Source organism: Malaclemys terrapin, chromosome 1 (assembly GCF_027887155.1).
Source record: "Malaclemys terrapin pileata isolate rMalTer1 chromosome 1, rMalTer1.hap1, whole genome shotgun sequence".
Classification (NCBI taxonomy): Eukaryota; Metazoa; Chordata; order Testudines; family Emydidae; genus Malaclemys; species Malaclemys terrapin.
In genome coordinates, this window is record NC_071505.1 from 281,120,625 (window position 1) to 281,192,713 (window position 72,089).

Genomic DNA, 72,089 nt, shown 5'->3' on the forward strand with positions numbered 1-72,089 from the left:
AAAGGTGCAAAAAATTATGGTCTTATTGGCAGAGAGATAATATTGGCAGAGACAAGACAAGATGAAGAGGACACATCAAAAATGTTCAAAGATAAATGTACATATGCTGCAGTCTGGAGTGGCTCACAACCGTGAGTGCCAACCTCAGGGCAGACTGTCAAAAAGAGGGCGGAGACCCCAAACTGGTGATATGTTCAATAATTAGATTTCACCAACCCAGTAAAAAATGTGATCTCTTGGATTACTTTAACGGTCTCACCATGGAGTCACAGACAGTTCACTTAGACTCTCTAGTTCATCTTGCCACCCACGCTCGTAGAGCTTAGTGATAAATGGTCACTTACACCAAAAAGCACAAAATATTCAGATGGTTTCCAGCTCCAAGAGACCAATCACTTACCCCCAGATTAACTGGTACCCTAGATTTTACACTAAAGACAATGCCTGTAGCCAATCCTGTAATAAAGTATCTAAAGGTTTATCAACTACATAAAATAAATGAGAGTTATTTATAGGTTAAATCAAACAAACATATACACAAATGAGTTGTAATCTAAATCCTAAGAGTAACAGAATTGTAGTGATCTTTCAATTCAAAGCATCTTTCAAGGCAGACTCCAGGGGTAACCCCAGGGGCTTTCTGGCTTCATTTTAATGTATCTGGCCCTGTCTTTGTTTTATTTCCTTCATTCAGCCTCCAAGTCCATAGGAAGAGTATCCTTGCAGGCAGGATTTTCAAGGTGCTGAAGGGCCATTAACTTATCCAGGGGTCAACAACCTAAGACACACAGCCCCATATAGCTCAGTGGTTTGAGCATTAGTCTACTAAACCTACAGTTGTGAGTTCAATCCTTGAGGGGGCCACTTAGGGATCTGGGGCAAAACCAGTACTTGGTCCTGCTAGCGAAGGTAGGGGGCTGGACTTGATGACCTTTCAGCTCTATGAGATAGGTAGTCTGCTAGCAGGCTGCTAGACATTTTGTTTACATTGACCAGATCCCTAAATGTGGCAGAGCTGGGAATTGAACCCAGGTCTCCTGAGTGCCACTCCATCCTCTAGCCATTAGACTATACTGCCACCACTACACTAAGCACATTTAGCCGCAGGCGCAGCTCCCAGTGGCTGGGAACAGTGAACCATAGCCACTGGGAGCTGTGGGGGGCTGTGCTTGCGGATGGTCAACATAAACAAAACATCTTGCACCTATAGGGTAACACCTGTTATGAACAAAATTAACATCGAGATGGTTTGGTTTCCAGCTATGAGTTTGCCAATTCTTAGCTAACACCTACGGTCCTGGCCAGAGCTGGCACTTGGTTTACCAACATCACACACATTATCTGAGATTTTTGTGACTCTGAACAATAAATATACTGGCAGTTAAAAGGAACTGAATATCTGTATAATAAAATATAAGAAATACAGTAATATGCAAGAGATAAAAGCAAAGGTTCTAGGTTTATAAAAAAAAGTAGGTAGGTGGAGAATTGGACAAAGGAGGTACTAATGGTGAAGGTGGAAGCTCTCACAGTCTGTGGGAAAAGAATGAGAAATATTTCAGGACTAAAGGATGCAACAGCCTGGTTAAGATGTTGCAAGGGCAATGTATTGACAGAAGAGGCTGACAGTGAAATCACACAAGAATTACATGTCTCTCTGTATATATGGAATCCAACGGTGAGTGTGTATTACAGATACCACATGCTAGCAATTTGCAGAAAATATGAGCTGTTTCAGCCCTCAGTCCTGAAGTGTTGTCTTTTCAGTTCAAAGTGTAGCAGCTTGTTCTCCTAGCACTAGAGGTCCCTGGTTCAGTTCCTGGTGTGTGGGCCAAGAAGGCAGCCATCATGTACACAAAGGAGGTTGCCAGAAACAGACACACATTTCCTCAGAAGAGAAAGTAAAAACTACGAAAGGAAATCAGGACCATCATGCCAGAGCAAGGGATCAAAAAGTGAAAATGTCTGGAGAAAGATGTGAGTAAGGGGTACATTGGATACACCAAAGTGGTTTGGAAGAAGTGTAATAAGATATCAGGGAAAGATATACTGTAATTTTTGTGGATACATACTACATAGAATTAGTTTTAACTGTAAGGGAAGGTAACATATACAACATGTAATTGTTTTATTGAAAAACTGGTAAGTTACAGATATACTATTAAGATTAGTTTATCAGTAAAGAAAATATTGTTAATATTGATCAGGGACACAGACAAAATACTTGGCATATATAATTTCAGGGAAAGATGTTGTCTGATACTATTACCCTATGTTGTGTAAAAATGTTCAGCTACTTTATTTTTATTACTGTACTAATTACAGAAATGAAGGATAAAAGAATATCCTTCAAATGTTCTGTACTTTTGAAGTTATTTTCAGGGGGAAAATATTAAACTGGAGATTTGATGTTGGACATTGAAATGGAGCTTTATGTTCACCCTGATTCCTAAATCCCTTATTTGTAGCCTTATTTGAGCATATTAAACTCAGGATGCAAATATACCTGTCCATGTGAACACTGATTAGAATGAAAAAATGAACAAACAGCACTGCTTATAAAAGCTTTCAGGATTTTCAAAGTCAAACTGACAATGTAGTATATTATGGGCAAGGCAGTGATGTTGATTCAGCTACAAACATAGATGTTAATCTTTCATGACTAAGATGATTTCCTCCTGTCTTTTAATTATCATCAGATTTATTTTTATTTCAGTTAACATCTCCATAGTGAGCTATTTTAAATAGAGCAGCACACTGTAAACCTTCAAACTTCACTATATTTTACTAATCATTGCATCAGCATTAAAATAGACATGCTTTGATTAGTATGAAAGCAAGTCAGTAGAGTAAATCAATGTTGTAAAATAGTATTCACAAGATAAAGTTTCAGCAAATACATTAGCTGCAGTACATCTAATGTTTAATAGAATTGTTGTATAACAAATGTTGCATAGCACAGATTAATCCTTTTTAAAAGTTAAAGGAACTGGTATTAAATGCACTACATTTTAATTTGTAATATATTTCATTGACTATCTGAAAATCAGCCACCTTTTTAAACAATTCTGCTCTATTGCTAAGGAAAGTACTAAACAGCTGTCATACAAAACAAAACCTTGAAAGATAAAGAAAGAACACTTAAGGAATTGAGAAAGAAAATCAATAAAACACTGGCAGAGCTAGGAGTCTTCTATCCTTTTTAACTATGTCATCACTAGAAGGCTAAGCTCAGTTTACTTAAGACAAAAAAGTCAAGGTGAATTTCTTCATTTTTGGTGCAAAGTCATCTGACAATGTGTTACAAAGATGTGAAGGTGAGTAATGCAATTGTCACTTTTAAAACACTGTGATGTATAGCTAATGATTGGTTTCAGAGTAGCAGCCGTGTTAGTCTGTATCCGCAAAAAGAACAGGAGTACTTGTGACACTTTAGAGACTAACAAATGTATTTGAGCATAAGCTTTTGTGGGCTACAGCCCACTTCTTCGGATGCATAGAATGGAACATATATTGAGGAGATATATATACACATACAGAGAGCATGAAAAGGTGGGAGTTGTCTTACCAACTCTGAGAGGCCAATTAAGTAAGAGAAAAACAAACTTTTGAAGTGATAATCAAGATAGCCCAGTACAGACAGTTTGACAGAAGTGTGAGAATACTTATATGGGGAGATAGATTCAATATTTGTAATGCCTCAGCCATTCCCAGTCTCTATTCAAGCCTGATTGTATTTAGTTTGCATATCAATTCAAGCTCAGCAGTTTCTCATTGGAGTCTGTTTTTGAAACTTTTCTGTTGCAAAATTGCCACCCGCAGGTCTGTCATTAAGTGACCGGACAGGTTAAAGTGTTCTCCTACTGGTTTTTGAATGTTATGATTCCTGATGTCAGATTTGTGTCCATTAATTCTTTTGCGTAGAGACTGTCCGGTTTGGCCAACTTACATGGCAGAGGGGCCTTGCTGGCACATGATGGCATATATCACATTGGTAGATGTGCAGGTGAACGAGCCCCTGATGGCATGGATGATGTGATTAGGTCATATGATGATGTCACTTGCATAGATATGTGGACAAAGTTGGCATTGGCTTTGTTGCAAGGATAGATTCCTGGGTCAGTGTTTTTGTTCAGTGGTGTATGGTTGCTGGTGAGTATTTGCTTCAGGTTGGGGGGCTGTCTGTAAGCAAGGACAGGTCTGTCTCCCAAGATCTGTGAGAGTGAGGGATCGTCTTTCAGGATAGGTTGTAGATCTTTGATGATGCGCTGGAGAGCTTTTAGTTGGGGGCTGAAGGTGACAGCTAGTGGTGTTCTATTATTTTCTTTGTTGGGCCTGTCTTGTAGGAGGTGACTTCTAGGTACTCGTCTGGCTCTGTCAATCTGTTTTTTCACTTCATCAGGTGGGTATTATAGTTTTAAGAATGCTTGATAGAGATCTTGTAGGTCTCTGAGGGATTGGAGCAAATGCGGTTGCATATTAGAGCTTGGCTGTAGACAATGGATCATGTGGTGTGTCCTGGATGGAAGCTGGAGGCATGTAGGTAAGTATAGCGGTCAGTAGGTTTCCGGTATAGGGTGGTATTTATGTGACCATCGCTTATTAGCACAGTAGTGTCCAGGAAATGGACCGCTTGTGTGGATTGATCTAGGCTGAGGTTGATGGTGAGATGGAAATGATTGAAATCATGGTGGAATTCCTCAAGGGCTTCTTTTCCATGGGTCCAGATGATGAAGATGTCATCAATGTAGTGCAAGTAGAGTAGGGGCGTTAGGGGACAAGAGCTAAGGAAGCGTTGTTCTAAGTCGGCCATAAAAATGTTGGCATACTGTGGGGCCATGCGGGTACCCATAGCAGTGCCGCTGACTTGAAGGTATATATTGTCCCCAAATGTGAAATAGTTGTGGGTAAGGACAAAATCACCTAATGATTGGTATTTCTGACATCAAAAAAGAATTCAAGGAATATTTATAACCTATAACCCATTTTAACTGAGAAATACAAACATTTGTTACAAGCCCAAGAAGTAACTGCTGTTTTGTAGCTTGAGGAAATATTATTAAACAGTAATTATATGTAGTAAATAATTTTTTATCTTTTAATACTTAAAACTTAGAATTGAAAATAGCTCATTAAACCATTCCACTAATGTTAATTGAAAATTAACTGTGATTTTTTAATCTGTAAAAATGATAGTACCATTCTGTGTAAACAAGAGAATGAAGGCCCAATCCAACTCCTTTTTAAGTCAATGGAAAGTGCTCATTCATCTCAGTCAGCACCGAACTAGGGGATCCAATGGCGGAACTTTAATGCTGTTAGCAGGGTAGACTGGATATCTTATCTAGGGCCATGTGCACGAGAGAGTGACCTATTGAACTATGCACAGGAGAATGGGCATAGGACTGGCAATTAGGAATTATTGAGTTCTTATACCGGCTCTGACATTGACTTGCTGTGGAACCCTAAGTAAATCCCATAACTTCTCTCTGTGATCAGTTTCTCCATTAGTAAATACCTCTGAAGTCAGGATGGTTCACTCACTATATGGCATATCCTGCATAATTCCCATGCCCTTTCTTAAGTATAACCATAATAATAAATAATAATAATAATAATCATCCATTGTCATGTATACAATCAAAATATAAATAAATTCCAAATAAAGCAACAAATCTTAGATGGATTGTGGATAAGCAATATTATAAGTCACGTAAATGGGGTTGGTCAGCACTCTTTTCCCTTCTCCTATATTGAGGGAGCACAGAGTTCCATCCTAGAACACTCTTTTCCTTCAAACGTAGAGAAAAGATGGCCCAGTGCTTAGGGCACTAGCATGGCAACAGAGAGAGCTTGGTTCAGTTCTCTTCTTGTGTATCTTCTGGCAAGTCACTTAGCCTCCCTTTACCTCAGCTTCTGATTGGTAAAATGAGAATAATAGTACATAAGAACAAAGAAACGACCATACTGGGTCAGGCTAAAGGTCCATCCAGCCCAGTATCCTATCTTCTGACAGTGGCCAATGTCAGGTGCCCCAGGGGGAATGAACAGAACAGGTAATCATCAAGTGATCCATTCCTTTTCGCCCAATCCCAGCTTCTGGCAAACAGTGGCTAGGGACATCATTACTGCCCACCCTGGCTAATAGCCAATGATGGACCTATCCTCCATGAATTTATCTATGTTTTTTTTTAACCCTGCTATAGTTTTGGCCTTCACAAAGTCCTCTGGAAAGGAGTTAAACAGGATGACTGTGCGTTGTATAAAAAAACACTTTGTTTTGTTTGTTTTAAACCTGCTGCCTATTAATTTCATTTGGTGAACCCTAGTTCTTGTGTTATGAGAAGGAGTAACACTTTATTTACTTTCTCCACGCCAATCATGATTTTATAGACCTCAATCATATCCCCCTTTAGTCTTCTCTTTTCCAAAATGAAAAGTCCCAGTCTTATTAATCTCTCCTCATATGGCAGCCGTTCGAAACCCCAAATCATTTTTGTTGCTCTTTTCTGAACCTTTTCAAATTCCAATATATCTTTTTTGAGATGGGGCGACCACATCTGCATGGAGTATTCAAGATGTGGGCATACCATGGATTTATATAGAGGCAATATGATATTTTCTGTCTTATTATCTATCCCTTTCTTAATGATTCCCAACATTCTGTTTGCTTTTTTGACTACCGCTGCACATTGAGTGAATGTTTTCAGAGAACTATCCACAATGACTCCAAGATCTTTCTTGAGTGGTAACAGCTAATTTAGACCCCATCATTTTATATGTATAGTTGGGATTATGTTTTCCAATGTGCATTACTTTGCATTTATCAACATTGAATTTGCCATGTCATTGCCCACTTACCCAGTCGGAGAGAGATCCTTTTGTAGCTCTTCACAGTCTGCCTGGGACTTAACTATCTTGAGTAGTTTTGTATCATCTGCAAATTTTGCCACCTCACTGTTTACCCCTATTTCCAAATCATTTATCCAGATCATTCCCTACCTCATAGAGGTTTTTGTGAGGCTCCTATTACCATCATTATGGGAACACCATAAGTACCTTAGATAGATATCGCTAAATCTTCTGGCCCCAGAATTTACACAAGATGCTAGAATTCTCTAGACGATAGCTCTATAGCATACACACATACAATGTGTGATGTAAAACCAGGAGAGAAGGTATTTGAACCCCCAACATAGAATTAATCATTGCTAAAGTATTATAACAATATTCCTGAGTTTGATGAAAACATGAAGGACTAACAACTGCAAAAACATTTTTGGGTGATTAATCACTGACATATAAATAACTATAGAATGATCAGTTACACAGAATGAAGTCATTGATTTTGGCCCACTGTCATATGGCAACAATCCCACTCTCCGTAGACTACCAGGGCACCTAAATCCCAGTTTTAGGACTTCAAAGATGCACAAAACTCCCACTGAACCTGAAAGTGCCTAAATTTACTCACTGCCTACATTTTTGCAGTGAAAAGTTCTCTAGGACCTATGTTTCAGCATCTGAGCATACACACTCCAGTCTTCCTGTGGGCATCTGGAGCTGAATTTCCCACCTAAGCCACAGAATGATTCACAAACCAGGGAAGACAGGCATTCAGCCACCTAAGTTGTGTGCTCAGAGGCCTCTGAGCAGATCAAGCACCTTTAGGCAAAAGAATCATGGGCCGGAGGGAAAAAAAGACTTCCCTTATAACTTTTAGCCCAGTGGTTAGGACAGTGGTTCTCAACCCACAGCCCACAGGTCATATGTGCCTCAGTTAGCAAATAGCTGTGGCTGCTTTCTGGCCCTGCATGGTGGAGTCCAGATCCAGCTGCTGGCTGCTGCGCAGCCCGGCACGCTGGAGTCCTGCAGTCCAGCCGCCCAGCCCACACTGCAGGGTCTGGGATCTGGCTGCCCAGTTCCACACAGCGGATCCAGATCCCAGCTGCCTGGCCCACACCCAGCCCTCCGCTCCTGGCTTCACTGGACAGGGCTGCTGGGCATGAGGGACTGTAAGTGGTTTGGAGGGGGACTCTGTGTTTCTCAACCTGCAGCCCACATAACACATTGTTGGCCACATATGCAGCCCATAATGATAAACAGGTTGAGAACCACTGGATTACGGCATTCATCTGCAATGTGGGAGACCCCCTGGTTCAAGTCCCCCATCCATCTGAGTGGGAGAAGGAATATGAACAGGGATCTGCCACAACTCAGGTGAATACTCTAACCACTGAGCTACAGGGTAACATTATGTGGGGCTTCCTTAATCTTTCCTGTTGAAGCTGCTTCACTGCGGATAAATAATTAAAGAGTGATTGCAGTAGCTTAGATCTTGTGTCTCCCACATCCATAGTGAGTTCTCCAACCACCAGGCTACAGAATCGTTTTCATATCTCTGCACTCTCTCTCTCCCTCAGATTAGTCTTTGAGAGAGAGCTTCCAATGGTTACAGTATTCATCTGAGAGGTAGCAGATCCCTCTTCAAATCCCTTCTCCCCCTAAGGTGGATGGGGGTTTGAACCAGGTGTCTCCAACATACCACATGAGTAACCTAATCACTGGATGAAAAGTTATAATGGAAGTAGTCAACATCATCCTCTTCCTCCCAACCCTCCTTGCTAAAACAGCATAGTGCCTCTGGGAAAGAGGGTTCCCAGTTGTGAATCATAAGCAGAGATTCTCATCTTCCTGCAGCTGGATTTAGGTGCTTACCTCCATGAGAGGGGCATGGTCTAGGACACACTCATCTAGTCAGCATCTCCTATTGACTAGCTTAGACAGATGCTGCCTAGCATATTGGCTTCTGTGAAGCCATGTCTATACGTACATGTAGGTGTTGTAAATCCTTTTGTGCATTCAGCTATGAAGAACTATATTGTATCCAAGTGAATCTCTATAAAAATTGGGGTAATTGGAAGTTGTACCTATTTATGTCTTGCAGAGTGCTGACTCCAGTGTCAGCACTTAACAAATCATAATTATTACTCTTGCAAAAAGTGCTATGAGATATTTAATGACTACAGGCTGACATATCATCCAAACAATGGGGCTTCTGAATAGTTTGTTAGGGCACTGAGTCAGCACTGACTGAAAAGGAAGGGATAAATCAGTGGTACTGAATTATCAGCTTTTTGGGATACTAGAAGTGAAGGCATTAGAAGCATAACCTTGCATTGTCTATTTTGAGCTGGTTCTAACACTCCTGTTTCTTATAATTCATAGCAGTTTGTCTGCACTACTCACTAGCCCAGTCTGTCTTTTTAAGTCAGCGTAAAGAGTAAGTTGTATATCGCATCTTATGACCTGTGTACTACTAAATTGGTATGGAAAAATCAAGGGATTCTGTGTCTTTAATTCACATGAAAGCATTTACACCTTCTCAATGTCTGTGGGGCAAAATACCATGCAAGACACACAAACATGATTGACAGTGAATGGCACATATACAATCAGCTGTGGTAGGATACTATTGGGGAAACAGGAAAGAAACATATAGGGCTATATTCTGATATACTAAAGCCAATGGGACTTTTGCCTAAGGACCTCAGCATTTGATCTACAGCAGGGGTCGGCAGACTCTGGCACGCGGCTCGCCAGGGTAAGCACCCGGCCAGGCTGGGCCAGTTTGTTTACCTGCCATGCCAGCAGGTTCGGCCGATCGCGGCTCCAATTGGCTGTGGTTCGCTGTCCCAGGCTAATGGGGGCGACGGGAAGTGGCGCGGGCAAGGGATGTGCCGGTCGCGGCTTCCCACCGCCCCCTTTGGCCTGGGACAGTGAACCGCAGCCAGTGGGAGCCGCGATCAGCAGAACCTGCCGACGCGTCAGGTAAACAAACTGGCCCAGCCCACCAGGGTGCTTACCCTGGCGAGCTGCGTGCCAGAGGTTGCCAACCCCAACCTACAGAATCCCAAATGTGCCTAATTCATAGAATCATTACAAAAATGCTTCTCAATAGGGAGTCCTCACAGTGAAATACTTTTGAAATATTAAAATGGTGACCAGAAATTCATCTAACATGTTGCCTGCATTTTCACTGTCCTAAGAATTATTTGTAAACAGAGAGAGAAGATAAGGAAAATTATTCAAACTAAGGCATTCCTTAAATTAAACATATTCTCTTTTGCTCTGCAGCAAAGATTACGAGAAATCTCTGTCTAAAACACTAAATACCCTAATCCCAAAGAATGTACAAGTCATTTTTAATATAGAATGTCCATAATGCCAAGAAACATAAGGGGCTTGAAAATATATTTTATTAAAGGTGGTATTGTAAAGTGGGCTTAAAATCAGGCCAATCTTCTCTGAGATAGTTTGATAAGCAAAACATATTAATTAGATTTTTCTTCTGACTGATGGCCTCATCCCAAAATGTACTGAACACCCAAAACTCCTACTGATCAAAACTGAGATTACTTGAAGTCAACATCTCTCAGCATTGAGTCCATAACATGGAGCTTTTGGCGTAAATATTGAATCCAACACTACACCAATGCAAAAGTGAGATAGGTTCACTTTAATCCCAAACCTCATTTAGTGCAGGAAGGGATGGGAGGGGTAAAGCCACTCTCACAGTTTCAGGGTAACTACAGTGTGTTCTTCCTCTATGGTCCACCGAGGGCACCCATTTTTAGACTTCTGGTTTACAGATGTCACTTCTCTTGGACCAAGACACACATACCTCTCCCTTCTGACTGAGGATTTCCCTGTCTTACACTATGACACTTCCGGCAAGCCAGACTGTCTACAGGGCCAGTGTCTGTGCTTTTCTTTCTCCCCAGTATAATGCCCGCAGCTATCAATTTCTAAGCAAGCACATTTATTCTTTAGGTGAAAGTGTTACAGAAAAAACAAATATATTAAAAACTAATAAAAGATCCTACATGCATTCTAAAAGCTTGCCATGGATCATTCCAGCTCCAGCCTTAGGATCTGGTAGGTATCATTCCTTCAAAACCCACCACTGGGTTTTTCTTATGTTTCTTTCTTTCTTACTTCATTACTTATTTCTTACTTCATAACTGTCTTGGATTCAGAACCAGAATACAGAGTGGGCAGATCAGCCTATTTCTATACACAGTTTGGGGCTTCGATCTCCACCCTCTGGGAGCAGGTAATCCACAGACAAGTAACCACTTCTCGGGGCATAGCTTCTAAAGACCAGGTTTATGCATAACTGGAGGTGGGGGAATTTGCATTCACATCTCCCTAGGTCAGTGGCGTAGCCAGCTTCTAAGAGGAGGGGGAGCAAACAGAAAAAAGGCGCCCCCCCGGGCTCCTGCTCTGGCTGCTCCGCCCCCCTTTGACTCCTCCTCTGGCCTCTCCGCCCACCCTTGACTCCTCCTCTGGCCTCTCCGCACCCCACCATGGCTCCTCCGGCCCTGCCATGCCACGCCCATGGCTCCCCCCCCGCACCTTCGGACGCGCCCACCACCCCGCCATGGCTTCCAGCCACACTGCGGGCCGCCAGCCTGTGCTCCCCCCTCCTCCAGCCGGTTTTGGAACATGTGCTGAGAGGAAACGGCTGCTTCCCTTCCACCCCGCTAGCTACGCTACTGCTCTAGGTATTTCCCAGGAAATCCATTTCACACTTATAGTCCCAACAAGCCTGTTCTAATTTGGCACAATTTCAGTATAGACCTTTGAACTCCAAAGCCTCACATCACATCTCCTCACTAGAGAGGTTACATAAAATCATGGCCCACAATAACACAGATACTTTGCATTTAATACAATAAGGTTTTCACAGGATATTGTAGGAAATTGCCTTAGCTGTTGTAGACACCATTGGGCTTCCCTGGATTGTCAGACTGGCTAGGGGCTTACTTGTCACCCAGCATTAGCGAGACCAGCCTCCAGGCTGCTGTAACTTGTGCTCCGCTACAATGACCAAGTGGTGTTTCCTCATCCAACTGACACTCTCAGTACACTCCATTCTCCATAGGATGAGGCTAGTGTAAATCATTTTTGCAGACTCTAAACTGACCTCTGAACTTCCTTACACTAAGGGTATTCCTCGGGGGTCAATTCTGGCCAGCTATACAGCCCCTTTACACTGTGGAAGGGGCCAGGTTGAAATGTAGAATCTGGCCCAGTGCCTTTTCATTTCACAATCCCATGGCAGGTTTGAAGAGAAATAAACACCCCGCAGTGAAACCTAGAGATTCTATAAATTTCAAAAAGACTTCCCCATGCTGCATGTCATGAGGAAAGGAAAATCAAATGGTGGCTGGAATGTTCCTTTTCTATCATGCTAAAGCGTTTGTTCTCCCTTATGACATATGACTGACATGCTGGTAGTTGACCTAGGGATTAAATAGCCATTTATATGTATACTACCAATACCTACAAAGTGTAAGAAAATATGTGACAGGTGTAATTTACATACCTATCTGGTGTAACAAAAGCTTGCTGTCTCTTGATACAATTTCAGGAACACACAAATATGTTATTGTGTTAGCTTAAATATGAAGCCAAAAATCTTTGATTAAACATAGTAACATTTATACTTGTCATCCCTAATGTGAGACATTTAAAATGTATTTATTTTACACACAACAGAGCTGGTTGGGTATTTTTGATCGGAATGGAAAATGTCGTTTAAAATTTTGTATCAAGAAAGTCAAAATAAAATATTTAGTTTCACATCGGTTTGATCTGAGTAGAATATTTTGGTTTTTGAAGCGAACCAAAATATTTTCTTTCAAATTTGTTCAGCAAAATATTACACTGCATTTCACTATCAGTGCTTGGAGTAGTTGGGGCCTCCATTTTCTCCTATGGACTGGGATCCCTGGAGAAATACATCTCCTATAATGCAATGTGGATTTCCTTGTGACCAAACTGTGTGGTGCATCATAGATGTCATATGATTATGAGTGCATTATGGAAGGGGTAGAGCAGCCTGGGAGCCTGGTCCATAGGGGAGAAAGACCTTGTCAGGCCCCAAAGCTACAACTAACGTGAGGAAATGCCCCAGAATGGGACAATGCAGTTTAATATTGAACTGACTCAAAAAGGAGCATTTGGGGTCTACTAAGTAAACCAAACAAAAATATTTTGATTTTGGGAATGTCAAATTGTTTAATTTTGATCAAAAATATTGAAACAAAACCCATCTTGTCTCTCTAATGGCTACAACAACATTTCATGAAATGGAACAATAACATTTCCAAATATAACACTGCTCTACAGCCAAAACGCTTCTGAAATAAATGTAGTCAAACTTTACTAATTCTGGGTCACTCAGAACGAAAATGATGCTTAAAATTGTTGATTGGCTCTAGTTTTCAAGATATGCTATTGGGTCAGTATATACGACCCTTGACTTGGGAATGGCAGAGGATAAGTGAGTTATAAAGGGAAGGGATCTCAATTTAAACCAGAAATGACTAAAATACATCTTTGACAGGATCTATGAATAAATCTATGACTGGGTTTGGACAGTTCTTGCTTTTTAGGCAAAACAATGAATGATGCAATCTGAAGCTGCTATTGTGTCATACATGATATGAATTGCATCATGTTATTCCTAGAAGTCATGGATGATGCAATCCCAATGAAGCTTACATCACTCTGCTGAACAAATTGCCCTATATCAGCTCTAGAAATCATACAGTGTCGTGTTCTCTTATTTGTCAGTGTTTGATTTTGCAAAGGGACACATTTCTGTTTGGCCAAAGTGAGCAGAGATGCCTCGTACTTGTGTGAACAGTGCAGATAACTTCTGCTATGTTTGTGGTGAAGTGACTTTTGCATCACAAAAGCGCAGTATAACCACTATGGCTTAAGAAAGACTATCACCTTTATTTTGGCTGCAAAATTGGAGATCAGGACAAGATGGGTCCCACACATATGCTGCAATACTTGTGCAACAAATCTTCACCAGTGGTTGAACAGGAAAAGGAAATCTATGCCTTTTGCAGTGCCAATGATTTGGAGAGAGCCAACAGATCATACCAGCAATTGTTACTTCTGCATGGTGCCTCCAGTTGGGAAAGGTGTGTCAAAGAAGAAAAAGTGGACTGTGCATTATCCAAACATTCCATCAGCTATACGCCCAGTACCTCATGGAGAAGGACTGCCGGTTCCTGATGCACCAGAATCATTCTCACTTGAGTCAGACGAGGAAGAAGAAGAGGATGAAACTTTTGGTCCTGAACCATCAATGTCACAGGACCCACATTTTCTCCCATCCTCCTCCTCGGAACCACACCTCATAACACAAGGTGAACTGAATGACCTTGTCAGGGATTTGGAACTACCCAAGAGTAAGGCAGAGCTGTTGGGCTCCAGACTACAGCAGTGGAATCTCCTGGCAGGTGATGTTACAGTTTCCATGTTCCGTGACCGCCAAAAGGATCTTGTCCCATTCTTCTTCATGGAAGGTGATCTTGTAGCCTGCAACAACATCGATGGTGTGATGGCAGCCCTCAACATCATTCATGATCCAGATGAGTGGAGACTGTTCATTGATTCATCGAAGACGAGTCTTAAAGCTGTTTGACTGCATAATGGCAATGTTTTGCCATCAATTCCAGATGGTCATGCAGTCCATATGAAGGAAACCTATGACAACATGAAACAACTTTTGAGGTGCATAAACTATGACCAACATCAGTGGCAGCTTTGTGGCGATTTGAAGGTTGTTGCTTTTTTGCTTGGTCTGCAGACTGGATACACAAAGTACTGCTGTTTTCTTTGTGAATGGGATAGTCATGAAAGAGCTTCCCACTACATCAAGAAAGATTGGCCACTCCGACAGTCATTGGAGCCTGGGAGGAAAAGTGTTCAGCATCCACCACTTGTTGAATCAAAGAAAATTTTGTTACCACCCTTACACATCAAGCTGGGTCTGATGAAGAACTTTGTCAAGGCCATTGACAAAACACAAGCAGCTTTCAAGTACCTCCGTGGAAATTTTCCAAGGTTAAGTGAAGCTAAGATAAAGGAAGGTGTCTTTGTTGGTCCTCAGATTCGTGAACTTCTTCGAGATGATGCATTTGACCATGCACTGTGTGGCAAGGAAAAGACGGCATGGAAAGCCTTCCAAATAGTGGCAATAAATTTTCTCGGAAACAACAAGGCAGACAACTACTGGTTGTTGGTGGAAAACCTCCTCAAGGCATACAAAAGCCTTGGTTGCAACATGTCACTAAAGATACATTTTTTGCACTCTCATCTAGATTTTTTTCCACCGAACTGTGAAGCAGTGAGTGACGAGCACGGCGAGCGATTTCACCAGGACATTGCAACAATGGAGAAAAGCTATCAGGCAAATGGAGCCCATCAATGCTTGCAGACTATTGCTGGACAGTGACAAGAGATGCTCCATTTAATGAATACAAGAGACAAGCCAAGAAGCGCCGAGTAGACACTGAATAGGATTAAACTATGTACAGAATAGTTTTTTGCCTTTTGTTTCATAATAAATTTTATTGATATAACCCTTTTGCTGATTTTTAAAGTGTTACATAAACAGGACAGGTGAAATATTATCATGTTAAGCAACCATAAACACATGAAAAGACCTAGGTTTACAATTTATGATTAAAACTCTACTATCTACACAATATACATAGACATAAAATGTAAAAACTTAAATATCTTATAAACAGTAGCCAATCAGTTGTATTAATTGTCATATTTGAATTCAGCACATCAAAATACATAATAAATAGCACATTTTATCTCTGAAGCAGACGATTTCTCAAAAATTGTAGACCAGTGTAATTTCTCACAGAATAGAAATTCTGGAAAAAAAAATGATTATGAAATGCCAATGTTTTGTTTGCAGTGCAACCTTAATTTCATTCCTTGGTGCATATTAACCTCCTTCCCCACAAGTTTTTCATCCTTGTCTCTCCCATTGCTATCCCCTCCTAGCCTGACTCCTTGCCCATTGGCAGTGCAATCAGAATGCCTCCTCTTTCTCCTTATCTCTACTTGGGAACGTGCAGGGGAAGTTGGGGGTATCTGAGAATAGTGGAGAGACTGTCTTTCTTCTCTCAGTATCCACGCAACAGAGAAGGTTGGCAGGCAGAATGAGCAAGTGCAAGGGAAATTCCTCTAGCTCTGGAGCGTGGGGCGTGCTTAGTACACACAGAATCTTAGAATAATTTACCTACCAAATGCTAAGAAGTTTCTACTGAACATATAAGAGCTGAGATATTCAGAGGCTCATAACTTGACCAACTTTGATTGTATTTTGATTGGATGGGGAAAGGCACTTCCCTATCAACAAAGTGACTTCCCTGCCAAATGCTAAATTTAAGGCCCTGCTCCAAATCATGGATGTGCTAGACCTTCTCTGTAAAATAGTTATCACTTTTTTAACACAGGCAAAACATTTTTTTCCCTAACCTAATTCTGAGAAATGGCTGAACCATTTTATTGACGTTTTCCCAAAAATAAATAAATTAATTAATTAATTTAGCCTAAGGCAGAGACCCAGCATAGACTATTTCAGCCCAGGCGGTTAACGTTTGACAAAGTTATAAGCTAAAGAAAGCAGGGGTTTTATATTGATTATATTGTCAGGCAACCTTAAGTATATATGGCACTACCTGTGTTGCCTATCACGTACGTTTTACGTTTTGCTACAAACTATTTTCATCATTGATAGCATGATATCATGATTAGTCTATGAAGAAATATACATTCAGGTAGCATAGCTCAAATATTTGGAAATGTCTTAATTAGGGGGTGACATATTTCTATTTTTATCTAAGGTTCTGTTTGCTACTTTTAATTTTGACTTTTGGCTGCATATATAAAGGAAGTTCCTGTGGAAGCAGAATTTAATAAAGTGGCGGGAGATAAGCAGGTCAAATATTTGGAGGAACTAGAGTGTACCAAAGGGAAGGAAAACTCTCATTAGCATGAAGAAAAAATCAGTGCACATCTGTTGAGATGTGGATATACTTTGTGGAAGGACGCCAGTACCTCCAGCCCTGAACCTACAACTGTCAGATTGCAGCTTAGAGGGTGGCTAGCCCTGCATGCATGAGGAAAATAGGTAAAGGGGAAAGAGGTCAGCCATAATGACACACTGTTCAGTATCAGTGCTGAGGCAACCCTCCTTTAAAGTGGTAAGGTGCAACAATGACTCACTTCCCTCCCCAACCCTTCTTTCACTTTCCAGCAGAGGTGTCTGAAGGCAGGGGGATAAAGCCAGCTAAAGGCTGGAAGAGCTGCGGCTGGAACATGCACTCCTCTGCTTTAAAATTATATTGAGGTTAACAAAATAAATGTATAGTAGTGAGTAAACCTGATTTTACCACTTCACCATTCCTTAATACCTGTATCATGATCAATGGAATGGAAGTCAAAGGGTCCATGTTCCCTAGAAGGGTTATTAGTGAGGGGAAGCCAGGGAAACAGAGAACAGATGGAGTTAGGTTGAAAGCCTAAATCAGTGCAGGGGGGTTTAATAAATGTTCCAATTGTTCAACTCAACCTGCATTCACTTTCACTCATTGCTAATAAAACAAAACCTGGGGCAAAATACAGCTTTAGTACTGCCCCATCTATCAGGTGACTCTCTTTTGAAGTTCTGCTATTCGAGTGGAATGCTAGCACATCAATGAATGCTATCCACACTCCATAGAAATGACAGTGAAGATCTGAACACAAGAACATAAGTTTTCCAAAGCTTTGATTCAGCCTTATTACATCCAAAACAATTCAGTAAATATTCTGTAATGTAAGTAAGCATAAGGAAGTCTTTTTGTAAATATAAAGTAACCTCTAGTGGTGATAATGTAATTTTATTTGTGTGGTAGCTGAAATACTTTATTATAAAGATTAAAGAAGGATGCAATTGGATGCATACTGATGCCTGAGTAAAATATATAAGACTGGGATTAAAACTTAAATAAAATGAAAAAAAAAAGCCTGATTGTATCTAATTTTCGTAAGACTTTCTGAAGAATGGAAGAAGTTCAAACAGTGATTGATATAAAGAGCCAGAGGAAAAGCTACAGATCTTTAAGAATTCTTTGTTACGGCATGTGGTAAGCAAAGAAATGCAGCAGGTTTCTAACACACTGACTGGATGTTGTTTTAAAGATTTTCATTAAATTCTGTAACTAATAAAGAAGATAACATGTGAATGTGTGGTGCCTAAAGGGTCTGATTTTGTCTCTTGAATATGCATTTTGATATTATTTTACTCAGAAGTCAGCGATACAGCTCACGCTTGACTCATGTATTTTTACATTAAAAACTAAAAAAGGCTTAATTTTAGGCCAAGTTACCTACAGTTGAACCCTGAGATGCTAGATGGATTTGTTATCTTTTTTTCTGCATCCTGAGCTAATCTTTCTTACTATATGAATATTGTCTTGTTACCTTTAAGAGGAAAATATATGGTTATAAGGGAAGAAGTAAGCAAAGGCCTCTTAAGGTCCCCATACATTGTAGACTCTAAAAAAGTGAGCGGTTCTTCTCTCTCTCCTCCCACAACTTTTAGATATCTATTTAACACTAAAAAAGTCAGAAATAAGTTGTAACACACTAAAAGGTCTCAAAATATACTTCATATCAATACAGATGTTTCAATTCATCTCCCAATAAGATGCTACCGTTCGGCTTCTCTGTGTCCATCCAGGTATACTTCCTTGCTGAAACAATCAAGATATAACATAAAAAAACTATAAAAGTAAAGCTTTGCAGGAAAGTGAGACCATACACCTATGTGTCTCCAAAATAAACATCTCCAAAATGGTTTTGGGAACATTTCTTATCTATGGGCAAGCTAGACATTATGGTTCAATCCAACCACTAATATAACACTTAGCAATCTGCAAAGGAAACAAATAATTTAATAAGTAATCTCACAACATTCCCCATAAGATGGAGAAAAGTAAACAATGTTTTAGCCAGGAAAAAAAGGTTGTTTAAAATTAAAATCAAATTGGAGAAAACTCTGCTTACTCTTAAGAAAAAGATAAGATAAACTCTCCTCAAATTAAAGTTCAGAGTAAGGAGAAAGAAGCTTCCAGAAGGTAATCACCAAGCCACTACAAACATGAGAAAACTTTTCTTCTGTAGTTAAATGGCTCAAGAAGAAATCTCAACAGAAAATGGTGCCAAAAGACTACTAAGCAATTCAGTTAGTGATATTTTAATTAACAATGTTAAAGAAGGAATTAAGGAATTCCAAGAAGACAATGGAAAGATGGACTTTGCTGACACTCAAATGACACCTACTAGATGGCTAGGAAACTTATCAGGACACTTACATTTTCCAGTTAATGAATGACCACCTGCAATAGAAGGACATATCTCTTTAAAATTAAAACAGCCAATGGAACATTGCTAAATATGTATTTTTGGAGTAGACCAAATCTCTTAATACAATTGAATGGAAGAATAACTGCATTAAAAGGTTGCAAAATCCAATGTCATTGTTCTACCTCTATTCAGAGTTCATGATTCTCTCTCCACTAAGAGATCTGATTCTCCTTACCTGAAAGATCCAGTCTTCACCACAGATCACGAGGTTCCAAACTTTGAGATGTCCCAATCCTGGGCCAAGATGAGCCCTCCAATTCATGTAAGCAGGATTCAGTGACTGCTTTCCCAAGAGAGTTTTCTTTAACTAAAATTCCTTTTCAGACAAGAACCTGGATTTTGGAAATGTGGAGGTCCAAAGTCCCAAATATAAGGAACCTAGGAAAGAAAAAGCTTTCCTGATGAACAAAAATATCAAGAGGAAATCATCAACAATCCAGAAGACTCCCTGGACAAAAGAAAAAAAAAAGGAAGGGTGAGATAAATGGAAAATTGTTCTAAAGCATAGGAAGACTTAAAAATTAGTATGTACCGCTAAGACTTTGTAGGGAATTTCTATACCTTGAAGGAAGCCAGAATGTGGTCTTGGAGAGCGAAATACTGCCTTTCTATAATCCCAAACTCCCTTGTAGTTAATATTCTTGTTCCATAAATCCAAATCATTGTGCTGGATCATAATTCACCAACTTCCATAATCATAAATCACCAACTTCCATAGGTACTATTAAGATATTCTGATTCCAGTCTAATACAATCAAGAAAGACTGTGCTAAATGTAGAAAAGTAATAGAGCCTTAAAGTAACCTAAAGATTTAAAATCTTCTCATAAGAATCATAACTTGACTGAGCTACAGGATTTAAACCTAACATCTTGTAAGTACCTGCCTAAATTCAATCCTTTGTTTTTCACCTAGAAAGCAGTGTAATTTACCAGCTTACTAAAGCTATGTTGCCGTTCCTTAAAGAACTAACCTTGAACTTATAACTGTCTTGCTGTGATGTTCAAAAGTCTGGAACTGCACTGTAAGTTGTTAGATTTCTATGAAAATTCATTCTTTGATGGTTAATTTTGTTTTGTTGTCTTGCTTAAACTCAATTTCTAACTTGGTGTTATTAAGAACTGGTAACTTTGTTAAATCTCTGCTCTGCTCTTTACCTTGCACACTCACTTCCTGCAGCTGTCTGGTCTTTGCATGTGTGAGCGAGTGTTACCTGATGGTGAGAAAAGCATCTTCAGATCTCTCTCCCTTGGAACATTACACTGTGTGTGTGAATGAGGAAAGCTATGTTCTGACTCCAAAGTGTCACTTTAGTCTTTATCGGTGTACAATACATTTTAGCATACTTTAACACTGTCTTTAATAGTGTTGTGCATTTCTAACTACAGCGTTAGCTCTACTAATGTGTTAGTACCTTATACTTCAAAAGAACCTCATTTTCATTTTTGTGTGTGATAACTTACATTGTTACTGGTTTACCTTGATATTTCACATACTAAGAACAGTGTTTTCCTTAGTTGCTCTTCTATATATCTATCTTGCTAGTGTTTATACTCTCTCTATATGTGTGATTTGTCTGTGACTATCTGTATCCAAAAGTCTCTCTTATGCAAATTAATTGAATGACAAAAGCACCTTCTTTATATCTAACTCAACTTTTCTAAATTGCTCACCTTGACTAGAGTCCAGACTGCAACCTTACAAACTACTTTACCATCTTTCACCATTTCCAAACATTAGCTAATTAACTCCACTAAACTCAGTGCTAATTTATTCACTTTGCAACAATCACAGTGCATATGATTATTAAATCTCTGTTTTCTATGCTGACACAATAACACACTTCAGCTAGGCACATATATCTAAACATTGCTTAATTTTATGTTATAGTGGTCTATGACTGTGAACTTGCCTTAAGTATCATGCTTAATAATTTTCAGAATATTATTTTATTAAGACAGAAATAAAAGTAAATAAAAATAATGTTAACTACCAGTTAGTTTTTTAAAAGGTGAACAACCAGTTAATGCTGTTAGCTGTTAGCTGTTAATGTATTCAAACAACCTTGTTTTAATTTATTTTATATTTAGAATTGCATGTTGCTTTAAATATTGTTGCATTGTATCAATCATTTTGTTTGCCTTTCATTTTATGTTGTATATTTCATTTGTGTAATCCTTGTTATTTTAATTGTTGGTTTCTTTTATCATTTTTAATTACTTCAGTAAATGTTTTCTTCATTTCAAAGTGAAATTCAATTGTTTATTTTGTGGCCTCCCTTAGATAATCTGTGATAAAGCTTATGTGGATTACCCCCTGAGTAAAAACTCATTAATAACCATAACCAATAATTCCATGGTTTGATTTGGTTTTCCTGAACTAGTTATATGAGGAGCAATTAATTATGTTATTTCTCTCCAACTGTCAAATTTGACTTTGAAACTTACCTGATGTTCAATTCCTTTTTACTCTATCAAAAGTGAGGTTTAATTTCTTCACTTATGTACAGAAAACTTGGTGAGACAATAAAATAGACAAATCTTTAACAAAATTTAACACTAGAAGAAAGATTTTTTCTATTTTAAGAACTTACTAGCTGTCTAATAATTATTTTACTTTCATATTTATCAAAGTTCCATTAAACTTCTACTGAAATTATCTAAGGTAACTGCCATTTTTCATTTCTCATGCTACTCTTGCCCCTTAAGTTTCTGTCACTTCCTATCTATGTTGCATTAAAATTACAGTATTAGGCCAGACTGGTTTCCTACATGCAGCTGTATTGACACATCAGGCCTTGGCTTCCATCTCTTTCTTGCTCTCACATCTGTACATCTTAAATGGATTTCATTTCCGAAAACATTGCTCAATTTAGTCCCAAAGTTATTTACGTTCCACACAACATAGTGTCCACTCATATTTATTGCTGAGAATGATTTGCATCAGAAATAAAGAATCATAAAACAAATTAGAGAAAGAGATATTTACACTTCAGGAATAAACCACACCACATTTTAAGCTTCTTACAGGAGTAAGTTTTTGTCCATCATTTTGAGTCTTTGTCACACATCATGCCCCACATTTGGGCCTTGGCACGTTGAGAGGTTTGCCCACATCAGAACGATTTGGAAGTGCTATGTCACTAGCATACTCAGTCTCCAGAGATAGGGGCAATTCATCACATTACTCCACAGGTTCCTCATTAAAAAGTGATATGAATGACTTCTGATGGAAGTCCTAAGCAAAGATAGTGGGCATCTATAATACATCTGTTACCATGGTATCTGAGTTATGAAGCCAAGTTATCCAGGGACAGGGCTTTTTTGGTGATTTTGAGAGAAGCAGTTTGTAAAATAGAGAGAAAGAGAAAGATTGTCTTCAGGGTGGTTGACAAGGATATGCATGCAATATCAGGAAAAAATGTCTCACTTTTGTACTGTTTCAGTGACAGAGAACACAGAATATTGTGCATGTGTGGTGTATAAAAATGTGTATGTATATTGGCTGGCATGATACTAATAACTTACTCTTTCATGGATACTTTCATCTAAGGATCTCAAACTGCTTTACAAGCATTAATTAAGCCTAACAATATAGTGAGTTGTAAATATTCATTTTATATGTGGGGAAACTGAGGTACAGAGAGTTAAGGAACTGATTTTGTGAGGTGTGTAAGCCATCAATTCCCATTGGTTCCTGGGGAAATGAGGACACTGAGCATCTCATGGGTAGGGTTCAGAATTTCACAGGATTGAGCCCTAAATCATTGACAGTGGATGCCATTAAAATCATTGTTATTGACTGCACTGTGGCATTTACTTTACCTGAGGTATTTGCAGAATTGCCTATATTTAAAATAGGGGTCTGCTGCAAACACAACTGAAAATGGTAAATATCAAAAATGTAATGGTACCCAGTGTTAAACAGTGAGACTGTGGCTGAGACAGGTGTAAACCTCACAAGGTTCAATTCCCAGTTCCCTAAACTAAGCAATAGACTGCACTTCCTGCTAGTTGCTAGCACTTTTCCCACTCCTGAATTTTGACCCTTGAACACACACCATACTAAGAGTAACATACTTTGATACATCAAGCTGCATAGAAATGAAAGCAAGAATAGATTCCACTGCTAGCTGCAGCATTCTTTATAAGTCTCTAAATCGCACACTTTCCTTCAGCCTCCAAAAAGATAGTGTAGATTAATCTCTTATCTCTTTCTAGCCTAGAACACTAAGAATATGTATTACAGAAACTGGATGTAAATCTGTTACCTCTAGAGTCAATATCTTATTTTCTCTAAAGGACATTGTATTGCATTTTCCTAAGACCTCAGCAACTAACGCAGCCCTAGGATGTTGATTTTGCTATATCAAATTTATCATCTGTCTGTGAAAAGTAGAAGCCTGCCTGGTTCCAATAAACTGGGATTATCCAAGAATGAACAGAAAGTAACAAGCCACTACATTTCAGGAGCATGGATTTAAGAAAGTGTATTGATCATATTCACACATGTTAGAAGGCATAAATGTAATCCCTATGTTTGAATATTAATAATACTGTGCCAGCCATGGCTGTATTTCTTGTAAATAGCATAGCAAGGGCCTGATTCTTTTCTCATGTCAGTTTTACACTGATGCAAATCTATTGATTTACATTTACTTATTGCCTTTAATGGAGTTATTCACAATTTACAGTGGTATGAGATCAGAATCAAGGTCACTGTGGCCTGGATATTTTAAAGTATTTAGTTGCCTAAAGATACAGATAGATGCCTAGGGATTTTCAAAAGCATCCAGAGGCCTAATTACCATCAAAATCTTGAATGGTACCTTAGAATATGTGCTAACTACTTATGCTAAACTATATGTTTGACCTTGTATTTAACTGTAACACTCTGAGTACCTTTCCCAGACCTGAGGAAGAGCTAGAACGCTTGTGTCTCTCACCAACAGAAGTTGGTCTAATAAAAGATATTACCTCACTAACTTTGGGCAGGTCTACACTTAAAAAGCTCCATCAGTGCAGCTGCACTGATGCATCTGTGTCTCTGTAGCACTTAAATGAAGATGCTTCTACTCCAATTGGAGAGCTTCTCTCATTGGCGTAGTTAATCCGTTACCCAGGATTTCAGAACCCAAAGCTTTTGGTAACTTTTACTCTTTGGGAGGCAGTGGCAGGAAATAAATCAATGGGGACATGGCCATCCAACCGACAGATGGTTGGCAGAAGCAGTACAATACAAGAGCGTTTTCTCTTAAATCTTTTCTTTATTTAGTCTCAAGCACTTAACACATGTCCTCAACAGGTTAGTAAAAGATCCCCAAAACCCCAGATTCACATTTACCTAAGGTGTTGAGGAGATCTCAAGTGGATAACTGTAAACATCCAGTGGCTGGCCTTCTGTCTGCAGAGAAATGTGAGAGGTGTCTAAGCATTCAAGTGTCCACCAAGCTCAGATTTATTCCTCTTTATATACCCAATTTGTTAGCTTGTTCATCAAAAACAAACAAACAAACAAAAAACCCTGCTGAGCAGAAGATAAGTGTATAGTTTTCCAGCCTGTACTATTCAGTGAAAGTTTATTCTTTATGCAAACAACACTCAAAAATTTCTCTGTTTGCTAACATAGGAAACTTAGTAGAACACAATCAATCAATTAAAAGCTTTCTGTTAATATATTTAAATTTTCAATAAATTAATTTTTTTCTGTAACTCGTTAGTCCTTTGAAGTCTAAAAGATTGCATAAAACTCTGGGATGAGGACTGGGGTCAATGATTCCACTCTTCAGACACAATGAACTATCACAAATCTCACCACTTTCTGCTACAAATAACAAACAAACAAAAAACCCTACCAAAACACTGCACTGTATGCACAATTTCATTTCAGGGAAGAGGAAGAGAGTACAAACCACACATTACAGATATTCGTCATGTTACATAATGCACTGCTGGTAGGCGCTCAGATAGTAGAGTGACAAGAGCAGTATAAGAACTTTTATAGACTAGACTAAATAGAATTTGCTTACATAATTATAAGCTTGGGAATTATTTTAGGTATTTATTAATGGACAAATACCAATGACAACATTGGAGGTCAGTTAAATTAGGATACCATTTGTAGAAAACCGGTCTTTGTAATTTTAATCAATGTAACATTTAGAGACAAAAGGGCCATCAGATCTTCTGCAGCAGGTGGATGCTGGTCACTGTGGGAATAGAAAGAATTACCTACCCCCACCTATTTATAATGCTGAACAATCAACAATATGCATTGTTGGTATGTTTTGCCTTCCTGTGCAGCATCAGACATTAGCTTTGCCTGGAGCCTTGATGGATCAATGATCTGATTTGGTATGAGAAATCCTATGTTCCTTTATTTCAGTAAATCAGTGTGTGGATCCAGTCCCTCAGTAGGTGTAAACTGGCATAGTTACATTGATATCAATGGAGCTACACCTGCTGAGGATTTGGCCCCATGCCCATACACATCACTTATTCAAGCTGAAGCATTCATTTCCCACCCCACCTCCTCATATACAGATTGATTTCTCCATAAAACTCCAAGTAAATCAAGTCCATTGATTTAAGGATAATCTTTAGGTTAAAAACATATTTAGCAAGTGTCGGGATAGCTACAGATTTCTTTCTGATATTATGGAAGGCAGCATTGAAGAGACCATGCAGCTACTGGCACTTGAGCTATGCATAGCAACAGTGACACAGTATAAAAGACTTAACTTTACCCTGATTGAAAGAAGGTCATGCTGCTTTTTCTGCCACTGGAACATACTTTTACCTCAGTGTCCTTTGTGAGAACTCTCAACAAGTTAAAGTGTGTTGAAGGCAGTTTCCTTAGTCAGATTTTTATAACAAGATGTCCTTCACTGCTCAATGTTACAGGGCAGTTGAATGCCAATTGGTAATGGAGGTCCCTCTAAATAAAAATGAAATATTAATCACACCTGCTTTAAAAGAATAGATATACACATGAATCTGGTTTTGTTTAGAGCTGAAGGTTTTCGTTTGTTTGTTTCAGAAAATACTGATTTATGCAACCGTCAGGTCTGAATGCATGCAACACAACTTTCTCAGATTGAATTCCATTGATTTTCTATAACAATGTCAAGCATTCAATTCATCACCGCAGCTGTGGGACTGTAATAAATAATCCCCTCAGAAAGAAAGTGATTCTTCTCTTCTTAAATACATAGGTGAACATCTTGTTCTATTGCTCTTTCTATCTGTTGTAGCGTAAGCTGTGGGGTTTTAGAATTTCCTTAATCCCTATCTTCATTTTCATTTAGGATAACATGCTTTGTTTTTCTCATGACCTTCTTTGTGCTTTTGCCTCTGGTACAAACTGTTAGAATTGCATGTCATTCTGCTTATGAAATGTGAAGAGATGTAAAGAGCAAAATAAATGCCTGCAAATTCAGCTTTGAATAATTAGCAGTAATATGTGATAGTGGAGGAAGCTGAAAACACCAAAATAGCCTTGAAAGATATTCTTTCAGATGAAAGGTTTGTCTTTGAGAGGTATAGGAGACTTGTAACAAGCACCGCATGCACAAATTAATATTTCTAATGAGATCTGCAGTGTTTCTGATCCCACTGTCAGTCATAATCACTTTTCTGATATTGTTAGTTCTGGTTATTTGAGCTTAATATTTATAGCCTAGGATTTTCATTTATAAATTTTAGTTTGATGGGTTTTGCACTCCACACTAAATTTATTACTTGCTTTGTTATTGATTTGTTAGTCATTTACTATTCTTTTTCATACATATGATTTAAAGTTGGTAAATAATGTAAAGACATTCATTTAGGCACCTTCAAAAGTAATGTTTACCACAAACATAATTTCACACTAATGCTTATAAGAAATGACATACTGTTTTCAGTTAAATGTTTCCCTCCAGAAAGTCCAAAAATACTCAATTGATGTGCAACCTAGACTGTTTGAACTATACAATTCATAAGTTCCAGGAGACAAAATAAAATTGAAAAGAAAATACTTCACAAGTAATACAATATTGTGGGCCTGATTCTCTTTTCAAAGAGTAAAAGAAGAATCAGTTCCTCTGTATGTCTGATCTGTGTGCATGCGTATATGCATATGCATCATGGAGTGTCAGAAGCCATTCCAGAGTATGCAAATTTGCAACTGAGTGTCCATGATAATAGATAGGAATAGAGTCAGTACTGATATTCATTTGGAACCACGGGGCTTAATGTGTTTATCTAAAACTGAATATATATGAACATGATCTTCATTTTCTTCCCTGGTTCTGAGCACTTTGGGTTGCCTTAAGCAGCACAAAGCAGCCAGAAAGCTTCCCTAAAGTTGCAGTTGTGGATTCCTTCAGGAAGAGGGAAATCATTGGGTGGCATAGGATTGACTATAATGGCTAAATATATTGACTCTGTTTCTTTGTCCCTTTTCCTCCTTGTTGTGTGTGTTTATGGGTAGGAAGTGGGGGAAGGAAGGGATGCCTATTGGACTGCTGCAGCTGACACAACGTAGTGCAGTCCTTAGGCTGCTGCAAGTGCATTTTGGCCCCCAAATGGCTCAAGATCAAAGGAATAGAAAAGTGGGTCAAGAAATTTTTTCTGCATGTAATATTGGTACAGCTGGTCTGACTATAAGAGCTGAAACTTCTAAGGGAAGTTATGGAAGCCCATTACCTGAAATATATGATACCAGATTGATCAATGAACTAGTAAATATATTGTGGAAAGCAATCTTGCAGTGACAGGGAAAGTGAATAGACCTAATAGCTCTTTCCTAACTTTCACATCTATAGTTCCATGATACGAGTCCGTGAATTCACTTAGAATGGTGCTCTCTTTAAAAGAAATTATCATTATTGTTGTTGTTTTTTCTTTTGTTTTTCTTTCAAATGTCAGATGGATTGAACTATTGAATAGTTGAAAAAAATAGGCTCAGAAGCCAGTAACTCATTAACTGTAGTGAATTTTATGTGGATCTGACAAAGGATTGAGTTCTCCAGGTAATGTAAATATAAGTCTCTAGATTTTTCCACACACTTGAGTTCTGCTTGAACTCAGTGGAGAGGAAGATGGAGGGAGATGGCTGTGGCTCCTTGATCCCACACTGCCCAGGCCCAGTTTAAATTAGAGCTGCCAACGAGCAGCTGTAATTTATGCTAGCGGCCTACTACCCTCAGTGACCTTCAGAATCCAGATTAGCTCCTTTCCACCATTTGCTTCCCTACTTCTTCTTCCTCTGAACTGGGAAAATGAAAGGAGTGGCCTGGGTCAAGAGGCTGCTCTTCACTTTCTGCCAGTGGAGAGCTTCCTTGCTCATAGGGAATTCTCCACTGGCTGTTTCCATCTGGATCACATCCACTTCGTGCTGCTTGAGCAGCATAAAAGAGACATAAATGATGGGAGAATCTGGGGGTCCAGTTTTCAAAAATGGCCTCTAATTTTTCTTGCTCAGAAGTTCACATTCAATAATTGCATGCACTGTTTCCACATATATATGTATACAAATCCAGTAACTGTGTATGCAAATTGGTGTTTGTTAAAGTTGCTACACTAGCTTCAATTTATCTTTCTCAGATTTATTCAATTGTTCCTGTGAATCTTAATTTCACCAGCAGCATACTAGAAAGATAAAATGAAAATATACTTTTTAGGAACAATAATTGAAGGCCTTACTAGTGGCCTCAGTGTGCGCTATCTTTGCCTTTCTTTACTCTGCTCCAATCAGTTTTGTTCTCTGGGGCCAAGATAATCAACTTTGCCTCTAATTAAATAAGGATATATAGGGAAAGAAAACTATAGAGAAAAGTTAAAATAAAAAAATATAGTCATCCCTATACCCACAATATGCCAAACATACCCCCACTCTCGTATAGTCTATGCTCCAATGTGAATCTGGGTCACCTTAACACTGAATCTCTGTCTCTCCTCTGGGGCCCTTTTAACACAGTATAACATCAACCAGCTCCAGAGTGGATATTGCTCATCATGTCCTTGACACCGACAATGTCTATCTATAGGTATTCTTAGCTTTAGAAGAAAACCAGAGATTACCTCAGGTCATCTTTCACAACTTGATAATCATAGGGAGGGAGCAGGTTCAGCAAATCCCAAAGCAATGCAGAATACTAATGTCAAGGCACCCAGTTTAATCAATGGTGAGTACCTATTGTGACACTGGTAAATCAGGTCAGGCCAGGACCACAGGGCAGTTCACTTGCTATTAGGATAGATCAAAGCAATTGTTAATGTATAAGTGTGTATTCAAATGTTTAAACTTCATGAAAACTAATGTTTCATTACTTGTATTGTTCTTGCATATTTATTTTTGTTATAATGTAATAGCAAACATTTACATGGTGTATATCCTTGTAACCAAATTATCCATCAAAAAATCTTGTGAAATGCTAATGAGGCACTTAAGATCAATTAACAGAAAATGTTAATTTCAAAGTAAGTCATCATTGTGTGTGATGATAGAGGTCAAGGACTCTAAATGCATTTCATCACTATCATCATTAAAGAAAAAGCCCACGTGGGTAAAGACACTAACAGCTTGCTTTCTATGTTGAAAAGCCAGAAATACGGATTCAAGAAGGAATCCATCATCTCTGGGCTGTTTGGATTCTAACAGGGCAGAATAACTGAATCAAAAGATGGAGATCTCCACAATTATTCTGGGTAGCCCTGGAAAAGATTTTTGGGAAACTGGAAGTCAATTACATTTCTGCCACTATTTGGAGTTACAAACTGTGGTTTACCTATTATTATATTTTACCTGCTTTTGCCTCTCAGTAACTCATTCTTTTTTCTTAGCTAATAAACCTTTAGTTCATTTACTAAAGAATTGGCTGCCAACGGTGTCTTTGATGTAATAACAGGTAAACCACAGGACTGGGAGAAACCTGATGTGATGTGATTTTAGGTTTAAATATCCTTTTATCACAAAGTTCACCTTGTCTGGGTGGCAAGATAGATGGAGAGGGTCCAGTCAGTGACTCCATGGTAAAACTGTTAGAGTGATCCAGGAGTTCACATTTGTTACTGGCTTGGTGAAATCTAATTATAGAACAGAGCAACAGTTTGGGGTGTCTGCCCTTGTTTTCTAACAGTCGTGAGCACTCTGAACAGCATGACACCTATCAATAATCATTTCTCATCTATATTCCAGATAAATGTCTTATAAAACCTATGTCTTCAAGCTTAGATTACATATGCCATGTTCTTCCACACTTGCTTCAGAAATTACTTTCTTTGATAGTGGTTAGTAGAAGTATAGCCACTACCTGAGTTATAGTGAGTATTTTGTAATCAGTTATGTAAAACTTCAGTAATATATATAGTGCCCCGAGTTTACATGTAACTTTACAGTAGATAAGACACATCAAACAAAGAATGAAATTCTTATACTTAAATGTACACAATCTTGAAATGCACTAGTGGGGACAATACAGAACAATAGAGAACAGATCAAATAGAGTACAGTAGACATTGTTTAACACTGGAATACTTTTCAGAACAGATTATTTTTCAGGGCATTTTTGAACAAGAATTGGGGGAGTGCTCATTTTAGGTTAATTGCCTATCTGGAACTGTAACCTGGCCCTCATTGGCCTAGGCCCCAAAAACACCAGAGACCAACCGAGGTGCAGCACCCATGTCCTTTTATTGTTTGTGTCCATTCCCACCACCTACTATTTACAGAGACCAAGACTCTTGGAGACTACTAACTTCCTAGCCAGCAGGGATCTAGAGCCCATGCTTCTCCCTTTCCTGTCCCCCCTCCCCTCCCGCTTCCTGTCTCTTAGTCAGCTTTATAGGGCAGGCTGGCTACCCAGGCCTGCAGATGGATCTCCTCTGGTAATTAGGGCTTGGCCCCTCAGCCAGCCCAGCTAACCCTTTTTTCCTCTGGAATAGGGCTAACAGGGGCCTGGCTTGTTTCTCCTAGCCAGCACCCTGCTACAGGAACATTCCAAAGTTTTCAAAAATCTGTTTACTACCATGAACAAATATTGCTTCCAATCCAAATACATAACTACATTCCATTCTTGGAAGCATTTGTTTTCTAGATGGTGCAAGTGGTTTGAATAATAGTGAGTTCATGACAAGAAGTAAAGATATAGGCACAAATAGTCACATTGATGGAAATATGTGATACCCATGACAGGTACCAATGGAAGTCATAATATTTTATAAGAGAGACAAGGTGAGTAGGTTACATAGAGCTCTTCTTCAGGTCTGAAGAAGCACTTTGTGTTGCTCGAAAACTTGTCTCTTTCACCAACAGTAGTTGGTCCAATAAAATATATTACCTCACACACCTTGTCTCTCTGATATCTTGGGACCAACACAGGTAAAAAAACCACTGCAAACAATAATATTTTATATTTATCTTGTCTAGAATTATATTCTGTTTGATCAGCATTTTTTCTGGGTCTCACTCTATATATTCTTGACATATATTTTTTCAGAGCACTGACTCATCCCTAAAATAACTCATGATATAATGAGCTTTGTTTATGTGGAAGCAATTATGCATGACTGCATTCAGGTATGTACAGTGGGCCCTAAGCCTGTCTATTGTTCGTTCAACTACTTGAAATGGTTACTGACAGCATATTGATATTGCTCAGGTCAATGGCTCACTCATTAACTACAGAGAGTACATTTCCAGTCAAATTATCTGTAGTGATTTAAGTAGAAATGTGTGTGAGGAGCACTTGCCTGTATGTCTACACATTTTGAAATGACTTCTGAGTGGTTTCACCTGTGATACAGGCTAACTATTCATTTGGGAATTAGGCAAGTGGTTTGTGGTTTTTTAAAAAAAATCTTAACTGTGCTAATTCTATGGAGTTCCCAGTGAATGTTCAGAACATATTTCAGAAACAATATCATAGTTGAGAGCATTAATATCAGTGAAAGTCAAGAAAGGTTCTGAGCATGGAATATTCTGGAGAACTTCTGCTTAGAAGACGACAAAGATCTGGGACCAAGAATCTCAACCATAAAATATATTACTATTTTCAATTTATACTTCATTTATAAAAGAGTGATTCAGACCCAGCCAGCATAGCAGAGTGTTCAGTTATAATGTAATATGAAGCTAATAGTACAGATATAAATAATGGATATTAGAGACATAAATGACCTTTAATTCATGCTATTGACAGATAGACATAATGTTATGCCTTTTGCTCTTTATATATAATAATTTCCTTCTGAGAAATACTAGCTGGTTAGTGATTGCCACCTAGTAACAGTGAATTCCACAAGCTTCAACCTCAATTACACCAAGAATGAGCTTTTCTCTCATCTTCCCAGCATTCATACTATTACTAGACTCCTTATATGAAAAAAGCAATAACATTAATTGCAATTATCATAGGAATTATCGTAGGTTTATGTAAAATTAACTGTGAAATTGGATTCAGGATGTCTTAATGAATGTATCTGCTTCACTTGCATTAGAAGGTTTCATTGTACTACATTTTTTGATAACCAAACTAAACTTCTTGGAAAGATGTTTCAAAACATCTATATTAATTCCACAGAAGCATCTACTTGTCTTAAACAGTAAAGAAAGATTTCTACCAATTGCCAGATAAATGCTTCCCCCCCTTGTTTATTCAGCATTTATCAGTTACAGACATAAAAAACAGTCTTTCTGAAGACTGTAATTACAGCCTCATCCCTTTTGGACAAACTTTCATATATTTTACAAATCTGAAATTAACTAGTTTTAAAGAACCCATGACTACAGTAATCTGTCTTTCATTCAGCTAAATTAATCTAAATGATTCATGGCTTTTTGCCTCCTTGTTCATAAAAAATGATTAACTCCTGATAGAGGCTCAGAAATCAATTTCCAGCAGGTGAGTAGCATTGTTTCCAAAAGAGAATTACAACTACGAGTGTCTGAAAATTTTTTAATAAGAGTGAAATCCGAGACTACCTTTGATTTTTAAATCTTTAAAACAAAAATTCAAAATTAGTAATGGTATTTAATTACCTCAGTAATACTGGCTTGAAATTAGCATTGTTTAGATAAAGGACTAGATTCATCCCTGAGCTCTGTCTATTTTGTGCTGCTCTGACATAACCTTAACTTAAATCCAGGGTTATGAATGTTATCTGTTTCTGAACTTTTGCAAACTTCTCCACACAATTTTGCTGACTCGATTTTGAATTGACATATGTCTAGATTTCTGAGGAGACGACTAGTTGCGCTGAGTTGTGACAATATATATAATGGCTTTATTTTGTGCAAAGACAAGAATGTGGATAATACAACCAAACATATTTTCACTTACGACTTAAGTCTGGATTTGAAGGCAGAGGGCTAAGTCTGATCTCACACCATTGCAAATCCAGGAAAATACTACTGATATCAATCATAGAATCATAGAATATCAGGGTTGGAAGGGACCTCAGGAGATCATCTAGTCCAACCCCCTGCTCAAAGCAGGACCAATTCCCAACTAAATCATCCCAGTGAGGGCTTTGTCAAGCCTGACCTTAAAAACCTCTAAGGAAGGAGATTCCACAACCTCCCTAGATAAGCCATTCCAGTGCTTCACCACCCTCCTAGTGAAAAAGTTTTTCCTAATATCCAACCTAAACCTCCCCCACTGCAACTTGAGACCATTACTCCTTGTTTTGTCAGCTGGTACCACTGAGAACAGTCTAGATCCATCCTCTTTGGAACCCTCTTTCAGGTAGCTGAAAGCAGCTATCAAATCCCCCCTCATTCTTCTCTTCTGCAGACTAAACAATCCCAGTTCCTTCAGCAGCACTGGTGCTACCTTTAAGGCTAACTAGGTGGTTGCCTAGGGTGCCAAGATTTGGGGGCACAAAAGGCAGTGCCCCCAATTTTTTTTTACAGCATTCCTGGGCTGGGCTGTCGCCGGCGTGCTGACAGGTGCGGCTCAGACTCCCTCTCCCAGCGCAGCAGCTGCTCCACTTCTCCCACCTCCCAGGCTTGCGGCGCCAATCAGCTGTTTGGCACCGCAAGCCTGGGAGGGGAGGAGAATTAGAGTGGGGGCGGCGTGCTCGGGGAGGAGGTGGAGCAGAGGTGAGCTGGGGTGGGGAGCGCTACGACAGCTCCCCCACCGAGGCACCCACCCCTGCGGCAGCTTCCCACCCCCCTGGCCCGGGGAGCTGTGCGGCAGCTCCCCACCCCAGCTCACCTCTGCTCCGCCTCCTCCCCAAGCACGCCGCCCCCGCATTAACATCCCTGGAAATAATGTGGTATTATCCTAGTTGCAGTAGGATCCTAGAAACATTTGAAAATTAATGTGGGTATTATGGGCACCACATTGTTTCTCACACATTCTATCTGGATGATACACAAAAGTACATTTTTATTAAATTTCTGATTAAATGTCCGAATACTTGTGAAGAGTGAATAGTATGCCCCCCGTGAATATTAGTGGAGCAAACTCAATCTATTTAATTCATTGCAATATTTGCAAATCTCTTTTTATTCTTTTCAACCAGCTTTACACATAGCAGGCATTTTGTAAGCTACCCATAGGGCTGATGTTTGTTTGCCACTCTTATAAAATAATTATGAATAATGAACACATTTCATTCAGGATGACCTGTTTTCAATGGGAACTTATGAACAGAAACAAGGACTATTTTTGACATGTCAGTAGAATGCAACAAGCTCCATTACTTACTGTGAAAAATATGGTGTAATAATTTAAGAATATTGTTTGTTGGCCTGGTTACTGGGTTGGCATTTTCTGTATGAATATCTATGTTTAACTCACTAGAGGTCTGTTATAAATACAGGTGGAAAGGAGAATATGGCTTAATATAGTCACTTATTAACTGACACTCAAGAGTCCCTAAGGAACAATGGCAGAACTATTTGCTGCCATGGTTCTGGCTTGATTTCTTGCTGAGCCTACAGGACTGGTTGGACTAGAAGGCACAATAAGGAAATAAGGTGTAAATTAAACATTAGAACAATTTGCCACTGGTTGTGATGGATTCTCCATCACTAAGAACTTTTAAATCGAGATTGTATGTTTATTTAAAAGATATACACTAGGAATTATTTTGGGGAAATTCTATGGCCTGTGCTATGCAGGAGATCAGACTAGATGATCAACATGTTCCCTTCTGGCTCTAGAATCTATGAATCTATGAAGGACCAAAACTAGTCTACACAGAGGGACAAACAACTCTGTCAGGGTTTAAAAAGAACAATCTCTTTAGGGATAGAGGGGAACTAGATTGAAGCAAAAAACTCCCACAAGAACCCCCTGAGGCCACCTGAAGAAGCTAGGCCTGACTAATTCATGATTATGGGATGGTAGGACTGTAAGTCATTCAGCATGGCAATGAACAGTCTTTTGGCTAGAAAGAGAGAGTAAGATTGACTGTAAAGACTTATCATTAGGGAAGTCATCTGAGGGGAGGAGCACCCAAGTTCAAGTCACTGCTTCAATGACCATGTAATTATTTATAAAAGGGGAACAAGGTTCAACAAGAGAAACTAAAAAAATACCTCCATGCACTAATCTGGGTGGTGGGAAACCCATGTTCAGATCCCTGCATCTTATCCCTTATCTTGAATCAGCATTTCACACATCATGGTTAGTTCACTGAGCTAAAGTTTACAAGGGAGGCCTCCCAACCATTTTGTGAATCTAGTCCTCCTTTGCTTTGGTCAAAATACCCAAAATCAAAATGGAAAATGTTGAGTCGCATCAAAACAAAATATTTAGTTTTGACATTTTTGAACATTTTAATTTTTTTGGTTTGATCAGCACTATTAGGTGAATTTGTGTCACATTTTCAAATAGCTAAGAGTCGACCGAACTGCATTTTTCAGTGAATAAATTATTAGCTGAAAAAATTCATCCAACTCTATTAGCCATTATTTCACTGGTCATAGCTCCTGAAGGGAAAAATGCAGGTATCTGGTCAGACTTGCATGGCAATAAATGGTTGACATAGACATGGTGTTATGCCCAAATCCCAATCTATGAATAAGACAATTGTGAAATCCAAGACAGGTAAGAACATGAGGCCTAACACTGGAAGGGATATGCTCAAGCTATGTCTGCACAAGAAGGCTTTTGCTAGCATAGCTATGTTGGTTGGAGTGTGATGCGGTGTGATTTTTACAGACATAGCTGTGCCAGCAAAAGCCCCTACTGTAAATGCAGTTATGCCAGCAAACTGCTTGTGCGGGGTATAGCTAATATTGCTCGGGGAAACCTATACTGGCAAAGGCCCATTTTTGCCAGTATAGCTGCATTCCCACTAGGACTGCTTTGCATGCAAAGCCTTCGAGTGTAGATATAGCCTCAGAAAAGAGACACATAACCATTTTGGAAATACTGCTCCTGAAGCTATCTGCATAACAGGTTAAAGGAAGAATAATATATTGAATCTACCTTAGATACTTCTGTGGCCCTCATTACCATGGTAACTGAGCAACTCACTGTCTTCAGTGTTGTTCACAGCACCCTTGAGGTAGGGAGGTACTATTATTGCCATTTTACACATAAAGAACTGAGCCACATTGAGACTAAGGCAGGGGTTCCCAACCATGTTACCAGCCAATGGGAGCTACGGGAAGCGGCGCGGGCCAGGCCATCACTTCTCGCAGCTCCCATTGGCCGGGAATGGCAAACCACTGCCACTGGGAGTTGCGAGCAGCTGTACCTGTGGATGCTCAGGTAAACAAAGTATCTCGCAGCCCGCCAGGGGCTTACCCTGAACAAGTCACAAACCAAGTTTGGGAACCCCTGCCTTAGTTTCAATGTGGCTCACACTGCCTTTTTGGGTGCTAGCTCATTCAGAGATTAGTACAGAATTTAGAAAGAACAGATACTTTACCACCCTTGATGTAAGGTAAAGAAATGGCCTCTGTGTCTCTCTCCTCTGTAACTTGCACTCCCCACCTGATTCCCAAAACCTCTGTCTTTTTATAGTGTAGGAGACAAAGAATCTCCTTTTTGGAGGGAAAAGCAAACTTTCCCACAGTTAATTTCACCAGGTATCCTGTTGTGACATTTTTGTTTTACCTAATTACTTATGGAATTTCCTTTATGGTATATTTAGGTTATATGATCGATAAACAAAGGGGAATTGTAATTTGGTCATTACTACTGACAGCTGTGACAACCAGCAGTTCTTACTGAGTTAAAACATCAAAGAAAACACTTACAACAAGTACCTGTTATCAATCATCCAATCTTGTTTATACCATACTTCTGTAAATAGTTTGGGCATTTTTCCTCCCCTAGAAATCTGTTTCCCCACAGACTTGGAGATGCTGAGGATAATTTGAGACAGCTCAACATTTAGTCATATGAAATTCCTGAACACAATCTAGATGCAGCTTCTATAGGGTGGTGTATAACTGGTTGGAAAATCATTCCCAGAGAGTAGTTATCAGTGGTTCACAGTAATGGTGGAAGGGCATCACGAGTGGGGTCCCACAGGGATCGGTTCTGGGTGGGTTCTGTTCAATATCTTCATCAATAATTTAGATAATGGCATAAAGAGTACACTAATAAAGTTTGTGGATGATACCAAGCTGGGAGTGGTTGCAAGTGCTTTGGAGGATAGGATTAAAATTCAAAATGATCTGGACACACTGGAAATATGGTCTGAAGTAAATAGGATGAAATTCAAAAAGGACAAATGCAATGTATGCCACTTAGGAGGGAACAATCAGTTGCACACATACAAAATGGAAAATGAATGCCTAGGAAGGAGTACTGTGGCAAGGGATCTGGGGGTCATAGTGCATCACAAGCTAAATATGAGTCAACAGTGTAATGCTGTTGCAAAAACACCAAACGTCATTCTCGTATGTATTAGCAGGAACATTGTAAGCAAGACACGAGAAGTAATTCTTCTGCTGTACTCCACATTGATTAGGTTGATTAGGTCTCAACCGGAGTATTGTGTCCAGATCTGGGTGCTACATTTCAAGAAAGATGTGGAGAAACTGGAGAAGTCCAGAGAAGAGCAACAAAAATGATTCAAGGTCTAGAAAACATGACCTATGAGGGAAGATTGAAAAAAATGGGCTTGTTTAGTCTGGAGAAGAGAAGACTGAGAGGGACATGATAACAGTTTTCAAGTACATAAAAGGTTGTTACAAGGAAGAGGGAGAAAAAATTGTTCTTCTTAACCTCTGAGGTTAACTATCTGAGGATAGGACAAGAAGCAATGAGCTTAAATTGCAAGCAAGAGCAGTTAAGGTTGGACAGGAGGTTGAAAATCTTCCTAACTGTGAGGATGGTTAAGCACCAGGATAAATTGGCTAGGGACATTGTGGAATCTCCATTATTGGGGATTTCTAGGAGCACATTGGACAAACACCTGTCATAGATGGTCTAGATAATACTTAGCCCTGCCATGAGTGTAGGGGACTGGACTAAATGAACTCTCGAGGTCCCTTCCAGTTCTATGATTCTATGATTCTAACTACTTGTCTCTGCACCCCAACCCTATTTCCCCTGCAGGAACGCAGGACGGAGGGGAGGGACTGCAGGCAGAAGGGGTATGGAGAGGCCCCCACTGGCTCTGACCCAGGGACCCCACAAATCCCTAATCCACCACGGATGTAGTCCAAACGCATGTCTACGCTGCAGATGAGAGGTGGATTTTGCAGTGCAGGTAGACAGACTCGCAGTAGCTCAGCTTGAGCTAGTTCACTGATAATAGCAGCATGAATGCTGCAGCACAGGCCAGGCACTTGAACTCAGAACAGTTTGGATTCAGCCCAAGCCACTGCAAGTGCTGTACCATCCATACTGCTATTTTTAAAGCACAACCTTGTGTCTGTCTACCCAGGCTGGGAATCACCTCTCCCAGCTTCAGTGCAGATATCCCCTAAGTGACTTGCTTCACATAAAAAGCCTATTGTGAACAGGGAATTGAATCAGAGCTTCAGGGTCTCAGGCTAGTGTCCTAACCACTGTTATACATAAGCCACACATAAAGCAACTACTGTCCTCTTCTTAAATCCTGTGAGGCAGATGATCACAGCTTTAACAATTTCCCAGTAAGCATTCTGGACTTCACAAAACTTGTTGTCTGTAAGATATAAACCTCCAAGTGTTTCCTCTCTTTGTTTTCCTTAGAAAATATGAAAAGTATTTCATTGTAATGTTTTATTTAAATTTTGTAGAAATGACCCTTTTTAATGAATAATTCCATGTTAATATGCATAATATGTCAGTTTGCCTTTGGGCCATGGATTTTGTAATCATTAGTAACAGGTAATGTAAATGTCTGAAGTCTGCTTTGAATTCTTTTTTGTTCACATTAAATTAATTTAAATGTATATATTTATTTTTAATTTAACCACATGCCTGCTATAAAGACTCTGGGTGCTCAAGCATTAAAAACTGCATTTTCCAGGATAAGAACATTTTGTTCCCTGCTTCAGAATCAGCACCCTAAATGATTTAGAGATGAAATCGGCCTTACTCTGCTCCCTGCAGGTCAACATATTTGCAGCAGCTCTAGCACTTGATAGAAGGATGTGAATTCCATAACCTAGGGAGCTCTGAGTATTCTCAGCCTCCAGCACCCTCAAATATAAAACCTAACAACTGTCAGTAAATGTGTCCCAGCAAACCACAGTTAGCAGCAGTTCATAGGGAAAGAGAGATGTTCACTAAGGTAGCCATGAGCAAAACCAAAGGCAGTGTCAGGACACTGAATAACAATGAAAAAGAGGAAGCCAATGCAGTCTTAAAATAATTTGTGTAATGTTCTCCTTGCAGATTATACCATCAGGTGGCCAACTGCATTTTTGCACTGGCTGCAACTGTGGAATGCTTTGCAGTAATCCAATACGTCGAACAAAAAGTATTGATAACAGTGATAAGATTCACATCAGGGAAAAATGGTCTAAAATGGCCACAGGCACTTGGAAAAAAAGTTCATTTGACACTCACTACCCGAGAATCCAGGAGAAATCAGGAATCCACATGCAACTCAAAATTACAAGCCTTTTGGACAATGGGTGGGCAAATATTCTAACTGGAGTTAGAAACCATCTCTGCAATAACCATCTAGATGTTCAATAGTATCTTCTAGGATCTTTCTAAGAAAAGACAAAAGAAATATTCAAGGTTAATCCTATCTACCCAACCCAGTATTTATAGTCAAGTCAGGAAAAACTTGTGGTCCATATCATCCAAGACTGCTGACTAATATATCAGCTGCTAGAAGGAGCTCTTCATCCAGTGAAGAAATATCAGCCTCTGAGCCCTAATCAGGCCAAAATCCAGGCTGATTTATATGTTTATTTTAAAGGTATTTTTGAGGATTTCCCCATCACTAGTTCTTTGGTATATTAATTTCTGCTTAAGAATAAAGCATACTCTGGGCAAGGGATCATATTTCTTTCTGCAGTTCCCTTAAATACAATGGGAACTGCAGTATAAACACGAGGTTCTATAAAATCATAGCAATTAGGCATGGGTGACCCACATCATTCTTTTACTAGGAATGATTCTTTCTTAGGGTATATTCTTTGGAACTTGTGTTCCTTGTATGTACATTGATACTTATGGCATAGAATTGATGATTAACCAAGTCCACTGAACTGCTTAGCTGTAAACAACACTCCATCTTGCTATCTTCTTATGAACTTTTCATTGCTTGTGTAAACAGAGTCAGGATGAGCTCTACCCTGATATCTGGTGGTGAATTGTGGCGAGTTGTGGAAAAGAACTTCAGGGGCTGATCTTGTTTGCATAGGCACACCCACCCCGCCTAGCATGAGCCCACAGCAGCCCAAAATGGTCACTTTTGCTGATGTGGGATCCCCAGTTTCTCTGTTATTGGGGCAGGAAGAATAAAGTGTTGTTACCCAGATTATGTGAATCAAGGACAATGAAACTGTTTTATGACAGAGGGACTCGCCATCAACTAAGTAGAATTCGCTAGACAAGGGACATGGGTTCCAAAACCCAGTGAATTGTGAGATCCTGGGGGATAGGTGTTTATACCTGGTGATATAGGCCCCTTTTTAGGGCCTGAAATACCAGTTGCATTGCCACCACATCTTCTCTCTCTACTGTGGAATATCCGAGCTAATTTTAATTCCATTAGGAGTCTAGTTACAGACTGCTGAGATTAATTCACTTTGGGCCAATGGTGTACCAGCATTGAGGCTACCCTAGTACAAGCTGAAATCACTGAATGCTGGGGGGGGGGCTGAATATATGTTGCTGAGCAGCTGGGGGACCACAGCAGTTTGTGGGATGACTGGAGCAGCTCGTGGGACAGCTGGCAGAGCAGAGCGGCTGGCAGAATGGAGCAGCTCACAGGACAGCTGGTGGAGCGGAGCGGCTGGTGGAGTGGCTCACGGTGAAGGCTGCAGCAGAACCCCATTGAGAGGCGGGGCAGTCAGCCTCGGACCACGTAAGGTGCCCCTTAACACCACTACGACCTCCCCCTCCCCCCCAGCGTAAAACTCTGCAGATAAACTTTTGAACTCTGGGGCTGCACTGACCAGGGACAGAGCTTTTTGGGTTGCTGGACTCAAGAGACTTTTGGGGTGTTGGACTTTTGGGATTTTGGGTGATTTTTTTGGGTTGCTGGACTTAAGACCTTGAGGGGGGGGGTCTGATATGGGGGGGTGGGTCTTTTGCTCATGGTTTGTGTTATGAATCGTGTTTGTGGTGTTTCCTCAACATAATGCCGCATTGCTTCCCTCCTTTATTAACAGCTGCAGCGGCACAGGAGCCAGCAAACAGAGCTGTAAACAAAGGAGTTTCAGTGGGAGTTCTGTTGGAGGAGAAGGTTTTTGTATTTTGTGTACTGTATTTTGTAGTTTTATATGTGTGGAGGCTGGTAGGGGCAGTGTGCTGGGAGAGAAGCTGAGCCCTGATTAAGGGGCAGAGCTTCTCTGCTTAGGGGTCCTATAAAGGTAGCCAGCCAGTCTCCCCTGTTTACAGCTCTGTTTGCAAGGGGAGTTTGCGGGGGAGACTGGCTGGTTACCTTTATAGGACCCCTAAGCAGAGAAGCCCCACCCCCAATCAGGGCTTAGCTTCTCTCCCAGCACAGCACACTGCCCCTACCAACCTCCACACACATAAAACTTTTCACAGTATAACTGCTCTTTTGACAGCTATGTGGTTTTGTGCTCTGCAACAGGTTTTCCAACTACAGTCTTATCTATGTGACAATTTTTCTTTGTTTGTTTTCTGTTTTAACAGACTTCCATTGTACTAAAAAAGCTGTTTGATTCACTTCCACATAGAGAACTCATAAAAAATTGAAAAGCTTCAATAATTTTAAATCATTCTACCCTGCACATAGAGATTTAAATTTCAGTTCTAATTTTTTTTTATTAGCACTTTAATTTGGTGGGTACCAGGCTTCTACAAGATTTAAAATTATTGGAGCATTTCAAATTTTTATAAGCTTTCTAGTAAAGATGTGACTTTGGTTCTGGGCTTGTAAAGTGTAGCACAATTTAAATTTAATCTAAATTATTTAAGTGCTTCTGACTTAGGGGAGATTTTCAATCTTTCAAACTGGAATTCATGTTAGGAGACTAGCGCTATTCTATAATGTGAAGTGCTTTCATCATTTTAAAACCCTGTGGGCAGCATTCACAGCAAATCTTTATGTTGTCAGTTTGTTAATTTAAATTATTTGTTTTCATCTCCAATGTATGGAGAAGAAATAAGAGAAATCAGAACATAAAAGAGAATTCATTGTTTCCACTGGGAAGTTCAAGAAAAATATGAGCTCCCCCATTTTGACAAGATGGTGGGAAGGAGAGAAAAGGAGAGTGATATGTATAGCATATCACTGTACAATGAGCTCCCACCATCTTGTCAAAATGGGGGAGCTCATTGTACAGTGATATGCTATACAAGATAAAGGCCAGAAATTAGTGAGCTGCAGAGACAGTCTTGAGAAATGCTGAATGTCCCTCAACTTCATTGGGAATTGAGTATCAGACTTTAATTTTTGACTGAATACTCTTGTTTCCATAGGAGAATAAAGCCAGCTGGTTTTTAGTCCAAGATAAAAATATGAACATTTCTGTAAATTTGGGAAACAATATGATTCTATACAAACAATTATATACAAAACGAATGCAAAAAATGCAGTTGGCTTAGGGAAGTGTTCCTTTTTCCAAAAACAAAAGCCATCAGAATCAAAAAGTTTGAAATTCAATTTGCACGACAAGTTTAGAATGTTAAGACTTTCACATTTCTTCAATATTCTTTCCTATTCTTATATTTATTGTCACAAGAATTTTTATGTATCATCATCTTCAGTTGACATTATTGGATTTCAGTCAGGGATGTGTTACTTTTCTTCTATGGTGGTGTAAACCCAGTGAAGTCAATGGAATTACATTGATGTAAATTGCAGTCAAGCAGTGCTGAATCAGACCCACTATTTTTACAAGAATGATCTTTAAGAATGTACTTAACTGGTAGGTACTGGCATATATTCATTTGAACAGAAAGTCAATTTAAATCTTTAAGACAACTTTTGCAATGACAGACAGGATCACAGACACTAAGAGGTGATCAGATACCACAGTGAAGCATGCAATACAAATGACTACTTGGAAAGGTAGATAGATACCATCAAGCAGTGAACAATAATTAGGTACCTTATAAGAAGATGCTTGAGCTCTTTTGCAAGACATCAGCCCCCAAGTTAAGTGAAGCTAAACTGGCAAACTTCATTTTTATTTTAATTTCATGCAAGGGACTTGCTATATAAAATTTCAAAATATATATTGCAGGTGACAAATAATTCCATCATCACTGTAATTCCACCTCCTGCTGGCCAACCAACTGAATCCATCTAGCCTAGGAAAGAAATTGCAAATATATACAGTGAATCACAGTGGGGCCTACGAGTGGCTGGGTATTAGCACCTCATATCCCAAGGAATGGCATCAGACAAGAGATCTGAGACTGGGAGTGTGTCCTAAGGTCCCAGAATTAGAAACTGTGACTGAAATCTACTCAGACCCAGCTGGCTTGGAAGCACATGAACCCAAAGTTTGGGGCCACTCACAACCAACCTGTGACTCTGTATAGAGTAGTCCTGGGGCAGGTTGTGACAGAAGGAAGTGGAGAATCAGGTCCTTAGTATCGCTGAGGAAGTCCAATACTGCTCTAAGTGAAGGCAAGGACAAAACTCCCCTTGACTTAAATGGGAGCATGATCAGGCCCTCTCTATGTAAAAATGAAGCCTGAGGGCCAGGTTGACTGGTTTGCTCCAGCTGCTTTGTTCTGCTTTAGTTATGCAAAGTAGTCATGAAGCTGGTTTAATGGGCCACATTAAGATGGGTTTATAGCTGTACTGTGCTGCTAGATGGCACAAACCAGCTGGCGCATACCACTGAATCTGACCCTTGGTTGCATTACCAAAGAGATGTTGGTTAAGATAAAGATGTCAGACCCGATTCTCGTCTGGTTTAAATTGCCTTAGCTCCATTGGAGCTATGCGAATTTACATCAGCTGCGGATCTGGACTGACATTTTTGTACATCATGAATTTTCCATATAATTAGTTGTTATTATTATGATTAGTATTATTATTCTGGAAAAAACACTGAAGTATACATAAATATAATGAGGGGGTAAGTGCTATAGAAGAAAAGCCTAGTTGTTATATACTAACAGTTAGTAGAAGATTTTAACTGTGTATGTTCTGGGTGATCCGAGTTCATATTATCCAATAACAATCAATACATTAAATAAATAAAAAACAAAAGCAAAAAGGGAAAAAAAATCATATTAAGAGATAGTCTCTGCTCAAACAAGTTCACCATCCAGGGCACCAATTCTGTAGCTGACTCTGCATGAATGTAACACTGTAACGGTGCAGGGGCATTGTCAGGACTGAGATTCCCACTTTGAACTTTAGGGTACAAATGTAGGGGCCTGCATGAAAAACTTCTAAGCTTAACTACCAGCTTAGCTCTGGTTCGGCTGCCACCATCAATGGATTCCCTCCCTGGGAAGCCTTGAAAAACCCTCACCAAATCCCTGGTGAAAACAAATCCAAAACCCCTTGGATCTTAAAACAAGGAGAAATTAACTATTCCCCTCCTTCCTCCCACCAACTCCTGGTGAATCAGTTCCAACCCCCCCCTGGGATCTACAACAGGGAGAAATTAACCATCCCCCCTCCTTCCTCCCACCAACTCCTGGTGAATCAAGATCCAAAACCCCTTTGGATCTAAAACAAGGAAAAATCAATCAGGTTCTTAAAAAGAAGGTTTTTAATTAAAGAAAAAGGTAAAAATCATCTCTGTAAAATCAGTATGGAAATTAACCTTACAGGGTAATCAAACTTAAAGAGCTCAGAGGACTCCCCTCTAGTCTCAGGTTCAAAGTACAGCAAACAAAGATAAACACTCTAGTAAAAGGTACATTTACAAGTTGAGAAAAACAAAGGAAAACTAACACGCCTTGCCTGGCTATTTACTTACAAGTTTGAAATAGGAGAGGCTTGTTTAGAAAGATGTGGAGAACCTGGATTGATGTCTCGTCCCTCTCAGTCCCGGAGAACGAACACACTCCCAAACAAAGAACACAAACAAAAACCTCCCCCCCCCAAGATTTGAAAGTATCTTGTCCCCTTATTGGTCCTTTAGGTCAGATGCCAGCCAGGTTACCTGAGCTTCTTAACCCTTTACAGGGAAAAGGATTTTGGAGTCTCTGGCCAGGAGGGATTTATAGTACTGTACACAGGACAGCTATTACCCTTCCCTTTATAGTTATGACAGGCATATTTAAGATAATAGAGTTCTACGTGGGTGCAGAGGTCTGGCATGGTGGAGCCAGTAGTTAATGCGGAACATAATTTTTTTTAAATCAAACAAATGTGTGTGTTAAACAAATGGAGTGGGGTTGGGCTCAGAAGAAGAGGATAAAATCCCAGTAATTCATCCACATTATAATTATAAACAATCATTATATAGTTCCCTTTATTATTTTAATGGTAGCATTAAATAAATAATATTGCTGCAAAAAAGTCTGTGCTTCCAGGCACCTCAATTTTCAAAGAATCAGAAGAGAAGTTAGAGATGGGAATGACTTGTTCAGTCATCCCATCCATCTTCCTGCCAAGGCATTGTCAGTCACTACGTTTACTAGTGTCAATTGCCAATTTAGTTTTAAACATCCCAAGCGATGGGTCTTCCACCACTACCCTTCTGAGATTATTCCCATCTTCTCTTTTCTTAATTTCAACTTATTACTTTTTAATAAAAGTCATGGACAGGTCACGGGCAATAAACAAAAATTCACGGCCCATGACCTGTCCATGACTTTTACTAAAAATATCTATGACTAAATCATAGCCTTAGTTATAACTCAAGTAATAGGTTAAAATTAAGAAAAGAGAAGATCATAGAATCATAGAATCATAAAATATCAGAGTGGGAAGGGATCTCAGGAGGTTATCTAGTCCAACCCCCTGCTCAAAGCAGGACCAATCCCCAACTAAATCATTCCAGCCAGGGCTTCGTCAAGCCTGACCTTATGGGATATAAAATGGGAATAATCTCAGAAGGGAAGTGGTGGAAGACCCATCGCTTGGGATGTTTAAAACTAAATTGGGCAAATTGACAATAGTAAATGCAGTGACTAACAATGCCTTGGCAAGAAGATGGATGGGATGACTGCACAGGTCTTTCCCATCTCTAACTTCCCTGACTAAGCCTTAGTTGGGAAGGGGGCCGCTGCTCTGGTGGGGAGGCTGGGGTCTGCTGCTCTGGGTGGTGCTGGGGGGCCAGTGGCACCAGCTGTTGGGGGCCACCAAGCAGCAACTGCTCCGGCTGCCCCTGGGACGGCTGCTCAGGCGATCCAGGAGTCAGCTGCACTGGTGGCTGCTCGGGAGGTCCCTGGGACCAGCTGCCCAGGGCTGCCTGAGCAGTGCCAGTGAAGCTGGTCCTGGGGTCACTCCAGTAGCACCAGTGTAACTGGACCCAGAGCCACCCACCTGCTACTGCTCCAGCTGCCCCGGGACTGCTGGGGACAATGGTGATGACATCTTGAATGTCTACTTGAGTCTAAGACCATATCAGACTGTCAGGACAGAAAAACAAGATGGGACAATTCCAACCTCTGGGCATGCAATTATGTTAATAGGGAAGTTCCCTGTGTGATTTCAGATGCATAGAAGAACCTCCTGCAATGTGATTTCTCTGGGTGAATTGAACTGGATCACAAAGAGCAGGCTCAATCTAATAATGTACAATGAGATCATAATGCAACCTGTCACTAATGTGACCTCATAGTAACTAACCCCCCAAAATATTAGACAACACCTACTGAAGTTTGTCGTGGTGGATGGCAAGTATCACAGACTAGTCTTGGGAAATAATAATGTCACATAAACTGCAGATCTAACCAGGGAACAGCATCAGAAATGTATAGCTGCAGTGCAATAACCAAAAGGGGGAGTCCCATGGACAATGGATACAATTTTAAAATTATATCAGAATGTTTTCAAAGGTGCTCAAATGAAAGCTGCAACTGGAAGTAGACCCCACAGTGGAAACTGTATACATACCATGAAGGAAAATTCCAGTGGCACTATGTAATCCAGTCTGCAAAGCAGGGGTATCATAACACCTGCAGAGGCCAGTGCACTCAGGGTAGAAAGCCTGATGATGAGAAAGAAGCCATCACGCAAATTGTACACTGTGTAGATCCAAAATGACTGAACCGGGCATTGAAAAGATGACATTATCCACTGCCCAAACTTGATGTCCTCTTGCCAGAGTTTTCCAAACTCATAATTTTTAGGGTCTGTGGAAGAATAGGTTTTAGGACATAACCTGGACAAAAAGTCCAGCATGCTGACAGCTATTGCAACACCATTGGGTTATTAAAGAGGGCTCTGCATGCAGTTGGGCATAAGCCCAGCACCACAGGTATTCCAAAGAAGACTCACCCAGCCACTGGAAGAACTGCCTGGGGTGAAAATAATTGCAGATGATATCTTCATTGTATATGAAGGCTGCAGTGATACAGAAGCTGAACAAGACCATGAGAGAAAACTACAAGTTTTTCTACACTGATTCAGTGGCAAGAACATAAATCTCAACCCAGAAAAAAATTAATTCATACTGCATGAGATAATATATATTGGACATCTTTTCACAGCAGAGGAACTGAAAACAATCCCAACAAGATCAAGGCAGTCAGAGAGAAGCTAGCTCCAGTGGATGTGAAAAGAGCACAATGCTTCATACAAATGGTAGTTTCTCTGTCAAAGAACAGAGCTGCAGTAGTGGAACCCATATGTCCGCTAACAAGGCAGGATGTTGAGTGGGACTGGGCAGATTCCCAATAGCAAGCATTTGACACACTGAAACAAATGAGAATGGATCTCCCTGTCCTAAAGTATTGCCAGCCACAAGAACCACTCACAGTCCAGTCTGATGCATCAGAGAAAGGACTGGATGTAACTCTTTTGCAGGCAGAGCCCTGCCAGAGACTGAACAGGGGCACATCCTAATAGAGAGTTTCTGACTGTAGTATTTGGAGTGGAGCAATTCCATCAATACCCTATGGACACCCAATAATAGTGCAATTAGACCACAAACCCCTTGAGACAATCATGGCAAAGCCCCTTCATAGTGCTCCAAACAGATTGCAGCTCATGCTGATGCATCTCCAGTGCTACCAAGTATAGATCAGATATTGTCCTGTTTGATTCTTGATGTTAGCTGACATACTGAGAAGGGCATATGTATGCAGTATCAGTGATTTGGGGGAAGGGGATCAGAACATTGAATCCATTAATGTGCTGTACTATCTCCCAGTTTCAACAGTGAAGCTGATGGGAATCAAAGAGGCTAGAGTTTTCCAACTGTAACTCAACCAACTATACACTGTCAAGATAGCAGCATGACCAGAAGACAAAAGCCAAATACCTTTAAAAGCAGAGCCATATTTTCAAGTTAAAGTTGAACTGTGTGTGAAGGATGGAATCATATTTCAAGGACAGAGAACTGTTGTTGCCACCTCATTATGTAAGGATGTTATGCAAAAAAAAAAAATACATACATACCTCACCGCTAGGTACTGATAGCTGTCTTAGATGATCTTAACAACGTATTGATCATTCAAGAATGAATGCACAACTCTGTTTCTTGATACAGAGGTGTGATATCTGCTGGGTGTGATAAGTTTCAGTGGAATGAGACATGTTATCACACAAGCTGCCCAGCTGATCATGGAAAAAGGTGGGAGCAGACTTATTTATCTTCTAGGAAAAGCAGTATTTGATTACAGTGGACTTCTATTCAAATTTTTGGTAGGTAGATGCCCTGCCTGATATAAGTTGCATGTGATTGGCAAACTGAAGGCCCACTTTGTGAGATATGGCATTATGTTCACTGTATTCACCAACAAGGACCCCCAATTTGCTTCTGAAGAGTTCAAGGAATTTGCAAGCAAACGGGAGGCCGAGGGATGTGCTGGCCGTCCTTCTCGCAGCCCCCATTGGCCTGGAGCAGCGAACCGCGGCCAGTGAGAGCCACGATCGGCCGAACCTGTGGACATGGCAGGTGAACAAACTGGCCCGGCCCACTAGGGGCTTTCCCTACACAAGCAACGGACCAGCTTTGAGAACCACTGGTTTAGGATAAAAGCACACAAAAGACCAGATTTCATGGGGGGAGACCAGTTTTCATGGTCTGTGATGCATTTTTCATGGCTGTGAATTTGGTAGGGCCCTACCTATAGTAGAAGTGTGTAAACAAGTATTGAAACAGATTTTGCAGACACTTCCACAAAGACATAATTACTTTGGCATTAGAGTGACTGCAAAGCTGCTGCTAGAAGAAGAAGATGATTACATAATTCAGTACATCATCTTGGGGTTGAAGGTCTGTACCTTATTACAATTATACTTTAGGGAATTAAGTATTATCCTTGACGCTTCACTAGTAATAGAAAAGAACTTATAATGCTGAAAATGTTGATGTATGATGATTCTGACTAAATTCCAGGACTTGCAATCTTCTAAAGATAACATCTTCAGGAATTAAGATACAATGTATTGTGGCTTACACATATTTGACTAAAAAAAGAATACCAATTTATATAAAATATTAACCAATCAACACTTCAGCTTAATTTATCCAAGAGCAGTTTTATAGGAATGCTAAATGTTTAATTAGTTGCATTTACTTATTACACTTACTCTACATGTATTTCAGAAGTTAAAATACAAAAAATTAAATTAAAAAAACAATTTCCAAAAAAATTCCAACTCAGTCTCTTCTCGTCTTCCTCAGAAAAAGCCTATGAAAACATATCATCAGGCTGTGAACCTCAAGAAGCATTGGCAAGCCTCACCTAACAATTTACTGTACATAGCACTGACAGGATCACTCTGAAAACTACATAACAGGGGTCTCAAACTCAATTTGCCTTAAGGCTAGTGCCAGTACGCAAATCCTCCCAGTGGGCCAATGATGTCACCGAAGATGGTGTTCAGAAAAGAAAATGTTTATATTGTACTTTTTATTTTGAATTTCTTAGAAATAATAAAACTGTCATACAACTTTATACAATTCTTTGCCGGCCAGAGAGTTTTTAGTGTTTGCGAGACACCTGGCAACGCTTCAGTTCTGTCAGTTTGTTGATGTTTGGCCTCCGTGACTGAGCAGTTGAACCCTTCAGGATTGCAGCAAGGTGTGCATCAGATAGTTGTGTTTGGTATTTTGACTTCTTTATATTCATCGTGAAAAAAAGTGATGCTGCCGCCATGGCTGACTCTGCCCGGTAACTAATGATGATATCTCTGCCCCTCTCCCCCAGCCAATGGGAGCTACGGGGGACGGGGGGCAGGGGGGGAGTGCCTACAGCAGCGTGTCTGCCTGCGTCTCTCCTCTGCGGGATCCAGTCAGGGCTGGATTACCCTGTAGGCAGACTAAGCACGTGCTTAGGGCACCAACAAAGCAGGGGGCACAAAAAAAAAATGACATTTAAAAAAATTGATATTTGATATTGTAAAAAAAGCATCAAAGTAGTCATCATGGGAAAAATCAGAACTTTGTTAGACTTCCTTACAGTCCACTACACACTTCCCCCCAGTTTTCTGTTCCCTTTTTATTACTTATCCCCACCTAAACCAGGGGGGCGTCCTACTAACAGAGATCGAAATAATGCGAGGAAATCAGATTCTGTCATGTATTGCAATAAATTTATGATCTATTATTGATATATTCTTCTGAGTTATATGTACTTGATTCGTTTTTTTTCCCCTTTCTTATATATATATATTCTTATATATATATATATATATATACATAAAAATAGTATACGACTCTACACCGGATCTTTCACATATTGATCAATTGAGTATTGTGCTAACATATGTGTCTTCCACAGATGGAAACCCAGTTGAACGATTTATAACATTCCTCAATTTGAAAAGCCACACGAGTGAAGAAATGGCAAATCAGGTACTGCATTATCTGTGCCAAGTTTGCAAAATAGATTTCTCAAAGTGCAGAGGTCAATCTTATGACAACGCTGCCAACATGTCAGGGCATTATCAAGGAATGCAGAAGAAGCTTTTAGAACAGAACAAATATGCCATATTCATATCATGTGCTGCACACTCTCTCAATCTTGTTGGCCGCAGTGCTATTGATTGTTGTCTGGTGGCAGTAAGGTTTTTCTTAACAGTCCAGTTACTTTACACATTTTTCTCTGCCTCAACACACCGATGGGCAGTTCTTAAAACATATTTGGGCAATGATTATGTGTTGAAATCTCTTTCCAATACTTGCTGGGAGGCACATGCAGTGGCAAGAAGTGCAATTCTGGAGTCCTACTCAAAGATTGTGGATGCATTAGAAAATATAGCTGAAGACCAATCACCAAAGGGAGAAACTATATGAGAGGCAGAAAACATTGCAAACAAGATGCAGGAACTAGAGTTTGTATTCAGGTTGACCATCTGGAATGAAATTTTACAACACTTTTACCACACAAATCAAGCTCTCCAAGAAAAAGAATTGAATTGAAAACATGTGCAGACCTCTGTCAATCATTAGCAGACCACTTACACACTTTCAGGAATGATTTCAAAAGATTTGAAGAGATAGCAAAAGATATCTTGCCTGATACTAACTACAAAGAAGCCCAGTCCCACAAGCGAATCAGGAAAAAACAAACAAATGATAGCAGTGCAACAGAAACAGCATTGAATCCTAGAGACAAATTTTGCGTATCTACTTACTACGCTATAATTGTTACACTTGAAACTCATATGAAGAGGAGAGGTGAAGTGTACAAAGAAGCATCAAGTAGATTTTCTTTTCTAAACGATATGGACTTATCTGACGAACAATATTCACAAGGTTCCCAAAAGCTAGTTGACTCTTACCCTGTTGACTTAAACATGAATCTCTGTGGAAAAGTACGGCAGTTCCACTGTTATATGCACGCACAGTTTAATGAAACAGGAAAACTGAAATTCAGTCACATTGATCGTCATGACACAATATTGAAAGAAGGAATACGTGTATTTCCAAACTAGAAGTCGCACTACATATTTTTCAAACATTGATGATTACTAACTGCTCCGCAGAATGCTCTTTTTCTCAGCTGAAAAGAATAAAAAACCTCACAGAACAACAATGTGTCAGGACAGACTTGATTCACTTTCCCTATTGTGTATGGAAGTGGACATGCTTCGTCGAGTCAACTTATGAACTTATCCAGAATTTTGCAATCAGAAAATCTAGAAAGAAGCGATTTTAATTTCAGCATACATGTAAGTTTTGTGTCATTTCGAAAAATACAATTTTATTTTATGGTATAGTATTGTTTTTACTTTGAATTACATATGGGGGGGCACCATAATCTTTTCAGTGCTTAGGGCCTCTAAAGGTCTTAATCCGGCCGTGGTTCGCTGTCCCAGGCCAATGGGGCGGTGGGAAGCGGCGCGGGCCAAGGGATGTGCTGGCCGCCGCTTCCCGCTGCCCCCATTGGCCTGGGACGGTGAACCGCGGCCAGTGGGAGCCACGATCGGCCAGACCTGCCTACCCCTGCTCTAAGCTGTGCAGTTGTACTGCTGCGCAAGAGTCAATAAAATGCTGCGCACTTCATTAGTAGAGTGGAGCACATCCGGGAACTTGTGTTCAGGTGCCCACCCCCTTGCTGCTTTGCAGCCACATTGCTCCTGCCCTCTGGCTTGGAGCCCCTGGCCAGCTGCTCCCAAGACCCTCCTGCTTTCTGTGCAGAGTGGGGAATAAGAGCAGCACTGATGTCAGGGTGTCTCTCTCCCCCCACCTTCCCCTCAACCATGTACCCCATCTTCGCTGAGATGGGGAGGTGGGACAGGGCTCGGGAGTTAGACGCGGCTGCTGTGGTCTGAACAAACACAAACCTTCAGACTGGTGGATGAATGCCTCTCTACTTAAAGAGACAATGCAGGGTCTCTCATTCACTTCCCCATCAGGCAGCGCACACACACACACACACACTGTCTCTGTGTGTCTCTCTCTCACATACACACACACACTCTGTCTCTCCCCTTCCCCCCACTTTTCCCCCACCCATGTGCCCCATCTCAGCAGAGTGGGGGAGGGTGGACAGGACTTGGAAGTTAGACCTGACTGCTGAGGTCTGAAATAGGGTTACCATATTTCAGCGAGCAAAAAAGAGGATGGGAGGAGCCCCGCCCTAGCCCCGCCCCTGCCCCTCCCACTTCCCGCCCCCCCGACCTCCCAACCCTCCCCCCGTTCCTTGTCCCCTGACTACCCCCTCCTGGGACCCCTGCCCCTAACTGCCCCCCAGGACTATCTAAGCCTCCCTGCCTCTTGTCCCCTGACTGCCCCAACCTTTATCCACACCCCCACCCCCAGACAGACCCCTGGGACTCCCACGCCCCATCCAACCACTCCCCACCCCCTGACAGCCCCCCCCCAGAACTCCCAACCCATCTAAACCCCTCTGCTCCCTGTCCCCTGACTGCTCCGATCCCTCTCCGCACTCCTGCCCCCTGACAGCCCCCCCCCAGAACTCCCAACCCATCTAAACCCCTCTGCTCCCTGTCCCCTGACTGCTCCGATCCCTCTCCGCACTCCTGCCCCCTGACAGCCCCCCCCAGAACTCCCAACCCATCTAAACCCCTCTGCTCCCTGTCCCCTGACTGCTCCGATCCCTCTCCCCACTCCTGCCCCCTGACAGCTCCCCCCCAGAACTCCCAGCCCCCTACCCCCCCCGCTCCTTGTCCCCTGACTGCCCCCTCCTGGGACCCCTGCTCCTAACTGCCCTCCAGAACCCCACCCCCTACCTAAGACTCCCTGTTCCTTGTCCCCTAACTGCCCCCTCCTAAGACCCCCCCCCAACTGCCCACCAGGACCCTACCCCCTACCTGTACCCTGATTGCCCAAAACTTTCTCCACTCCCCCCCAAAAGCCCCCCCCCGTTTCTTGACTGCCCCCTCCAGAACCTCCCTGCCCCTTCTCCTGCCCCCCTTACCCTGCTGCTCAGAACAGGGTGTTGGGCTCTATGCGAGCCGGACACGTGGCTGAGCTCCCCAGCACAACAAAACCCAGTCCCTGGCCCTGCACAACAAAACCCGGTCCGAGGTCCGGACCGGGTTGCAGGGGAGAGCTGCCCTTGTATCAGCACAAAGTGCTCTCGCTCCCGTTTTGCTACGCTGCATGGCAGAAACCGCTCCCAGTTGCAAAAGGGGAGGGCTGCACTTTGTGCTGAGACACTTGCTCAGAATGCAGGGCGGAGCTCCTCTCCAGCTGCTCCGGAGTCCAGCCCGGGACTTTCCTGCAGCCCTCCCAGCCGCTCCGGGGGAGGGGGGAAATCCCGGACATTGTGAGTGCTTTACAAATTCCCCCCGGACGCTATTTTTAGCACAAAAAGGAGGACATGTCCGGGTAAATCCGGACGAATGGTAACCCTATCTGAAAGAGCCTTTAAACTGCTGGGTGAGTGCCTCTCTGCTTAAAGAGACAGCACATGGTCTCTCATACACTTGTCCAGCAGCCATCACACACACACTCTGTCTCTCTCTCTCTCACACACACACACACTGTCACTGTCTCACACACACAGACACACACTCTGTCTATTTCACACTCACCTCCCAACACATATTTGTGTTATTCTTGTTGTTACTTCTTGGTACTTCCTGCAATGCAAAAATCCTCTGTAATTTTATTCTTTCACAGTGCTGTTATTCTATTTTTTGACTGGTCTATGGATTTCATAATTTTATTTCTCTCTTATGCTTAAATATAATTATTTTAGTAGTGAGTTCTAAAATGCCTAACCTGTTCTGGCTGGAGTAATTACCCCTATGGTAACTTTAAAAAAAATACATATTATATCTAGGTTTTATGTTTCTACTGATGGCGCACATCTGCACATTACCTCTATATTGGTGCACATAACAAAATTCATTCCAAACACGGATGGAAAAAAATTAGAAAGAACATTGATCCTTACAGAAAACCATTTGAATAAATGTTCCTGGAATTTTTTACTCTCATCATTTTCAAAAATGCTTCCTCTGTCTTGGCCCTAACTTCACAAATATGTTAAGGAAGAGATCAGGTTGGAATAATTTTATCTGGAAAGGTGAATGTTTCAAAAAATTGTTAGCCAGCTAAAATGGGAATATAAAATGCAAGTTATAAAAGGTTAAAATAGAAACATTTAGGGATGCTCAACTACACCTGTCACTAGTGTTCCACGGAATATAATAAGGATAACAATCCACAAATTCAAATTATTGCAGATACATTATAAAAGGATTGTCCTTGCTAAAAATCTCTCTGAACGATTAATTGCTTTTAAAGTAAATGCAGTGTCTATGGAAAGTGTTGGATTGACAACCAGGAATACTGATGTTCTTTATCCACAGAATTGGTGCAGCAAGTGAAGTAGCAGTACAAGCTTCCCTGTGCCAACAAAATCCTGAGCTTATCTAATGAGGCAACCAACTAAGGTGCCAACTGGTACAAAGGTGATGTGTTTGTGATGTGGCCATGTCTCCATTGGGATCGAGACTGAAATTGCTGACTCATTTAGCACATACCATCCCACAGTCAGCAGATGGTAATATCTTTCAGTCATTATTAATCTGAGCTAGATTTGAACCAGTGACCTCAAGGCAAAAATCTGTGTGTGTTACTGCCAATCCCTTGAGTGATTTAGTTCCCTGTAGGATTCACATTTAACAGTAACAACTGTTCTACTGAGTAGATAAGCTAGAGAGGCTTTTTATCTGCTTCTTAAGTAGATCTGTTGCATCCAGCTTTCATATTCATCTCTTAAGGGCCTTGGGTATTGGAACTTGTGTCAGGAAAATCACATTTAGTAAAACAGATTTTTATTTATTTATTTCACGCTACAAGAGGCTTTTGGTGATAGAAAGGATTTTAAGGCATAACACAAAATCTAAAAAGATGTATATAGCCACAAGTTAAAGGTAACAGTGAACAAAGTGAAGTGCTAACAGTTGGGATGCAGCAGGCTTGAGGCTTGTATGACTATAAATCTCTGTTTGTTTCCCTTCCACATTAATTATTTTTTGCTGTAAAGAGTGTGTTCCTATCACATGAAAATTTTCTATATGATATAAAAGTAGGCAGAGAAATAGCAATCTCAATGGAAACAGCCATATAATCTCAACATTATTTTATAGGATATGCTTGTGCATAGTGAAGTGCTTCATGAAATCTCATGTAGCAGAGTGTAAAGAGTCTCTGTTTTACCTGTTTGTATTGTTTTGTGGTACTTCATAGAAAGGATATTAAATAAAGTGCCAGATCTGCAGCAGGTCTAATTTATCACAGCTGCATTGACTTCATTGTTCATCATCTGAGGACCTATCTACCCACACTGTTTTGTGTTTATAGGCCTGTTTTTCCTCTTACGCTGCTTTTATGTTGGGGGTAATTCTACTAATTTATAAGTGTACATGAGATCAGAATCAGACCCACTATCTGAAAGGGCAAAATTCAAATCTAGATAGCCATAACAGAGAAGTAAAGAATGAACGGTACAACACGACCCCCAGCTGGATTCCTTGGCTGTTTAACTTTTCTACATCCCATTTTTCCTAAGGGTAAGCTTTCATAGAAACATAGAACTGGAAGGGACCTCGAGAGATCATCTAGTCCAGTCCCTTGCACTCATGGCAAGACTAAGTATTACCTAGACCATCCCTAGGTGTTTGTCTGTTCTTAAAAATCTCCAATGATGGAGACTCCACAACCTCCCTATTCAATTTGTTCCAGTGCTTAATCACCCTAACAGTTAGGAAGTTTTTCCTAATGTCCAACCTAAACCTCCCTTGCTGCAATTTAAGCCCATTGCTTCTTGTCCTAACCTTAGAGGTGAAGAAAAACAAATTTTCTCCCTCTTCCTTGTAACAACCTTTTACATACTTTACATACTTGAAAACTGTTATCATGTCCCCTCTCAGTCTTATCTTTTCCAGAATGAAAAACCCAATTTATTCAATCTTCCCTCATAGATCATGTTTTCTAGACCTTTAATCGTTTTTGTTGATCTTTTCTGGACTCTTTCTAATTTGTCCACATCCTTCCTGAAATGTGGCACCCAGAAGTGGACACAATACTCCAGTTGAAGCCTAATCAGTGCAGAGTAGAGCGGAAGAATTACTTCTTGTGTCTTGCTTACAACACTCCTGCTAATACATCCCAGAACGAAGTTCACTTTTTTTGCAACAGCATTACACTGTTGACTCATATTTAGCTTGTGGTGCACTATGACCCCCAAGATCCATTTCCTCAGTACTCCTTCCTAGGCAGTCATTTCCCATTTTGTGCAACTGATTGTTCCTTCCTAATTGGAGTACTTTGCATTTGTCCTTAATGAATTTCATCCTATTAACTTAAGACCATTTCTCCAGTTTGTCCAAATCATTTTGAATTATAATGCTCTCCTCCAAAGCATTTTGCAACCCCTCCCAGCTTGGTATCCTCTGCAAACTTTATAAGTGTACTCTGTATGCCATTATCTAAATTACTGATGAAAATATTGAACAGAACCAGACCCAGAACTGATCTCTGTTGGACCCCACTCATTATGCCCTTCCAGCATGATTGTGATCCACTGTTAACTACTCTCTGGGAACTGTTTTCCAACAAGTTTTGCACCCACCTTATAGTAACTCCATCTAGGTTGCATTTCCCTAGTTTGTTTATGAGAAGGTCATGTGAGACAATATCAAAAAGCTGTATTAAAGTTAATATATACCATGTCTACCGCTTCTCCCCTATCCACAAGGCTTGTTACCCTGTCAAAGTAAGCTTTCAGGTTGGTTTGACACAATTTGTTTTTGACAAATCCATGCTGACTGTTATTTATCACCTTATTATCTTTTAGATGTTTGCAAATTGATTGCTTAATTTTTTTGCTCCATTTTCTTTCCGGGTACAGAAGTTAAGCTGATTGGTCTGTAATTCCCTGGGTTGTCCTTATTTCCCTTTTTATAGATTGGCACTATATTTCCCCTTTTCCAGTTTTCTGGAATCTCTCCTGTCTTCCAGGACTTTTCAAAAATAATTGCTAATGGCTCAGATATCTCCTCAGTCAGCTCCTTGAGTATTCTAGGATGCATTTAATCAGGCCTTGGTGACTTGAAGACATCTAATTTGTCCAAATAATTATTAACTTGTTCTTTTCCTATTTTAGCCTCTTCTTATCCTACCTCATTTTCACTGGGATTCACTATGTTACATGTCCAGTCACCATCAACCTTGGTGAAAACTGAAACAAAGAAGTCATTAAACACCTCTGCCATTTCCACATTTTCTGTTATTATTTTCCCTGCCTCAATGAGTAACAGGCCTACTCTGTCCTTGGTCTTCCTCTTGCTTCTAATGTATTTGTAAAAAAAAATTGTTACCCTTTATGTCTCTAGCTAGTTTGATCTTGTTTTGTGCCTTGGCCTTTTTAATTTTGTCACTACATATTTGTGTTATTTGTTTATATTCATCCTTTGTAATTTGATCTAGTTTCCACTTTTTGTAGGACTCTTTTTTGATTTTTAGATCATTGAAGCTCTCCTGGTTAAGCCATCAATATCGGGAAGACAAAGGTCTTGTTCCAACCAGCACCTCATTCCAATGCCCCAGTGCCAGCCATCTTCATCCAAGGCGGAACTATCTCAAGTGATAGTTCCCTTGATAAGGAAATCTCCTCCAGAATTTCTAAAGCCGGCCAGGCCCTTGGCCAACTTTGAACAAATATTCTTATCCTACACAACATCTGTCTCTCCACCAAATTAAAGATCTCTAGTGCAGTGGTTCTAACATCTCTCCTGTATGGATCTGAGACGTGGACTCTTTATAGGCATCACATTAAACAGCTTGAACACTTTCACATGCACTCCCTCAGCTCAATAATGAGCATTCACTGTCAGGACAGAGTGACCAATAATAAGGTCTTTAAGCGAGCAAACACAACCAGCATTGAGGAAATGTTACTGAGAGCATAACTGAGGTGGACCAGGCATGTCATCAGAATGGAAGACCACTGTCTCCCAAAACAGATCTTGTGTGGGGAGCTGAGTTAGGGCAAAAGAAAGAAGGGTTATAGGCCTAAGCACCTCAAAGATAATCTGAAGAGCAATCTCCAGTGGGCCAGTATCAATCCCAAAGAATTTGAGCAAATGGATCAAATGGCTCAGAACAGGGCTCAATGGCAGTCTCTGAAAAGATCAGCATGTGAGCAGCTTGAGTGGGATCAACAAAATTATCTTCAGGCTCCATGTGAAAGGCGCCACAGAGCTGCATCATCAAACATCATAGATATAGACTTCCCATGCCCTCAGTGTGGCCGACTCTGCATCAGGATTCGGACTGCAGAGTCATATGCGTAGCCATATATGAAAACTGTGACAATATCATCATGATTGTCAGCGATGGACTACCAATAATCCTTAACCCGTTCGACCATTCCTAATTATTTTTTCTTGTCATCTGTGGATGTCATTTTAGTAATAAACACAAAGAACCCCTTGTAGTTTTGCATCCAGGAAACATAGGTATAATCTGCTGGAGGAAATGCTCAGTGATGTGCTGCCAATATTTTAACAAGGGACTCTCATAAATTTGTTCTCCTTAAAGCCTTTATTAAATCTGTGCACCAGAAATATGTGTGCTACAGAGAAGAAGGATGATGGACTGGGGAATTGACTCATTTGTTTTCAATTTAAACAAAAATGCTTTCTCATAACTGTAACCAAGAAGGATGCAACTCCACTTGGCATACAAACTGATATGATGCTGTTGGAAATATTTAGACTGTTCCTAAAAAGAATATCCTTACTCTATATGGTATTATGGGATCGTACAGCATGATTTGAAATTGGGGGTGGAATTTGGGGCATATTTAGAAGTGTCCCAGGGTATAACAGGTCCTCGTCCCCCCCCCATTTTCAAAATATGTGCCATTTGCTGTAATTTGGTCTATTCCAAAGGCAAAATATTTGCTGTCCATAAACATTGTTAGGAAGCCCAAGCATAAGCCATCATTAGTGGAGATGGTTTATAAGAAGCCAGAGACAGGAGAGCTGCTTAAGAGGCAGTGTGTTTGCTAACTGTTGGTGGCAAAAAGTGTAAGCAATCATTCCCAGGCCCTGAAGATTGAGTTCATTTAAATTTGAAACAACCAGGTTTTCTCATTGCCAGATTTCTTTGCAAATCTATAGGGAAGATTCTGATTTTAAAAGGATTTGGTGGAATCTGAAATGAAACTGGAAAATACCATGAGACTTGTCCATTTGACTTCTTCAGTGAAATTCACTGAGCAGGACCTCACAGACAGTTGCAGATAACCAGAAAGAGATGCAAGAATTTAGTAAAAACTTTGGCAAATAGTTAATGGGCACAGAAAAAAATTCTAATGAATCACTGCTGGTTTGTAATTGCAGACTTAATTTGAACTGAAACTGACTGAGTAATTCAGTTATTCAAGATGATCATTTCTGTGTGACTCTAGTGGGGACTTGCACCTTGTTAGGGAGAAAATGGAAAATGATGGTGTCATAACTATAAAGGGAAGGGTAACAGCTGTCCTGTGTACAGTACTATAAAATCCCTCCTGGCCAGAGACTCCAAAATCCTTTTCCCTGTAAAGGGTTAAGAAGCTCAGGTAACCTGGCTGGCATCTGACCTAAAGGACCAATAAGGGGACAAGATACTTTCAAATCTTGGGGGGGGGAGGCTTTTGTTTGTGCTCTTTGTTTGGGAGTGCGTTCGCTCTTGGGACAGAGAGGGACCAGACATCAATCCAGGTTCTCCACATCTTTCTAAACAAGTCTCTCCTATTTCAAACTTGTAAGTAAATAGCCAGGCAAGGTGTGTTAGTTTTCCTTTGTTTTCTCAACTTGTAAATGTACCTTTTACTAGAGTGTTTATCTTTGTTTGCTGTACTTTGAACCTAAGACTAGAGGGGAGTCCTCTGAGCTCTTTAAGTTTGATTACCCTGTAAAGTTATTTTCCATCCTGATTTTACAGAGATGATTTTTACCTTTTTCTTTAATTAAAAGCCTTCTTTTTAAGAACCTGATTGATTTTTTCCTTGTTTTAGATCCAAGGGAGTTGGATCTGTATTCACCAGGAGTTGGTGGGAGGAAGGAGGGGGAATGGTTAATTTCTCCTTGTTTTAAGATCCAAGGGGTTTGGATCTGCATTCACCAGGGAATTGGTGAAAGGTTTCTCAAGGCTTCCCAGGGAGGGAATCCATTGGGAATGGTGGCAGCGGGACCAGAGCTAAGCTGGTAGTTAAGCTTAGAAGTTTTCATGCAGGCCCCTACATTTGTACCCTAAAGTTCAAAGTGGGGATACAGCCTTGACAGATGGACAGGAGTTAGCAGGGTCTGCCATAGTCTGTGGTTTGTCCAGCAGGAGCAGCACTCTTGTCAATAACACACTAGCTATATTGAAAGACAGAACTTTATTTATGGGAACTCTATCCTCCTCTATCATGTTTGCCATTAAAAAGCTAGAATTCTACACTGGAAAAATTGACATCAGTCCTCCCCACGCCATAGAACAGGAAATAATTGTGGTAACTGTGGTAATGGTTTGCTTTTTAATGCCAACCACAACATAAATTTCATCTCCAGTTCTTACATTTAACTTCTGGAGGAAGGATTGTTTCCCATATCAACAAGAGCTTGTCAGTCACTGATTTTTGATTTGTGGAACAGATAGAAAAGAATCACAAAGGAGCCCTGGGGTGATGAGGAAAAAAGAAAAGCAGCATTGCTAGGGAACAATTAGATTACCCTAATTCAAGTCAGTTAGCAGTAGGGAGGTGAGGTTGTTGTTTGACCCAATTTGACTTGCACTTGACTACCATATAATGCAGAATTCACATCTAGGCTATTCTATTCTGTAAGAGCATATGTTAAGTACATTAAAGTTCCACAACAAGTTCATTTACAAAACATAGGAATACAATATGCAGAAATCAGATAGTAGTGATGTCTGAGAAAATTTAGAAAACGTGGTATTGCTTTCGAAGGTATGGATCACTAAAATACTCTGAATTAGAAATAGTTTAGTATTTTCAAAAATCTATCACATTTGCACTGATATCTAGACGTTCTAATTTTCTGGGGCAGGAACTACAGTCTTCTGCAGCTTGTACAGTGTCTACATAATGGGACTTAGGCTCCAAAGGCCTGGATCCACCAAGAGATTTAGGTGTGGTGATGCTGAACATTGCCACACCTAACTATTAGATGCCCTTAAAATCATTGGGATCTACAAAGCCTGAGTTCAGTGGCTAGATTACCTATACAATGCCTGGAGAGAGATAGGCACCTGAGAATGGGAGTTATGAAAGCCAGCATGCTAGATAGGGAAGCACCTAAGCTAGTTAATAGGAGATGCTGTGGAGAGGAGTTTATCCTAAACTCAGTCCTTCTCAAGGAGTTCAGTGCCTAAAACCAGGCTTCAGATATCTCTGCTTGTGATCCATAGCCAGGATCCTCTTGTGCAGTCAAGTGGCTTAGGCACTGTGAGAATGGCCTAACTGCACACAAAATGGCAGCAGGGGCTGAGGGGAAGGCAGCATTCTTCATAACCTTTATCACAGTGATTAGAGTACTCATCTGGGAAGTGGGAGATCCTGATTCATTTCAAACCCTCTGCCTGAGGGGGAAAAGGGATCTGCACAGGGGTTTCTCACCTCTCAGGTAAATGCCCTAACCAATGGATTATAGTATATTCTGATGAGAGTCTCACTCAAACTCTCTTTTTGAAGCTATTCCACTTTAATTACATTATTAAATACTAATCAGGCAGAGACTAAGTTAGAATCACTCTATAGTCTATAAATATGGTAAATAGAATACATGTCCCATGAATGTTATTATAGTATTTCATTAAAGCTATCTTCATTTGTTTAAATTCCCTTCTCACATGGACTGCTGTGTGCCTGAGTTCCAGATAATTGTCAGCAAACTACAGAGGATCTAAAGAAGGGCAGCAGAGATGATTAAGGGATTACAAGGATTCACAGATGAGAAAGGCTACAAGATGTAAATATGCTTAACTTGGTTAAGATATGACACAGAGGTGGTATGGTAACCTTCAGAAATACCTGAAGGGTATCAACATTTCAGAGGAAAAATCAACAGTTAAGATAGTAGAGGAAAGAATAATTAGACGTAATGGTCTGAAACTGAGCAAGTGAAAATGTAGTTTGAACTTCATGAAAAATATTGTTAGAATGAGCCTGATCTAGAGCCCATTGAAGTCAGTGGAAAGACTCATACTAATTATTATGACTGACTTACTTCAGTGTTTACAAGTATTCAAAGAGGCAGGATTGGCTAGAGGTCTGAGCATGGGGCTGGTAATTAAGAGCTCTTAAATTCTAACCCCCGCTATGTCACTGACTCACTGTATCAACTCAAAGCATTTCTCTATCTCAAATTACACACCTGTAAAATGGGGATAATAAAATGTATTCCATTTTTAGGATTGTTAGAAAGATAAATGTTTGTAAGGTCATTTGAAAATGTGAAACAATCATATAAATACAAAGTGTTGTTATAGCAAATCTATAGGAAATGCCTTTTTCTGGTATTACTGTAAACAAGTACTGTAAATAATTATTACAATGTCAAAAACACCTCATTGTAAGAAAATATCAGATCAGGACACTGAGATAAAACATAGTTAAGGAAAGGATTAGGAAGGTCAGCTAGATGAGAGGAAAGAAGGAATGGAGTTAGGGCAATTGTCTGAAAAAGCAATATATAATATAGTAGTAAAATCAAGGGAGCAGAATTAGTATAGGACTCCTGTAGAAAATGGCTGGGACTCATGGATAAATAGAAAACCAAATTCAGAAAACACTCATTACTCTGGTTTCCCTAACTATACTTCTGAACACTTACAAACACTAACCTCACTAAAAAAAAAACATGTGCTTTCAGAATTACATTTCCAAGCCATCAAATATTTTAGCTAGAGTTTTATGCAAAATATGTTGACTCCCTTAATACTAAAAACAGGATAAACAATTTAAACCATTAAAAATCTGCATTGTTATCAGCTTTATAACAGATGAGGTATACATCCCTGAGGAAGCGGAAATGGATTTTCTAGTAGAAGCAACATCAGACCTTTATCTAGGATTTTTCTGCAGGTGCTACTGTAAATTAATATATTAACTCCATGTGCAACTTGTTAAGCCTAATAGAGACATGATTATATTTACCAGATTCAAAAGAACGACAAAGCAAAAAATATGCTAAATTAAACATTCTAAATTTCTATTAAGAAGTCTTCAGTTTCTGTATTGAGAGATGTGTATGTAAAGTCCTTTAAAAGAAAAAAAAAACTTTCCCCAAACTTTTGCCAGTTGATGGCTGTTCATAGATTCATAGAGTTTAAGGCCAGAAGGGACCATTGGATGATCCATTCTGACATCCTGTATATCAGAGGCCATTAAATTTCACCTAGTTACCCCTGAATTGAGCCCAATAATTTATATTTTACTAAAGCATATCTTCCAGAAAGACATCTAGTCGCGATGTGAAGCCATCAAGGGATGGAAACTACATTGTTTCCCTTTGTAGTTTGTTTCAATGGTTAATTAACTTCAGTGTTAGAAATTTGAGCCTTATTTTTACTTTGAAGTTGTCTGGCTTCAGTATCCAGCCATTGGATCTTCTTATGCCTTTTTCTGCTAGATTAAAGAGTGCCTTGGTACCTAGTATTTTCTCCCTGTGAAGCTACTTATACTAATCAAGTCACCTCTCAATCTTCTTTTTTTGATAAACTGAAGAGATTGAGCTCTTTAAGGCTCCTACTGGAAGGCATTTTCTTCAATCATTGATACGTTTTGTGGCTTTTTCTGCACTGCCTCCATTTTTCAACATCCTTATAAAAATGCAGATGCCAGAATTGGATGCAGTTTTCCAGTGTTGGTCTCACCAATGCCATATACAGAGGTAAAATCACCTCCCAGCTCCTTCTTCATATTCCACTTTATATACATCTAAGGATCTTTTAGCCACAACATGATGGGAAGCTCATGTTGAGTTGCTTGTCCACTATTACCTCTAAACCCTTTACAGAGTCATTGTTTTGCAGGATACAGTTCCCCATTCTGTAGATATGGCCTTCATTACATGTTCTTATATGCATAATTTTGCATTTGATGATATTAGAATGCATTTAGTTTGAATACGCCCAGATTACCAAGCAATCCAGGTCACTCTGTGTAATTACCTTTCCTCATCTCTGTTTACCTAATCATTTTGTTAGCTAATCTTTATGTTATCCACAAATTTTATCTGCAGTGAATTTTATATTTACTTCCAGATCGTTGAGGAAAATGCTAAATAGCATTGGATCTAGTACAAATCCCTGTGGGACCCCACTAGAAACAGCTTCACTCAGTGATGATTCCCTACTGATGACTTTTTGTGATCTGTCAGGTATATAATTTTTAATCCATTTTCTGTGTGCTTCTATTTTCCATGTGCTTCCATTTTCCAAGCCTGACTTCAATTCTGGGCAAACTGGTTGAAACTATAATAAAGAACAATATTGTCAGTCATATAGATGAACATAACTTGTTGAGGAAGAGTCAACATGGTTTTAGTAAAGGGAAATCATGCCTCACCAATCTACTAGAATTCTTTGAAGGTGTCAACAATCATGTGGACCAAAGGGATCCAGTGGTTATAGTGTACTTAGATTTTGAGAAAACCTTTGACAAGGTCCCTCACCAAAGGCTCTTATGCAAAGTAAGCTGCCACGGGATAAGAGGTAAGGTGCTCTCATGGATTGGTAACTGGTTGAAAGAAAGGAAACAAAGGGTAGGTATAAATGGTTAGTTTTCAGAATGGAAAGAGGTAAATAGTGGTGTCTCCCAAGGGTCTGTTCTGGGACCAGTCCTATTCAACATGTTCATAAATAATCTGGAAAAAGGGGTAAACAGTGAGGTGGCAAAATTTGCAGATGATACAAAATTACTAAAGATAGTTAAAACCAAGGCAGACTGCAAAGAGCTACAAAAGAAGCTCTCAAAACTGGATGATTGGGGAACAAAATGGCAGATGAAGTTTAATGTTGATAAATGCAAAGTAATGCAGATTGGAAAGCATAATCCCAAATATACATATAAAATGATGGGGTCTAAATTAGCTGTTACCACTCAAGAAAGAGAGCTTGGAGTTATTGTGGATAGTTTGCTGAAAACATCCACTCAATGTGCAGCAGCAGTCAAAAAAGCGAGCAGAATGCTGGGAATATTTAAGAAAGGGATAGATAATAAGACAGAAAATACCATGTGGCCTCTATATAAATCCATGGTACACCCATATCGTGAATGCTGTGTGCAGATGTGGTCACCCCATCTCAAGAAAGATATATTGGAATCAGAAAAGGTTCAGAGAAGGCAACAAAAATGAATGGGGTATGGAACGGCTTCCCTATGAGGAGAGATCAATAAGACTGGGGCTTTTCAGCTTGGAAAAGAGACAGCTAATGGGAGATATGATTGAGGTGTATATAAAATGATGACTGGTATAGAGAAAGTAGATAAGGAAGTGCTGTTTACTACTTCTCATAACACAAGAACTAGAGGTCACCAAATGAAATTAATAGGCAGCAAGTTTATAACAAATAAAATGAAGTATTTCTTCACACAACACACAGTCAACCTGTAGAACTCTTTGCCAGAGGATGTTATGAAGGCAAAGACTGTTGTCAGACGTCACCGGTGTTGTGCTCTGCTCTGTTCAATGTTGATACCAGTGGGCTGCATGCATGTGTTCCCTCTGTGTGCTGCCCCGGATCTGCACAGATAGCTGACACAGCAGACCCTGAGGGAACCCCCAATGACCATAGACTCTGATAAGGTACGAAGGCACCCGGCTGGGTTTAGTGCCAAACGAAACACAGTCTCTAGCTCCCCGGATCAGATGTCTACAGTTCTGCTAGTATATATGTGCTCCCTGACAATGGACTGGCTCAATCAGTGATGGGATTTGCCACTGCCCAGTGGCCAAAGACATCCACTCAGGAGTGCATTCTTATACCCAGGTACAAACAGGTTACACGTCTCTCCGGACGTATTGAGGTACAACCCCTCTATACATTAGGGTGCTGCCTCTCCCCTGGTACGGGTTGGTTTGAACAAAAATTCTATCCATCATATTATCCTTCTTACCCTGCCTTTAGGATGGGTCTGCTTGTTCCTTGTTATCTCTGTGGAATGTGTTCATACCGGGATGTTCTGGTGCCATCCTGGCACACGTTCATCTTATTAGTGCTTATATGTGTATACATGCTTTAAGCAGCCATCTTCTTGCCAACTTCTGTGAGCAGGGCCTGCCTCTGGCTCACAGCTTAACTTTACTTTATGTTAGCAAAGTCTTAACCATTATTTCAGGTCAGGCATCAGGCCTCATACCGGGCCTCTGATACCAAGGGTTTATGTCTCAGGGCCTCATCTTACTACATTCCCCCACTTTTTGTCTTTTTATGGGGAGGATATTTACCCATTGTCCCAGAAAAGCATAATGCATGGATCACAGATAACCCAGTGGGCTAAACACTGTTATGTGGTTACCTCATTTTAACATCCATACACTCATGCTCCACCTGTCTTTTTAGTTTGCACATTCCCTCGTACGACTGATAGACAGATTTTATTCTCCAATTATATTTTAGTCCCTTATGGTGTGCCTGGGAATGTTAGGCCCGGGACCATGACTGAGGAATGTAGTATTATGATTGAGCCTTAGAGGCACTTCCAAATAATATATATGAATAATAGGTATATGGCATATATATTTGTAGAGTGTATGTGTATATATAGTATGTATGGGTACATATGACACCACCTTATATCCAAGCATAACCATGTTTTTCGAGTCTGGTGTGTAATCTGGCCCTTTTTCTTTGGTAACAGAGATAGAAACACTCCTGTTAGGACAATTGCAGTTATCACCTGTATCATCATTAGTAGCAGGGTAAGTGTTTTGATATACTGGGATAGGCATTGTTGTAGTGTGTTCAACAGTATTATGTATATGAAAAGTAAAACAGAAATGCAGTAGTGGAGTGGAGTAGTGACACTACAAATGAGGCCTTTATATATAAATGTCTTGTAATTAGTTACTACCCAGTACTCTGCATTCATGTTATGGGTTACCCTTACTGCTGGTTGTTACCCTCTGGTAAGCTTTGCTGGGCAGGAAACAGAAATGGCTAGCTTCGCTGTTCCATGGATTGCATTGCCCCGTGATACACCAGTAGTTGATGTAGATCCAGCTGTTTTTATGGATGTTATTTTCCAGATAACTTACTGAATGGACAGTAACCAGTTTATCAAGTATTGCAGTGTCAGGATGTAGTATTGGTATCCAGACACTGAGCAAGATTGTTTTGAATAACATGTGTATTATTTAGGATGTAGTGTCAGTAACCCAAATTATGACGGGTACTAACATGGAATTTATTTACCCAATTTTTAGTTATTGTGTAACTTAATTTCTTTACCAATTTGTTTTTTCCTTGCCTTCATGTTTTCTGCTGCCATTCATTTGTTGGTTTTTACCTGTGTGTTGGTTAAACAGTTTAGCAAGTTTATGCACATTGTAAATGTTGTACAGCAATAATACAATAAGGTAATAATACAACAGTAGAACAATAATACAGTAGTACAGCAATAATACAGTTGTTTTTACACAGTAACCAAATTGAAATTAAATGACAGTTTATCCTGGTCCAGCTAGTGTTTTTTTAGCTGATTGTTAACTTAATTGTCCATATATGGTAGATAGAAGTGTATTTGCAAAGTCTCTTATTTATAAAGCACTTCATTTTTCTTTTCTTGATGCTTGGGGGTTTCTTCACAGTATTTTCAGGTATATTTTCTGTGTCTTTGGTCTGCGGGATGCAACTTAAACAACTTTTGTTAGTTAACATAGTAAAGTTTTTTGTTTGTTTTCCTTTTTTGCTTTTGTTTTCAGTAACCGAAACTTAATACAAAGTTTAACTTAGTTTGTTTACAATGTAATAAGGACTGAGTCTTTTATAACACAAGCTATACTTTTGCAATTGTTGTATAGACATTCATTTTCATTTGAGGTGCATTACTAATATTTTATACTAAATGTAATGTAATGCTTAATTGCTAAAATAAATGCTCACAATCTTCTGTGAGAAGGTGTATTCTTTTTTTTTTTTCTGTTGAACATTCTGTGTTTGCAAAAGAGTCAATAACATAATTTTTACCAAGCTTTTTAGAGTTAATTTGATTGTGATACTAATTTCACTCTTGTTAACTGTTTAGAAGCACAAACTTTAACAACCACTGCTTCCCATGAACATAACATAACACAACACAATAAAAGCATATAAAATTAAACCAACTATAAAATTAAACCAAAAATACATTTTAAATACAGGTCCATGCAAATACTTTGAGGGTATTAAGCTTTCATGATGCTTTGTTGTGTTTGGGAGCCAAAGATGGAAACCTGTTGAAATTGTTTGGCTGGCTTTATGCATAAATTGTTATTTTTAAACATTTTTGCTATCACATTCTTATAACTATATTTAAAAGTGCAAACAAGTTTATAAAAAGCCAAACAAGAAATTGACATTTTGTTAATATTATTGTTATCTTAATGTTGAGGTTTCCGTACATTTTTTCTTTGAATAACAAAATAAGAAAAACTTAGAAACAAAACTGTGATTAATAAAAGATAACTATTTTCGTTTGCAATTGCATTATTTGTTGAGGCAGAAATATATGCATCTATATTTGTAACTGAAACCTTTTTGAACTTTGCACAAAAAAATTGGTGTTAATAATACTATGATTATACCCCAAGCATGATCTTAAAATAGTGTGGTGCCACATATACATACATTTTTAAAAGGGTATAAAATTGACTTTTGTTGCAACAAAATAAAAATAATAAAAAATAGTCATGTGACACACACAACATATAACACAGGACAATGCACCTGACATACAGGACAAACTTGCAATTAAAAACAAATGGCACCAGAATTCTATTCATAACTATACAAAATAAGGCAAACAAAACAAAAATTTGATAGGGTTAATCATTTGAATAAACATGTTATTACCTTATTTAAAACTTGTAACAAAAATTGATAAAAACATGTATTAATATTTGCCAAATGTATTGTATTAATTTGGTAACAAGGAATTTTGCATTACTTTATATTTAACATTATTTCTCTGCTATATGGAAATAAGAAAAGCCCATGTTTCAAATATTAGTGAGTGGTTAGGATTAGAAGCAGAGTGTGCATTCCGGATGCTTGGCAACCATATCTTCAAGAAAGTTAGGAATAATTCCAGCTGTTGCATTCCTGAAGGGTTAAAATAATTAATTTACTGGATTTATTTAAAGTAAAGTTTTTATCTTGGTTTTTGTTTGTTTCTTTCTTGTTTTGTTCTGTTTTCAATTGCTTTATCTTTTGGAGGTTTCTGTAAAAACTATAACTTTTAACTTTTAAAACAAAGAGAGAGAGACAAAGTGAGGAGAGGCAGGGGAAAGAGGGGTGGTAAAGAGCAAACTAGAAAGGTAGCGAGATCTGAGCCAAGAGAGATTAACTCTATAAAGGTATTTGAAAGTCCAGGCAGCAGCAGCGAGGTTAGCAAACTGAGAAAGCATATAAAGGAAAAAACTTAACCTGTATGTAAAAATATTTGAGAAAGGAGGTTATATTTTTAGATATGAGCCCAGATTGTAGTTCTGTGGGTCAAAGCAGTTGGGAACCTACACAGTTGGGATTCTCGTCCCTGGTTTTTATTCTGGCTTTGAGAGGAGAGTGGGGATAGTTACCTGCTTTTGTAAAACCTGAATTTGTTCCCTCAGTGTCTGTTGCTTTTGTCTACATTCCAAATGGATGATGGGAGTGCCCTTTTTTGCTGCAGTTAACTATTCTTGGGCAACTCTGTGTGTTAATGCCTCAATTCTAGGTGTTAACCTGCTTAATTTCGGTTTTTTACTTTGAAATTCTTTTTTATTCACTCCCTTGCAATTGAGTCGCAGCTCCTGTCTCCTAATGTGCTCTGTGAATTGTTCCGTTTTTTCCTTCATCTAAGTTACCAATTCAGTGAAAGTATTGTCTGCTACTCTTTCCTTCTGTGCACTTACTTCTCCCGTTTTGACAGGCAACAGTCTAGGTCTCAATTTAAGTTTAACTGGAATCTGGCTTTTATTATAAGATAGTGGTTGGAATGCAGTG

At 39.8% G+C, this 72,089-nt stretch overlaps 1 long non-coding RNA gene across 1 annotated transcript; it reads left to right on the plus strand.

Annotated features, from left to right (window-relative positions):
* Nucleotides 1–1,888: 1,888 nt before the first annotated feature.
* Nucleotides 1,889–56,439, plus strand: LOC128828706 (uncharacterized). Its single transcript, XR_008443224.1, has 3 exons — nucleotides 1,889–1,977; nucleotides 51,703–51,776; nucleotides 56,210–56,439. It is a non-coding gene; the product is annotated as an uncharacterized LOC128828706 (long non-coding RNA).
* Nucleotides 56,440–72,089: the final 15,650 nt, after the last annotated feature.